Source organism: Nicotiana tomentosiformis, chromosome 10 (genome assembly GCF_000390325.3).
Source record: "Nicotiana tomentosiformis chromosome 10, ASM39032v3, whole genome shotgun sequence".
Classification (NCBI taxonomy): domain Eukaryota; kingdom Viridiplantae; phylum Streptophyta; class Magnoliopsida; order Solanales; family Solanaceae; genus Nicotiana; species Nicotiana tomentosiformis.
In genome coordinates this window covers 75646226-75718314 of record NC_090821.1, presented here as the reverse complement: position 1 = coordinate 75718314, position 72089 = coordinate 75646226, and the positions used below count along the sequence as shown (strand labels likewise).

Sequence of the window (72089 nt, the reverse complement as noted above, 5' to 3'; positions counted from 1 at the left end):
TTAGCAATGATAGAACCATTAGAATTAAATGAAAGACAAGCATTCATGGCTCTTAATTCAAGAAGCAAAGGCAAAGGATTTAGAGTTAAACTTGCAAGGGAATTGCGACTCAACGCATTTGCAACCACATTGGCTTTACCGGGATGATAATCAATCGTGCAATCATAATCTTTGATGAGTTCAAGCCATTTACATTGTCTCAAGATTAACTCTTTTTGTGTACCCAAGTACTTCAAACTCTTGTGATCAGTAAATATGTGACACTTCTCCTCGTACAAGTAATGCCTCCAAATTTTTAAGGCAAAAAGAATGATTGTAAGTTCAAGATCATGAGTGGGATAATTCAACTCATGTGATTTCAACTTTCGAGAGGCATAAGCAATTACTTTCCTTTCTTGCATCAAAACACAACTCGAGCCACGGTGAGATGCATCACTGTATATCACATTATCTTTCCCTTCAGCTGGCAAAGAAAGTATTTAAGCTTGTGTTAACAAGGATTTGAGCTTTTCAAAGCTCTCTTGACACTTGTCATCCCACACAAACTTGGCGTCTTTACCCAAAAGTTTGGTCAAAGGAGAAGCTATAATAGAGAAGCCCTTCACGAACCTCCTATAGTATCCTTCTAAACCCAAGAAACTTCTTATCTCAGTTGGAATTTTAGGGGGTTTCCAATCAACAATAGCTTGAATCTTACTAGGATCAATCTTCACACCTTTAGCTGATACAATATGCCCCAAAAAACCACTTCACTCAGCCAAAATTCACATTTGTAAAGCTTTGCATAGAGTTGCCTCCCTTTTAGAATTTGCATGACAATCTGGAGATGCTTCTCATAATCTTCTCTATTCTTGGAATAGATTAAAATGTCATCAATAAACACCACCACAAATTGATAAAGATAAGGCTTGAATACACGGTTCATTAGATCTATAAATGCAGCAGGAGCATTTGTCAAACCAAATAGCATTACCAAAAATTCATAATGGCCATACCTGGTCCTAAAAGCAGTTTTAGGAACATCTTGCTCCCTCACGTGCAACTGATAATATTCACACCTCAAGTCAATTTTTGAGAACAAGCTGACACCTTTCAGTTGGTCAAACAAGTCATCGATTCTAGGCAGTGGGTATTTGTTCTTGATTGTTACCTTGTTCAGTTGTCGGTAATCAATGCAAAGCCTAAGAGTGCCATCTTTCTTTTTTCACAAATAAAATAGGAACTCCCCAAGGCGAAATACTGGGACGAATAAAATCATTCTCAAGAAGTTCTTGCAATTGAGCCTTCAACTCTTTTAATTCAGCTGGAGCTATTTTATAAGGAGCGATAGAAATAGGAGTAGTTCCAGGGACAAGCTCTATAGGAAATTCAATCTCCCTTTCTGGAGGCAACCCAGGAAGATCATCAGGAAATACCTTAACCAATTATACCAACACATCCCAAAATATAATACGAACTTAGTCGAGCCTTCAAATAACATCAAACAACGTCGAATTCATGAATCGCACCCTATTCCAAGCTTAATGAACTTTAAAACTTCAACTTCTATATTTGATGCCAAAACCTATCAAATCACGTACGATTGACCTCAAATTATACACACAAAACATAATTGATATTACAGACCTACTCCAACTTCGAGAATCGAATTCCGACCCCGATATCAAAAAGTCCACTCAGTGTCAAACTTCTCAAATTTTTCCAAATTTCCAACTTTCACCAAATGACTCCAAAATGACCTACGGACCTCCAAATCCACTTCCGGTCGCACTCCCAATACTAGAATCACCATACATAGCTATTCTCAGACTCAGAATTCCAAACAAACATCGATAACACTGAAATGCACTTCAACCCAAATTTATGAAATTCTTCCAAAATGCCAACTTCCACAATAGGTGCCGAAATGCTCCCGGGGTATACAAATACCGATCCGAACATATGCCCAAGTCCAAAATCATCATACGAACCTGCTACAACCTTCGTCCTCGAACGTGCTAAGAACTGCGCTGGAGTTGTCCGAAATCACTGTTTAATCGCCTCGTGTACCTACCCGTGCTACCACAACTCAGTTGAGCACATTAGCTCGATCAATCTGAAGATATTCTCTTTTATTTAGGCAAAGAAGCCTCAGAGCCCAGTTCCAACATCCAGAACTCTCTACCAGGCCGACTTCCAACATACGAACACCGTATCAATCACCACACGATGTACCATAACATGACTACACACCTTTGCTGAATTCACGCCATGCACCGCAACATTCACATAACCATAATAACATTCTCTGATCATAATAGCCGACATTCCCCGAATTCGATGTTCACCATGCACCTATGACATATATAAGTCTGGTTCCAACTCTTGCAATACCGCCACAACGGAAGAGACGTGTAGAAGTTCATAACCGACTGCCGAGTCAACAAATCATTGAGTCTCTCCTCCTAACTAGAATCATCACCCTATTATAACCAAATAATGGTATTTTCTCTTTACTATACTTTACATAATTCGATCACACTGATCCCAGATCCAATGATCTCGTCTCACCCAGTATAAGCTGCTCAGGCAATAAGCCACCTCAAACACGATCAAAAGTCTCATGTGATGCCACAATGTGCCAACAAGCTACCAACTCGAACGTGATACATAAGGAAAATGAACTCTGGAAGGGACTATTCAACATACGTAACTAATTAAACAACTGAAAGGTGTCATGAACCTTCCTCAGAAAATGGGACATAAAACACACAAAATAGAATATAAGGGATTATACTTAACATCACACTGTTGCGGTGCGCAACCCGATCCAAACATAAAATCTATATAAGGAGATACTTACTGAGCTAGAATGCTCATTTTACAAAATACCCGAATATCGGCCACAAGCACGCTAAGTGCATAATACCATCCTTGGGGAGACAGATAGCGCCACACACTACAAAACTCGAGCACAACTAAGGTGCGATATATGATCTGAATCTCGAGAGCCATCCTGCTCACGTAACATCATTGCTATGCGGAACCTCAACACATGTGAAATTTATCAAGCCGCTTCACAACTCACACGACATAATATAGCATTACATGAAAAAGCCGACGACGAAACAACATCCAACGTCCGAATACTCCTCCATAAGGAGCACTATGCTGAAATGAACACATCATGCCTGACATAGAGCCCATATTCACATTTAAATTCATCCACAGACCTCAAGCCGATTCTGATCGCTCTGTACTAGGATAATAACCTTTCAAGGATCCATAATAACCACTTTTTCCAAAACACACGAGAACAATCATCATAACTAGAACAAACTTCCGCAATCCACAACCAAATGAACCAAGCGCCCTCCAGGCATAAATTCCCAATTAGCGATATTACAATAATCTTCATACTTGGTTTTCATTCTTCACTCAATCAAATGACTACACGTCACACTTATACAATCTTCCCGTGGGATATGCTCCCATGACCTTCCACACCAGGTAACAAGCCTGTACATTCACACTACCGGCCATACCAACGCTGTAAAATAATTCAAGAATCCGCATTCAGTATGCAAAGCCTCTTCATACTAGGCACCGATATCAGGTGACGCCAAAGACAGTACCAGATTACTCTAACCATCTGAATCCTTTCCCGCTCATCCGAGATCTTGACATTCTTGTCGACACCAAACTGCAACCTTGATCCTCAATTTTCGAATCTCATGCCGATCACTGCACTTAATCATGTCAATGCGCAAGGGTACAAGAATTTCATCTTAACTTCCAAACTACTAATAGGGTAAACATTTCACCACATAGAAACCTTTTACTTAACTCATTCCAAGAGAACCATCTCAACACGTGACTGAATCCTCACATATGCAGGAAATACCAACCTCAAGTAGTGGTCTAAACCACCATAACGCTTCCGGGATCCATCTGCATATAACATGCCATAATACTTGAAACCCTCCAAATAAGATCAGTTACGGTGACCGTCATACCTCGCACGTACCGTCACAAATCACCTGAATAACCCAACACACTAAAGGAGCTGATCATTGCCATTATTTTGCCGATTCAACCATTGCTAACCGAACCCAACTTCCCCTAATTTACTCTGGATATTCCTTAGAAATAACAACTTATTTATCAATATAACGAACTCAATTCGCACTTATCCCGAGTGACCCCATTTCACGAGACCACATTGTCCCCAAAACCCATGAACCATTTTATACCCTCATTGTGTGCATAATTGCGTCTTCAAATGATACACCCACTCTGATGATTCTTCTATAAATCCAAAGTTACATTCTCCCCTTCCTCTCATGACACCCCGTAGACCAAAGGTAACACGGAACACTCCAAGCTTCTTTATCAAAATTCGCTGCAAAAGCTTGATATTCAACCATACTATGGACTCGAAATCCTTAGACACCACACCTTAACTTTTGAATCTACTAGGACCGTTATTGAGAGTCACCCACTCTGACTTGGTCCCGAATATAATCAACTCCAAGGCTCTGCTAGCACATGAATGCCCTCTCAAAGAAGCACATGACCGAATCATCTTCCTTGTAACTCGACTCTACACGAAGCAGAAATCTTGAGTCTTACCAAAGACCGAGCATGAATCGATAAGACCAACTATATCACACATTCCTCAATTCACTTGCTCAAATTACCACTGATGTTCCCATTACTTAGTCGTAACAACCCATCAATATACCGATACCCATAAATCTTACAAATAAACGACCATGCAATCCAACTATAGGCGATGGGGCTCTCCCACTTAGCTTGAAGCTACTATTGCATAAACCTAAAACCCACCAAGATTCTCCCTTCATCGACATGATCTAGCACAGTCAACCCACCAAATTCCTCGGAATCCTCCCATTAACCTTTAATGAACACTCCGAACCATTAGCCCTATTTACATATTCAATCTCTTACCGGGTAGCCAGTAAAATTCTTCGCAGAAGCTTCATCAACATCACGCGACCGCTAATCCTGCTCACAGGAGATAACCCACCTGTGGAAATTCCATGCCGACATCCTCCAATAACGCTGCACCGAGTACAATAACCACGAAGCCAATAAACCATCCTTAGCCCGTGTTCGTTCACCAGCTGTACAAGTCCGTTCACTTCTCATGTACATCAATTAAAGGTGCAAAAATACATTCCAATCCAAAGTCATGTTGTATCCCTCTTTATATCGGCAAACTCATTTTTGTCGCATCCAATCTCCCCCCAGTATAACAACCAACATTCGAAATTAAGTCTGTAGACCTAGTCATTGTCCACCATGAATCCCAAATCACTCCAAACTTTCCTTAAGACGTGTAGCTATCCTACCCCGTAACCTATATGCTACCTTGCCACTCTCCCACTTTGGTCAAACCCTCTCCTTTAAGCAACTATTCAACTTCTGTTTCTCACACATGGCCTTCTAGTAACTTAACCACCACAAGACACCTCCCACATGTCCTTCCTCATCCTTCGCTACCCAGTTGTTTCCTTAATTCAAAATCTACCTCTGTAGCACTTGAACCGATAGATCGCTACCAACTTTAAACCCTTCCGAAAATCATCTTTCTTGAGCCATCAATATCGGGAATGCCGATCCGATCCTGAGCCACTGCATACTACGACCTCTGACAACCGCTTTCTCGGCACCATTTATAATACTCTACCCCCAAGACATAGGAAAGCATCCTACCATCACCTCAATACTGTGCGATAACAACTCATGGGCATCATAGCACCCTGTGCATAGCCTCAAAGCTCTCAGAAGTACACCTATTGAGCTGAAATGATAGAATATCTTTCCAGAAGGCAACGACAATAGCCCAATCAACTACGCAAGGAGAAACATCCCACACCACATCTGTAGTACCATTACAATTCCTCAATTCTCGATCGATAGCAAGCGCTTCACGTCGCATAAGATTGAATTTGAAGGAAATGAAGGTATAAGCCTCAAAGGAATCAAATCGCACAATGAGAATCAAGAAGGGAAGTGCTCCTAACAACCATGTAGCCTCTCGAAGATAAGTACATACGTCTTTGTATCGATCCACAAGACTCTACTAGATTTGCTCATGACTCGTGATACCTAAGTGAACCTAGTTCTCTGATACCATGTTGTCATGACCCAAAATCCGTTAAAGGTCGTGATGGCACCAGACACCACTGCCAGGCAAGCCAACACTAAATAGTTAATTAAATTCTCATTTTAATATTTTTGAAATCGTAATTTACTTCAATTTATCTAGTAAAAGATGAATTTACAGAATAATAACAATGTTTTCAAATTTCAATTCTGAGCATCCCATAATCATCCCAGAACCCGATGTCACAAGTGCATGAGCCTTTTCTAGGAATTTAAAATAAAATACCATAACTGTCCTAATACAAATTGGACAGGAAAGAAAATATAATACTCTGAAGGAGACTCTGTTGGCTGCGGAGCATCTCACAAAATGCGGCTCACCTAAGTCCCCGTATCAACCATGCCGCTGCGCCCACAAGGCCAATAATATACATGTGCCTGCATAACAAAATGTGTAGCAAGTGTAGTATGAGTACGTAATCAACGCGTACCCAGTAAGTATCCCGCCTAACCTCAAAGAAGTAGTGACGAGGGGTCGACTCGGACACTTACTATGGGCTATATTTAATATACCAATGATATAATTTAAGCATGGATCACGAAGAGCGTCTGTAGGCCCAATATCATGAAATGAGTAAACAATTCTTTTGTTAATAAGAGATTTCCAAATTCCTATTTCATCATCTATCAATTTATCTCAGACGAGGGAGGCAATATCATTATTTAAAAATTTCAAGGCAAGCAATACAAGAATGCGCAAATCATGCCGAGGTCGTACGGCCCGATCCAACAAATATTTAAACTGTGCACTGCCAGAGGATCGAATGACGCGAACCATAGATGTATCTATATAACCAGTCGAGGCGATCGGCCCGCTCCCATGAGAGTAGTAGGAAATACCCCGCTCGCGAATCATACGTGTGACATGGTCAAATATAAATTTAACATTAAAATCATATCTCTTTCTTGTTTCTTTTCAAAATAAGGGAAATTCAGCTTGTAGCTTTTTGAGGAAATTACCCCGCTCGCGTAACATACATGCGATGCGGTTACACATAGATTTCTTCAGCTATTATATTATTCCTCAATTATTTTCGAAATTACGAAGTTCAAATGTAACCTTTTAAATCTTAAGTTATTCAATTTCAATTCCCTTCAAAACATTTAATAAGCATACTCAATCTCGCTCCCTCTCAAGGCAAACAATAAAAATAAATCAATAACAATATCAACAAGGCATAATGTGAGCCTAAAACTACCGGGACGTAGGCATAGCTATTAGCTACGTACGGAATCTCGTCACCTCGTGCATACCTAGCCCCCACAAATAGAAGCACATAATAATTTAGTTCACCTATGGGGTGAATTCCCCCTTACAAGGTTAGAAAGTAGACTTACCTCGCTCCGTAGTTCCATAACCGGCTTCTGAGCCCTTCAAACAACTTGAATCGATGTACAACTCTCCAAAACTAGCCAATAATTATGCAAACCGATTAATATATTCTCAAATACTCAATATAATCCAATTTATAACAATTTCTAACCCCGATCGAAAAGTCGATAAAAATCACCCTCGGGCCCAAGTGCCCGGATTCCAAACATTTTCGAAGATAAGTTTACCCATAACCTCACGAACTCAAATATATATTTTATTCTCAATTCCATGCCCAATTTCGTGGTTAAAACCCAAAAAAACCAAATTCTAGGTCTTCTATCAGAACCCTACAATTTATACTAATTTTCATATTTAAATCCTTATACAAACCATATATTTAACTTATTATAGGTGGGAATAACTTACCTTGGTATTGATGACGAAGAATGAGCTCCAAACTCGCTCCAAGACCGGCTCTCATGGAGAAAATGAGGTGAAAATGAGCCAAGCCCTCGTTTTTAAAAAACACACTGCCCAACCCCGTCCATCACACCTGCGGTCCAATAGCTGCTCTTGCGGCTCTGCAGGTGCAGGTCCAAATTCCGCTCCTGCGGTCCTCACAATCTAGCCTAGACCTCGCACCTGCGTAAGTTCTTCGCTTCTGCGAGCATCGCAGGTGCGACCTGCTCTGCACATCTGCGCAATTTACGCACTAGCGGTCGCTGCCTCGCGCCTGCACACACGCAGGTGCTCTCCTCTAGTCCGCTTCTATGGATCCCCCAGCTCCAGTACTTTCTCTCTTCTGCAAGCAAATTCTCCGCACCCGCGATCTCGCACCTACGGCCAAAGTCACGCAGGTGCGATTACACCAAAAGCATTAAGCTTTAGAAATTCTTAAGTCCGAAAATCGACCCGTTAACCTTCCGAAATCCAACCGAGGCCCTCGAGACCTTAACCAATTATACCAACACGTCCCAAAATACATTATGAACTTAGTCGAGCCTTCAAATCACATCAAGCAACGTCGAATTCATGAATCACACCCCATTCCAAGCTTAATGAACTTTAAAACTTCAACTTCTACATTCGATGCTGAAACTTATCCAATTACGTTCGATTGAACTCAAATTTTACACACAGATCATAATTTACATTACGGACCAACTCCAACTTCCAAAATCGAATTCCGACCCCGATATCAAAAAGTCCACTCCTGGTCAAACTTCTCAAAATTTACCAAATTTCCAACTTTCGCCAAATGACCCCAAAATGACCTACAGACCTCCAAATCCACTTTCGATCGCGCTCCCAATACCGAAATCTCCATACAGAGCTATTCTCAGACTCATAATTCCAAACGGACATTGATAACATTGAAATGCACTTCAATCCTAATTTATGGAATTCTTCCAAAATGCTAACTTCCACAATAGATGCCGAAATATCCAATCTTAGTCAATTCTTCCAACTTAAAGCTTTCGAAATGAGAATTTTCTTTCCAAATCAATTCTGAACTTCTAAAATTTTAATTCCGACCACGCGTACAAGTCATAATACCTAAAGTGAAGTTTCTCATGGCCTCAAACCGCCGAACAACATGCTAGAGCTCAAAATAACCGGTCGGGTCGTTACACTGGATGGCCTATTGGTGGCTCAATTCATAAATTCGAAATAGAGACAAAAAGTACTACAAGTCGCGCCTCGACGTTAAATCTGACGCTTGTTGGGAGGCAACCCATCTTTACTGCTTTCTTTTATTTTTATTTCTTATCTTATTATTGTTGTAGTGTTTGTTTTTGTTTTGTAAGATTATAAGCATAGGAGGCAAAGCCATTGGAAGAGTGCAAAAGCGAGCTAGATGATGAGAACTAAGTATAGGGTGCCCACACAAAGGACCATGCCTGGGGGAAGTTTGAGTATCTCGTGAGCCGTGATTGCTTCGGTCTTTGGTATTTCAGGGAGTTTCTTATCCACCCTCGTTATTGTTTTGCTTTATTTGTTAATTGAGGACACTACACTCTTTTAAGTGTGGGATGAGAGAATTCTCTAGATAATTAGTAGTAGGATGTTAGAAAAATGTTAACTTCTTATTTTTATTTTCGTAGTTGTGTAGTATTTTAGTAGCTTAATTTATTTTTTTAAATGTGGAAAATAAGAAAAATCAGAAAAATCAAAAATAAAATCGAAAAAAGTAGAAAAATTGGACTTTTCTCGACGATAGATCTCCTAGACAGTTTTCTTGAGGGATTAAAGTCTAAACAAAAATCCAAAAATATGTCTTTTAGCTTTCTCTAGGTAGTAATAATCCCCTGTGATTTTTCTTTGTGCCTCGGTTCTTTTCCATGGGATGTAGTTTGAACAGTGTAGTAGTTTTTCCTTTTATTTCTTATTTTATTTTTAGTGTAGATTAGAAATTAGGGAATAAATGGAGGAAGAAAGATGAGATTTCTAGGCGCCCTTGACTTATTTGATAGTAGCATATTTAGGCTTTGGCATGTGTAGTATCTTCCCTATGTGCTAAAAGTATTTAGAATGCCTTGGTTATTTGGATAGCATGTTTTGTGATGGTTATGTTTCATTTCCTTGACTTATGTTCACTTTGTACTTAATGCTTAACATCTCGTGGATCCGTGAATACTTGCATTAATTTGAGAGTCGGAATGAAACCGTCCTTAGTGAGTCATGTGCCATGTGTGGTGAGATTTTTGTATAGTCCATGTTATTGTGCTTGTGTCTAGAACTTGCCCGGTATGTGAGTCGAAGCGAAATTTTAGGTGATACTCGGTTTGAAAAATGATTTTAGGCTATCTTTGTTCTTTTTGAGTTTAATGCTTATCTCAAATAAAATATAACCCTAGTTAACCATTTTGAGCTTATAGACTTTTATTTGGCACCCACATTACAAGCCTAAACCTCTTTTGTTCTAAATTGACATTGTTTTGATCCTTTTACCTCTTAAAGCACTTTAATTGTGAGATGAGCGCTAAAAGGAGTAAGAAGAGACTAAGTGTGGGGTGGCTTTTGAGTGAAACCAGTGAAAGGAAGAAATGTGCACTTGTTTTGTAAAAGACTACACCACTAGTGAAAATTACAAAAGAGAAAAAGAATTTTTTTTAGATGAATAAATTGATATTTTGTCTTGCTAGTGGGAATGAATTAAAGTAGTACTTAAAGAAAGAGGGAGCATTGTTAGGGATGATTTTAGTTGTGAAATTAAAATTGCAATTGAAGAATTTGCTCTTACAATTGATTATGTGATGTGTTAAGGTGCTTAGGAAGGTTAGCCACTATTCCTAAATATATACTTCCCGTCCCTTAGCCCACATTACAACCATAAAAAAGTCCTAATTGATTTTAGACTGAGTGAGCTTACATTAGTAGAGATTTACATTAAGGGCAAGCATATGGTACCAATTTCATGCATGTGACTTCTTTTGTGAGAGTGAGCAATTCCCTTTGATATATATGAGTCCTTAAAATATATTTGAGAATTTGATTTGAATGTGTGAATTCAACTTACTCTTTTGTTCTTGTTTTGAGGGAACATGGTTTCATGAGGGATAGGTAGCGTTATTAGACTTCTCTAAGATGTTGGGTGTTCAAGCCATGAGTTGCATTGTGACAATGAGTCGGTTTTTGAGGCTAGGATTGTTATGATCATGTTGTCTTCGTTGTGATTATTTCTTTTGAAGAATGGCATGAGTTAGGGGAAGTATGTATGTGATTGCATATGCTCTAGCTTAATTGTTGCTATCAACCATGGTCATTGGTGTAGTGTGCCTCGATTGTGTAAATATGAAGTGCTCAAGGATAGTGTGAATTCTTGGTTGACTCGAGGACAAGCAACATTTAAGTGTGGGGTAGTGATGTTTGGCTATAATTATATATTTCTAGTGCATTAGTTACCTCACATTTTGGTACTTTAATGCAAAATTGTATTATATTTGTGCTTAATTGAGTTTATTTTATATATAGATATTTGGGAGATAAAATTATAGCAAAGTATAGATTCTACGGTGTATTTTATACACTAATGATTAGGTCATGAGTATCTAATGACTGGACATTATGGGACAATGATGGGATGAAGTAAAATAAAAATAAAAAAAGGAATGTAAAGTCATTACCTTGGAAAAATGGATACAGGGAGGAAACAGAAGACAAGAAGCACAAATAGATATACTTGATTGCAAACACCTAAGGCAATAACGTAAAGAGGCGAAGAAGAAGAAGAGACGAGATTATTTCCTCGCGTTAAAGGCAGCGACGCGAGGTCCAGCGCGAGAAAGTTAAGGCATTTCACGCTGTGACCCGAGTCTAGTTTTGAAGTTATTTTGTCTCCATTTTGGTTTTGGACTTAGTTATTTTATCTAGGCCTTTTCCCTACACATATAAATAGTTTTTAAACATCATTGTTTAGGGAGATTGGACGAAGGGAGAGCACAGAGCCGCCGTGAAGGACAGAATTCATCTGATTCCATCTTTATTCCATCAAAATTAGTAATCTTTACTTTTCTTTGGATGAATTGTTGTTTTGCTATTATGTCTATGTGGAGCTAAACTTCACGTTCTAGGGTTGTGGTTGTCATGAATATTAAAGTTTATTAATTATATTACCGTTAATTCGAGTTATCATCTTTGGTTGTTTCTCTAATTCTGTGCATAATTGCTTAATTGTTTGGCCAGCAGTTGAGTTCTATTTACTATCTATGTTATGCTTGGGAAAGCCGTTCTTACATTAGAGTAGAATTTGAGAGAGCTTGTTTCTGAACCTGTAGCTCGGGAAAAGATTTCGCGGTTAGGATAGGAATATACCTAACAGTCTTACTTAGTTGAAAATACCGTATTATATTCATTCATGATAGATTCAAAACCATAGGAATATAGGGTTGATATATTATGGATAGATGGATAGTATCCGGTCAACTAGAAATCATAGATAATTTGTATTAACAGGTGTAATTACGAACTCAATATGATTGATAAACCGACCACAACCCTGGAATCTATATCTCCCTTGGTTACGTGTTTGAATTTCGCAATAGTAGTTGTAATAGAAAAGTTAAACTTTTGATCATCTTGGACAGTAAGTTGATTTTAGTTTTCTTAGTTAACGGTTAATCTAAGTCTCTGTGGGTTCGACATCCAACTTTCGAGTCACTTTATTACTTGACGGCCACGTATACTTGCGTGTACTTGGGGAACCAACAAGTTTTTGCTAAGTCTTCTTGAAATTAATTAGGCATTTACTTGACATAGCCCGCTTTCTTTGAGATAGCCGAGGTGCTTGTCACATGGTGTAGGATTTAAGTCACACATATTTTAGGCCGGGAGCACCACCAGCTAAGCCGGAAAGCAATGCTACCAGTACGCTGACCCTCCTCGGCTCGAGTTGTCCGCTCGAGTAAGCCAGTCTAGATACCTTCTCCATCAGGATTTAAACCTAGAAGAATAAACCTAATGCCAGATATTCCTAGTAGGTTCGCTTTATTTGCATCACATGCATTTGACTTAGCAAGGGTCGGCAGAGGAGCCGAGTTCTGTTTTAGGTCAAGTACTTTGTTGAGACCATTATGTCATGTTATGTGCTATTTGTTGCATTATTTGGGAGGCTTGCATGTTGATCGACTATAGCATAAATCAATTGAATAAACAGAGAAACAAATGAGAAAAAAATGATATGGTCTATTGCGAATAGTTTTTAAAGATTAATTTTCATAAAAATAAAAAACGAAAAGAACATAGTCGGTTTTGACCGAACTACACGGGTATGATTCTCACTGGATGTGAGAAACGTAGGCAAACCTAGTCGGTTTCGGCCTCAATTTTAAAAAATCCAAAAATATTTTCATTTAATTCCTACTTTAGAAGTCTTTCCTTAGAAAATCCCAAATAAAACAAAATTTATAACCAAAAATATTTCTTTCTTTTTAGAAGTCTTTCATTCGAAAAAGAAAATCAAATCAAAATCCAAAAATATATTTTTTTCCTTCTTTAGAAGTCTTTCATCGGAAAACATAAAATACAAATCGAAATTCAAAAAAAAAAAAATTCTTTCTTCTGTAGAAGTCTTTCTTTTCAAAACTTCTCAAAAAAAAAAAAAAAAATCAAAATCCAAAAATATTTTCTTTACTCTTAAAGAAGTTTTCCTTTCAAAAATTCCCCTAAAAAAAAAATTAAAACTCAAAAATATGTTCCTTGTTAGAAGTTTTAGTGGTCTTGTTTGTGTTTGAGTAAAAAAAATAAATAAAGGAAAAAATGTTTAGTTTGTTTACTTTATTCCTGATCTTCCCTGAACTACGTAATGAACAAATTGAGTGAAAAAATAAACTGAAAAAAAAAGAAAAAAAATTGAGTGAAAAAGAAAGAAAAGAGTGACAAAGAAATAACAAAGAAAAACAAAGAGCGAAAAACAACAAAAAGAGAAAGAAAAAAGAAATCAAGATATGAAAAAAATTCAAAAACAAAAGAAGAGAGAGCCTCCCCAGAAGGTATCAGTTCATCCATGTTGGTGAATCATATTCGAGCTTGTTACAAAAGCTAGTCATGCTAGGTCTACTGCAACCAGTAGCCCCGAACCGGTGCACTATGCTAATGCTAGATGTGAATACCACTCTGGAGCAGTGGGACATGATACGGAAGACTGTTGGATTCTTAAGAGAGCAGTGGAAGACCTCATCGAGGTCAAGGCAATAGTGCATAGGGATGAAGACGCCCCTAATATGATGAACAATCCTCTGCCTACTCACACTAATAGGCCATTAGTCGGAATGATCTGTGAAGATGAGGAATTTGATGCAGTACTGAAAGCCATAGTAGCCATTGCCGCGGCAGAAGAGAAACCTAAAAACGGGCACCAAACCTGAAAAGTTCTCTGTCAGATGGGAGTCTCGGTAGCCGATCTTGCTATCTTTTCTGTATCTGGATTATTTCAGGGTGTAATTCGGACATTTTACTTTTATTGTCTTACTTTCTAATGTAAACCCTTTTATCTTTAAAAATTTTAAAAAAATCAAATCAAATAAAATTAATATTTCATTGTACAAGAATGTCTCTTTTCTTATTCTTGTCACCTTCCTTATTCTCTTTTCAGTTCTGTTAATGTAGTTTTTAATAACATGATATGCTTGCGGACTTCATACCCAGATCCTAAAACGCTGTCAGACCTCGAAATAATGAATCGAGAAGAAGAATGTGTTGAAGATAAGGCTTGTGAGAAAATAAACAAAGAATTGGAATAGTAGGCCTAAGCCAAGTCCAAATGAAATTGGCAAAAGTTGAAATTCCCTCTATTCGGATCATTGTTGAAGCCGAGATTGAGGATAAAGATTGGGTCAAGAACCGATTGGAACAATTGACACTGATTGACAAAAAATGATTTGCCGCAGTTTGTCGCGGGCAGTTGTACCAAAAAAGAATGGCCCGTGTCTACAACAAGAAAGTGCGGCCCGGGAAATTTGAAATAGGAGAACTCATTCTAAGACGTATCCTCCCACTTCATGAAGAAGCTAAAGGGAAATTGGCTCAAATTTGGAAAAGTCCATACATTGTAACGAGAGTACTGCCAAAAGAGAGCGTTGTACCTGGGAAGCATCGAAAAAATATCCTTGAAACAACTGTCAACGCGGATATAGTCAAAATGTACTATATTTGACCCTCTATGTAGCATTAATGTTCTCTGATTGGGATGACGAAGGCTTTCATTCTCGTTATCCAAACATCATCAACCCTTTTCTAACCCTTTTGAGTCGTTTACTTTTATTTGATTACCCTATTTGGATCCTGAAGATGTTATTAAAAAACAAATGGTAGAAGAAAAAAAAAGACAAAAGAAAATCAAAAACTATGTTCCTTGAACTACGTTCGACTTGATTCCGAAAGGATACGTAGGAAGCTTCTCTCTGGGGTTCAGTCACACCAACATAAAAATCCACATTCCCAAAAAATAAAAATTGAAACTGGGGCAGTTGTTACAATGGTTCGGCGATAGTTTTTCCTGAAAGGTTCCAAAGTTGTAATTCAATCCAAATCCTTTTTACCCAAATCCTTTTCAAGTCCTTCCGATCAATCAACAAGAATGTTCAAGAATTGAAGGATACAGTTACTTGGATCTGATACAACCAAATGAGAGAAATAAAATAAGAGAGTTTTATTAGTGAAAACCTTCACAGGCACCGTAGGGCGATGGTGAGCAGAGAAAATAAAAATGAGAGAGTCTTGGTAGTAAAAACCTGCAAAGGGCACTATTAGGAGATGGTGAGAAGATAAATGAGGGAGGTCAGCTGGTAAAAATTCGCAAAGAGCACTACTAATCGAAAAGAGGATCTTCACAATCATTGGCATTGACACAGTCCTGGGCAAGGTTTCTCGCTTTTGAGGCAAAGGTTGTGATGAATTGGTGAGAGTCAGACGGTTTACACAGATGAGGCATCCAGTCAAAAAAGTATGTCATGTCCATTGAAGTCCGCATATACTCCCAGATAAGTCCTTCTTTAATTTTTGTTCCCCAAAAGGGACACCTCTTGTTTAAACTCATTCTCCATTCCGTTGTTGTTTTTCTTTGAATCCCTTTTGGTATAACTTCGTGTCAAAATAAAGGCAAAGAAAGGATGGTAAGACAGATTACAAGGCTCTCGTTTGAAGCGAACATATACTTTGAAAAAGGCACCCAACCTCGGTAAGGGCATCAAGGCCACAAACTGACCACCACTTTGAACACTAATGATTTTTGTTTGTTTGCAGCAGGAACAAAGCAGTGCAGAATGGCAATTCCTAATGGATGAATGTCACCAAAGGTAAGTTTCCTCAAAATATCCACTTTCCTTTAAGTTTTGCATGCATCACTACTGCTCATACTTCTCATTTTCGTAGCTTAACCCAGGTAGAACCTTTTCGCCTAGGGGGATCCAGCTCATAGTTCCAAGTAGAAATACTTTTCGCTCAGGATGTTTTACGTAGCTTAACCCAGGTAGAATCTTTTCGCCTAGGGGGATCCAGCTCATAGTTCCGAGTAGAAGTACTCTTCGCGCAGGATGTTTTACGTAGCTTAACCCAGGTAGAACCTTTTCACCTAGGGGGATCCAGCTCATAGTTTCGGGTAGAAGTACTCTTTGCTCAGGATGTTTTACGTAGCTTAACCCAGGTAGAACCTTTTTGCCTAGGGGGATCCGGCTCATAGTTCCGGGTAGAAGTACTCTTCGCTCAGGATGTTTTACGTAGCTTAACCTAGGTAGAACCTTTTCATCTAGGGGGATCTAGCTCATATTTTCGGGTAGAAGTACTCTTCTCCCAGGCTTATTCTTCGTAGCTTAACCCAGGTAGAACCTTTTTCGCCTAGGGGGATCCAACTCATAGTTCCGAGTAGAAGTACTCTTCGCTCAGGATGTTTTACGTAGCTTAACCTAGGTAGAACCTTTTCACCTAGGGGGATTCAACTTATATTTCCGGGTAGAAGTACTCTTCGCCCATGCTTATTTTTCGTAGCTTAACCCAAGTAGAACCTTTTCGCCTAGGGGGATCCAGCTCATAGTTACGGGTAGAAGTACTCTTCGCCCAATCTTATTTTTTGTAGCTTAACCCAGGTAGAACCTTTTTGCCTAGGGGGATCTAGCTCATAGTTCTGGGTAGAAGTACTCTTCGCCCAGGCTGTTTTTCGTAGCTTAACCCAGGTAAAACCTTTTCGCCTTGATGTATCCAGCTCATAGTTCCGGATAGAAGTACTCTTCGCCCAGGATGTTTTATGTAGCTTAACCCAGGTAGAACCTTTTCGCCTAGGGGGATCCAACTCATAGTTCCAGGTAGAAGTACTCTTCGCCCACAATGGTTTACGTTGCTTAACCCAGGTAGAACCTTTTCGCCTAGGGGGATTCAACTCATATTTCTGGGTAGAAGTACTCTTCACCTAGGCTTGTTTTTCGTAGCTTAACCCAGGTAGAACCTTTTCGCCTAGGGGGATCCAACTGATATTTTCGGGTAGAAGTACTCTTCGCCCAGGCTGTTTTTTGTAGCTTAACCCAGGTAGAACCTTTTGGCCTAGGGGGATCCAACTCATAGTTCCGAGTAGAAGTACTCTTCGCCCAGGATATTTTACGTAGCTTAACCTAGGTAGAACCTTTTCTCCCAGGGGATTCATTTTCATTTCAGTAATACAGGGCACCAACCCCTGGATAAATTTCTTTTCCGTAATACAGGGTGCCATCCCCTGGTTACATTTCCTTTCAGTAATACAAGATGCCATCCCATGATTACATTCTTTTCAGTAATACATGGTACCAACCCCTGATTACATTCTTTTTCCGTAATACAGGGTACCAACCCCTGGTTACATTTTCTTATCAGTATCAGGATACACCAATCCCTAGTCGCTTTTCCAATATAAGGTCTCCACTCCCTAGTTTCTTTTATTTTAGACATAGGGTCTCCATTCCCTAGTCTCTATTTTTTTCGGGGTACACCATTCCCGACCTTTTATTGCTTTCAATAAAGAAGTAGTTTAGAATTTTGTTACAATAACTCACGAAATTTTCTTAGTGCAAACTGGGGCAGAAAAATTTCGTTCGTTTGTTTGTTTTGGTGTTTGAGTAGGTTTTACCTCGAGGCACAAGGTTCGAGATGACCAAAAGAAGAAGTCTCAATTCAGAATAAAAGAAAAGAAAAAAAAGGTGAATCCAAAATGCAAAAGTAGTTGAAAAATATGGAATGCTCAATACATGACTAAAGCCCCGAGCATTGGTGTTCCGTTTTGATTAGAAGAAGCTATAGAACAATGAACTAGCACCTACAGCTAGCGAGCATCAAGGTTTAGATCAGAGTCTGCATGAAGAACCAGTTAAGACTCAAGATCAAGTTTCCAAAGACTCAAAGATAGGAATCTTGTAACTCATAGCTGATAGGCTTGTTTAGTTTTTATTTTTATTTTTTATTTTGATATAATAGCAGACCGCGGACCGGAGCCTCGACGGAGCCTCACTCGACTCCTCAACTCATCATTCCACCATTCTCCTTGAACTACACGTGACCTGATTTTCCTATAACCCGGGATATGTAGGCTGTCCAAAACCAGGACTCAGTTGCACTCTATCTGTTATTTCTTTTCCTTTTGAATAACGGTTTGGTAAAAAATTATTCACATGGCTCACCTAGTCTTTGCCTGAAAACTTTTCATATTTCCAAGTAAAGAGGGGTAACTGTGAGCACCTAATTTTTGACTATATTTAAATTTTTATCACCTTCTACTATGTAAATATTTTTAGAAATTTAATATATAATTTTTAGCTTTGTTACATTTTTTTATATAGGGTAAAAATTAAAAATAATCTAAAAGGTTAATTATTACTATTAGTATTATTTTTATTTTTTAAAAAATAAAATAAATTAAAAAAACTGAAAAACTTAAATTTGTTTTTTAAATTTTTAATGTGAATAAAATAATTGGAAAACTAAAAGTATGTAATTAAAAAGTAAAAGTAGGTAGACATTGTTTAATAAAAAAGCAAAAGAAAGTGGAAAATTAAAAAAAAATAAAAGTAAAAGAATGTGAAAATTTTAAAAATGAAAAGATAAAGAAAGTTGGAATTAAAAAAGAAAAGTAAAAGAAAGTGAAAATTAAAAAAAAAGTAAAATAAGTGGAAATAAAAAAAAGAAAAGTAAAATAAGTGGAAATAAAAAAAAGAAAAGTAAAATAAGTGGAAAATAAAAAAAAAAATTTAAAAAAGTAGGAAATTAGAAAATAAAAGTAAAGGAAAGTGGGGAATTTTTTTTTTTTTTTAAAAGAATAAAAATGGGAAAGTGGGAATTTGTTTAATTAAAAAGTAATAAAATAATAAAAACAATCTGAAAAAATTTCGAAATATTTTCTATAAATAGAAGAGAAATGTGAGGAGAAAAGGGGAGAAGGAGAAGAAAAAATTCTTCTTTTGCGCTAAGGGAATTTCTACTCGTTTCATTCTTTATTCCTCTTTATTTTGAAAAATCCAGCAATTCATCACCCCGACCAGTCGCTTTGAGCTCTAGTGCGTCGTTCGGCGGTTTGAGGCCTTGAGTAGTTTCACTTTAGGTATTATTGCTTGTGCGCATGGTCGGAATTGAATTTCGGGAAGTTCAGAGTTGATTTGGAAAGAAAACTCTCATTTTAGAAGCTTTAAGTTGGAAGAATTGACTAAGGTTTGATTTTTGAGTAAACGACCTCGGAATTGGGATTGGAAGGTTCCAACAGGTTCGTATGATAATTTTGGACTTGGGCGTATGTCTGGATCGGGTTTTTGGATGACCCGGGAGCGTTTCGGCGCCTATTGTGGAAGGTTGGCGTTTTGGAAGAATTTCTTAAATTTGGGTTGAAGTGCATTTCAATGTTATTGATGTCCTTTTGGGATTCCGAGTTTGGGAATAGCTCCGTATGGTGATTCTGGTATTGAGAGCGCGTTCGGATGTGGATTTGGAGGTCCGTAGGTCATTTCGGGGTCATTTGGCGAAAGTTAAAAATTTGAAGGTTTTTGGGAAGTTTGACTGGGAGTGGGCTTTTTGATATCGGGGTCGGATTCAGATTCCGGAAGTTGGAGTAGGTCCGTAATGTAAATCATGGCTTGTGTGCAAAATTTAAGGTCAATCGGACGTGATTTGATAGGTTTCGGCATCGATTGTAGAAGTTGAAGTTTCAAAGTTCGTTAAGTTCGAATTGGAGGGTGATTCGTGTTTTATGGATTGTTTGATATGATTTATAGGCTCGACTAAGTTCGTATGATGTCTTAGTACTTGTTGGTATATTTGGTTGGGGCCCCAGAGACCTCGGGTAGATTCCGGACGGTTAACAGATCGAGTTATGTTTGGGGGAAATGCTAAGCTTGCTATCTTCTGGTGTAACTGCACCCGCGAGGTTAGGGCCGCAGGTGCGGAGCCGCAGAAGCGGCCATGAGGGTCGCAGAAGCGGAGGCTGGCCAAAAGTCCTGGGCCGCAGAAGCGGGCATAAACACGCAGGTGTGCGAGCGCAAAAGTGCTTGGTGACCGCAAAAGCGAACGCGCAGATGCGCTACATGGGGCGCAGATGCGGGTATGTTGGACCGAGCTGGAGCCGCACCTGCGATGGAATTTCCACAGGTGCAGAGCTGCAGAAGTGGCTATTTGACCGCAAGTGCGAAGGTCGGGCTGGGCAGTGTTTCTCTTTAAAATGAGGATTTGGCTCAATTTCACTTATTTTCATCCATGGGAGCCGACCTTGGAACGATTTTGGAATACCATTTTCACTGTCCATAAGGAGGTAAGTGATTTCTACCACTTGTGAGTTAAATATACGAATTTAGGCTTGAAAATTTATGGAAATTTGTAGAAGTTTGGGATTTTGAAGAAGAACCTAGAAATTGGTATTCTTGGATTTTGATCACGAATTTGGGCATGAAATTGAGAATAAATTATATATTTGAGTTCGTAGTGCTATGGGTAGTGTTTGTCTTCGAAAATTTTCGGAATCCGGGCACGTGGGCTCGAGAGTTGCGTTATCGATTTTTCGAGGAGAGTTGAAAATTGTTATAAATTGACTAATTATGAGTATTAGAGTACATTTTGATTGGGTTGCATCTTAATTGACTAGTTTGGAGCAACGGGCATCGGTTTGAGGTATTAGAGAGGCTTTGGAGTCGATTATGGAATTTTGGAGCGAGGTAAGTCTCCTTTCTTACCTTGTACGAGAAAATTAGCCCCAAAGGTGAATCAAATCATTATGTGCTTCTATTTGTGGGGGGCTACATACGCACGAGGTGACGAGAGTCTGTGCATAGCTACTATTATGCTTATGTCCGGGTAGTCTAGGACTCATATCATGTTGTACTTGTGATGTTTTCGCTCTACTGGTAAATTTAATTGTTTAAAACATTTAGAAACTCGATAAAGGAATTGTAAATAGGTTAAACTTCATTTACTTGACCGTTAAATGAGAATTTGTAAATTCTTGGAATATTTGCCCCTTAATAAATCTTAAATTGGTTGTTTAATGTGTTTTCTCTTTTGTGGAGCGGGCCGAACGCCTCTGTAGCAGATAGATGCATCTATGGTTCGTGACGTTCGACCCTCGATAGCGCGCAATTAAAATATTTTGTTGGATCGGTCGTACGACCTAGACATAATTTGCACATGATAAATATTTGGAACCAATTATAATTGATATTGCTTCTTTGTCTTGAGATATAAATTTTTGAATGACGAGAATAAGTTTGAAAAAAACAATTCCTATTAATAAAAGAATTTCCCACTCACTTCTTGTTATTGAGTTTACATTTATTTCATACAACCCATGCTTAAGTATAATATCGGTATTTATTGTTAGCCCATAGTAAGTATCGGAGTCGACCCCTCGTCACTATTTTTTCGAGGTTAGACGGGATACTTACTGGGTACGCGTTGATTTACGTACTCATATTGCTGCACATTTTTGTGCAGATACATATATGTCTAATGGCCTTGTGGGAGCAGAGGCGCGGTTAATGCGGGGACTTAGGTGAGATGCACTATATACTACGATCCGCAACCAGTAGAGTCTCCTTCAGAGTATTTATATTTTTCCTATCTAATTTGTTTTCCGGACAGATGTTGTATTTTATTTTACTTCCTAGTTGATGCTCATGAACTTGTGACACCGGAGTTTGGGGTGATTATGGGTTGTTTGGTATTGAAATTGCAAAAATATTTTTATTTACTCTGTAAAGTCCATCTTTTATTATTAAATTGAAGGAAATCATGATTTCAAATACTAAAATGAATAATTAAGTTAATTAATTATTGTTGGCTTACCCGACAGAGGTGTTAGGCGCCATCACGACCTATAATGGATTTTGGGTCGTGACATAAAAACACCTTGTGAAGCTTCATTGATAGTCACCTCTCTCACACCAAAAATCAGTAGCCTCACGAGGTACAGTCGAGTTTCGATCCGGGCTCGAATTTTAGAAGGTTCGTCGCTAGATTTTCTGCTCATTTACCGATTTGCCCTTGGTTTAGTGTACTTGCTCGACTCAGAATTATTTTTGCATTAATCAAGTTCTGAGGGAAAGTTTTGCTTAAAGGTTCATTACTTATCCTCCCTTTGTTAATTATTTTATTATTTTATGTGATGTTCTTATAGAGGTTCATGTGATAATTTTTTGTGTTATTATTATTTATACACATTGTCATGTTGTAGTTTCTTTTTACATGTTTCAAGCTATTTGTCAATAGGTTATTTGAATAGGATTTAATCTTAATGAGATTTGCTATTTAGAATTAAGAATGAGGATCTTGCAATATTAATATGCCATGCGTTGGAGTTCAAGTAAGTGAACGAGAAATGAGTTACGACATTTAATAGGAAAGAAAGAATTAGACATGGGTTGGATTGAGTATAAATCTGCGAGGCCCAATAAATTTGTCATTAGACTAATAATTATCTCATTCTTCTATAATGGATAAATGTCTCCTAATTTCAAAGATAGAGTAGTAAGTTGTAAATATTTCTAAGTGTGGATAACTTGTCAATACTTTAAATAACTAATATATTTTTCGACTTTCAAATAATTTTGTATCCATAAACTCTTCGTCTTACAATAATTTCAAATTAGTTTAGGACAATAATATAAGTGCGCGTTCATGTGACTTGACCAATCAACTTCGAATAATAATAAATGTGTTATTGATTGTGTACATGTACGTGTGACATGATTCTTGATGCCAAACAAAAATGAGTACAAAAAATGAGTACACGTACGCGTGATTTATTTCAAGATAATTTTCATAAATCTAATCAAGCAATAAAAGCGGACATAGGTAAAAACATGAGAACCAATAAAACACAGGTTATCAAAAAATAATTGTAACGATCTGGCTGGTCGTTTCGAGAGTTATAGACCCGTTTTCCTCATTTCTACTTTTTTTGTGTTATTCAGCTATATTATGTTATATCGGGTTAGTTGGTTCGAGACCGGAGTGGTTTCAGAGTGAATTGAGACACTTAGTCTCTTAAGTAGAAACTTAAGTTGGAAAAGTCAACCGCATGTCGACCTATGTAATATCGATATCGGATTTGAATTATGATGGTTTCGTTAGCTCCGTTAGGTGATTTTGGACTTAGGAGTGCGTCCGGAATGTGATTTGGAGGTATGTGGCAGAATTAGGCTTGAATTGGCGAAATTGGAAATTTGGTGATTTCGGTCGGTAGTGGAAAATTTGATATCGGGGACGGAATGGAATTACAGAAGCTGGAGTAGGTTCATAGTGTCATTTTCGACGTGTGTGCAAAACTTGAGGTCATTCGGACGTGGTTTGGTTGGTTTCGGCATCAGTTGCCGAATTTGGAAATTTAGAAGTTCTTAGGCTTGAATCCGAGGGTAATTTGGTGTTTGGATGTTGTTTTGAGTGATTCGAAGGTTCGACTAAGTTTGTATGTTGATATATGACTTTTTGGTATTTTTGGTTGAGGTCCCGAGGTTCTCGGCGTGATTCCGGGTGGTTAACGGATTTGTCGAAGTTGGACTTTGTAGTTGGAGCTGCTGCTTCTGTAATTTTCGCACCTGCGGAATAAAGGGTCGCAGGTGCGAGGCCGTTGGTGCGCGTGGAGAGTGTGCAGGTGTGGGCGACACTGGGCCAAGGCTAGGAACGCAAGTGAGACGAATTGGCTGCATCTGCGAGCCCGCAGGTGTGAGGCCTTGAGCGCAGATGCAGAGATGAGGAGTTTGGGCTGGTTTCGCAGATGCGCACCTGGGACCGCAGATGTGAGTCCACAGGTGCGAGAAAGGTGTCCGCAGGTGCGGAAGCTGGGGGATTAAGTGAGTCGTGTAGGTGCAGATCCTTGGACCGCAGGTGCGGTCGCGCGGGTGCGAGAAAATGGCCGCAGGTGCGAAAAACCTGGGCAGAAACCATAAATAGAACCCTTCGCGAATTTGGTTCATTTTCACCATTTCTATTTGGTTTTTGGAGCTTTTGGGAGAAATTTGAAGAGGGAATCAAAGGGATTTCATTGAGATAAGTTACTTGAGCCCTAATACTTGTATATATGGTGATTTTTCATTGTTTAATCATGGTAATTAGTAAAAATGAGGGGTTAGGGCTTGGAGTTTTTGGAGAGTAATTTAAGAATTTGAAGGACCAAACGATGTCGGATTTTGATGAATTTGGTATGGTTAGACTCATGAGTGAATGATCTTTCTATTTTTGTAAATTTTGTCAGATTTTGAGATGTGGGCCCGGGGGCCGGGTTTGAGCCATTTTTGGGTTTTGGTCTAATTTTGTGGTTTTTCTTTTGGAATTCATTCCATTAGCGCGTATTGATGGTATTGCGGGGTAGAGATTTGACTGGTTTAAGGTAAGTAACGATTGTAAATCTAGTTCTGAGGGTATGAAACCCCAGATTTTGTATCATTCTACTATATTTAGTGACACCCACGCTAGGTGACGGGCGTGTGGGCGTGCACTGTTGGGAATTTGTGACTTGGTCCGTCTCGTAGCAACTGTAAAGTTGCATACTTTGTTGAAACCATATGATACTTGTATGTTTTAGAAAGAATTTCTGTAAATTGGGCTGAATGCCATGTTTGGGCCTTGCACCAATGCTGTTTGAACCCTTACAGGTTATTTCTTACCATCCTCTCATTGATTTTGATTGAAAATCTATACTCAGTCATGTTTATACTTGTTTACTGCATAACTCAGTTTTATGACTCTATTTTGATGCATATAAATGTTTTGGGCCGAATGCCCTATTTTACTGAAATGCCCGAGTGACTTGAGAGGTTTATGACTGAGTGAGGCCGAGGTCCTGATTTGTGAGGATGAGTGTGGATCGGGGCTGCCCGCCTGCAGTATACTTTATTATTATGGCACGTGAGTTGTTCGTGCAGATTATAGCGCTTGGGCTGAAGAAGCCCCTCCGGAGTCTGTACACACCCCCAGTGAGCGCAGGTACCTACTGAGTGCGAATGCCGAGTGCTGAGTGACTGGGAGACAAGAGTGATTGTGAGGTATGCCCGAGTGACAAGAGTAATTGTGAGGTATACCCAAGTGGCAAGAGTGACTGTGAGGTTTGCCCGAGTGGCTGTATATGAGTGATGTTATGCCCGAGAGGCTATTTATGATTTCATCATTTTTGCTCACCTTTGCATTGAGCCTTTGTTTGAAAAACTGTTGGAAAAATATCTTTAAATGATTTTTTTATCGGAACCGGGTTTAAACGAGATGATTTGATTCAAACACTGATTTTTAAATCATGTTGTACTTTACTGATGTTTCATGATATGAAAGTTATATGCTTTATTGCTCGTCACTACTGCTCAGTGTTTATTTATTATTGTTACTTACTGAGTTGGCGTACTCACGTTACTCCCTGCACCTTGTGTGCAGATTCAGGTGTAGCTGGACTCAGTAGCGGTTATTGAGTGTTCTGGTTGCAGATGTTTTTCTTGGAGATAGCAAGGTAGCTGTTTGGTGATCACAACCCCTGCTCTTCTCCCTCTTATCTTCCTCTATTTGTATTTAGCTATTTTCCAGGCTAAGTTAGCCTTGATATTGCTAGACAGATTGTAGTAGATGCTCATGACTAGTGACACCCCAATGTCGGGCTTTTCTTTTCCCCACTTCTGTTTTTCTTTGATTTGAACTCTTTATATGGAGGTTTTATGTTAAATAACCTTGAAATTATCTTTGAAATGAAAATATTGGTTTGTTTTGGAAATGAGTCGGCTTGCCTAGTTCCACGATAGGCGCCATCACGACAGAGGTTAGTTTGGATCGTGACAATAATATAAGCCAAATATAGTCAATAAAGCGACTGTGCTAGAACCACGGGACTCGGGGAATGCCTTACACCTTCTCCCTGGTCAACTGAATTCCTTACCTGGACTTTATTTTCGTAGACCAATAATAATAGAGTCAAACCTTCCTTTGACTAGGGATTCAAATAAAAGGTGACTTGGAACACCAAAAAAATCAATTCCAAGTGGCGACTCTGTAAATAAAATAATCCCTTCTCAAATTTGTCACTTTAATTGGAAAAATTCTTTAACCCATAATAACCCATAATACATATCTTTTGGGGCAAAAAGAGGTGTGACAACTCTGGCAACTCTGCTGGGGACCTCAGTTATGCTATCCATAATACATATAGTTTACAAAATATTATGCTAAAATTACTAACAGTAGTACAAGGAGTATTAGAAGACATAAGACTGTAATTGAGCTTTGATCCTAGGGGTTGCCCGAACACAACAAAAGTAAGCTATCTCCTTTGCAATGTTTCCATGTTACCTACTCCTTTGCTCAAATATTCGTAAGTTCCTCTCAATCCAAATGTGGTGAATAGCCTCTGCATAGACAAGTTTGAAAATCAGTGCTTGTTGGGATTTCCCTTTTCAGCACTTGATGACCCATTGACGGTAATCGCTCCAATCTCTTGTGGTAGGCTCGTGTAACTGTATCCAATGCCATAGTTTTGTCCATATATCTTTTGCATATCTGCAGTGTACAAACAAGTGCTCTTTTGTTTCTTCCTCCTCTTGACATAAGGCACACTGTGTATTCACATGTACACCCCATTTTCTTAACCTATCAGTTGTCAATAGTCTTCCATGCAGTAATAGCCATAGTGTGAATTTTGCTTTTGGTCATGCAACATTGTTGAACATGATGCTTTTCCATTCAACCCTGGCATAGTCCCCCAATAGATGAAAGTATATGTGCCCGATTATGCTCTTCTTAGTTGTTTGTGCAATTATAATAGTCTCTAGAGAACCTCTAGCTTCAAATATCTTCCTGACCATCCAGCAAGCACATTGAGGGGTCGGGGTAATGTTGAATTGCTGATTTTTGATGTAGTAGGTATGGATCCACCTGATCCATAGCTTATCTTCCTTGTGAGCCAAATCTCAGCATACTTTAGCTATAACAGCTTTGTTCCAGATTTGTAGATTTATAAGGTTTAGCCCATCTCCTTCTTTGGGTAGACACACCTTATTCCAGGCTAGCAAAGCTTTCTTTGTGATCACATTAGTACCTGACCACACATACGATCTGCATATACCTTCAATGACCTTGATAACCAAGGAAGGAATAATGAAAAATTGAGCCCAGAAAGTTTGTATTCCAAACAAAACACTTTGGACTAGCTGAACTTTGCCAGCATATGAGAGCTTCCTTGTAGTCCAAGAGGTTAGTTTTGATGTCATCTTGTCTATCAAAGGTTGCCATTGCATGATACTCAATTTCTTGGTAAATAGAGGAACTCTCAGATACTTGAAAGGTAGGTCTCCTATGGTGAAACCCAAGTGCTGTAAGATCTGTTGTTGCACTGTTGTTAATACTCCCCCAAAATATACTGCACTCTTACTTTGGTTTGCCTGTAGCCCATATACTTTTGTAAACTATAGGAATTTATGAGCTATTGCAGCAACTGACTTCACATCCCCTCTAGCAAATAGCAAGAGGTCATCAGCAAAACATAAGTGAGTAATCTTGAGCCTTGAAGAACTGGGATGATAGCTGTAATCTTTGTTTGTCTTAAGATCATGTAAGCTTCGACTCAAGTACTCCATAACAATTGCAAAAAAGGAAGGGTGATATTGGATCACCTTATCTGAGGCCCTTGGCAGTATTGAATGGCACTGGATATTCTCCATTAACTATGACAGAATAATTGACAGTCTATATGCCTTCCATAACCCATGAGATGAATAATTTAGGAAATCCTAGCTCTTCCATAACCTGCTTCAAGTAGGTCCATTCTACAGAATCATAGGCCTTCTGAAGATCTATCTTAATCATGCATCTGGGGGTGGTGTGTTTCCTAGAATAGGCTTTGACCAATTCATGTGCTAAAATGACATTATCAGATATCCTCCTACCAGGTATAAAGCCAGCCTGTGTTTCACTAATTACAGTAGAGATAACAACTTGAATTCTAGCAACCAGGATTTTGGAAATAAGTTTATAAAGCACTGTGCAACATGCAATTGGCCTAAATTCTTTAACTGTTTTAGGTTTGCCAGTCTTAGGAACTAAGGTGATAGCTGTATAATTAATTGCTCTGTATAGCTTTCTAGTGGCAAATAAATCCATAACAGCTGTTGTAACTTCATGGTGGATGACCTTCCATGCCTTCTTGAAAACATATGCATTAAATCCATCAACACCAGGGGCTTTGTCATCACCAATTGACATTAGTCCATTATAAAATTCTTGTTCAGTGACATCTTGAAATAGTATAATCCTCTGTTGCTGTGACAGTATTGGTCCTTTCTGCATTATGCCCTTTTCTATTGCTGGTAGGTTGTGCGTGCAGATCCCATCAATGATTTATAAAATCTCACTATTTCATTAGTGATATCTTCAGGTTCAGATAACTTGTCTCTAGTAAGAGAAGTAAGCTCAATTAATTATTTCCTCTGCTGCCTTTCCTTTATAACTGCTGCAAAATATTTTGAATTTGAGTCTCCTAGCTTGATCCACTTTGCTCTAGCTTTTTTGTTTCAAGGCACCTTCCTCCATCAAATCCCATTTCTCTAGGTTTTGTATTAATTGTCTCTCTTCCACTAATAGCTCATCTGCACATTGTGTAGAGATTAGGCCCTATATAATAGTAAGCTCTGCTCGTACTCTTTCTATCTTCTATTTAATGAACTTGAATTCCTCATTATTCAGCTTCCTTAGCACAAGTCTGAGTGCCATCAATTTCAACAAGATATTTTGCATTTTCCTGTTGTTGAGTCTTTGCCCCCATCCCTTTTTTTTACAATGGATAAGAAATCTTCATGATCTGCCCATACATTGAAGAACTTAAAAGGTACTTTCCCAGTCCACTGTTTGATTATTAACTTCAGGCATATAGGGGAGTGATCTGAGATATAAGGCAGTCCATACTCAGTACAAATGTGTCCCAATTTCATCATCCAATCATAGTTCCCAAACATTCTATCAATTCTACTCCATATCCTGTCAGTTCTCGATTGATTATGAGACCATGTATAATATTCTCCTTCCCAAGTCAATTCATTGAGACCTAGTGTTTGTACACAATTTGCATAGTCTCTAGTCTCTGCTGCAGTAACTGGATTTCCATAAATTCTATCCTGTGAGTATAAAACTGAATTGAAATCTCCTCCAATAAGCCATGGTTTGGCAATCCCATGTGCAATCTCCTCTTTTTCCCACAAATATTTCCTTTTTTCTACAGTATTGTATCCATACACAACTGTCACTAAGCAATCAATATCATCAGCAATCCCTTAGCAGTGAATTGGTTATGCTTCTGCTCTCAGTAGGGAAATTTTATAATAACTCGAATCCCATAGTAACCATATTCTTCCATTAACCGCATAATTATAATTATAAATAGTTTCCCAGCCAGGGGTAATATGGCAACATACCTTTCTTGCATTATGTTCTTTCACCCTTGTTTCTACTATACCTGCTAATCTAACATTATTAATTTTCAGGTAGTTCTTCAATTTTTTCTGCTTATACCACTTGTTCACACCCCTGATATTCCAGAAAAGCCAAGTCATTAATTGGATTGTTTAACCCCTCCTCTATCATGAGGCAGGGAAAGGCTTGCACTATGACCCTTTTTAGTCGCCAAAACCTCAGTTCTGCTTGTGGAAGTTGGTAGCATAGCAAAATTTGTGAAGTTTATTTCTGGGCTGGCCACTTCCTTGTCTTTACCTTTTTGCACTGACTCTTGCCTCATTGTTGTATTTGCTTATGGGATTGGACAATTCTTTTGGGCTATCCTTTGGTCACTGCTTTGACTATGATGTTGCATATTAAGTGCATGAGGTTGTGCTTCCTTAGTAGCCTCTGCATTCACCACATGGCCCTTCGTTCTCCATTCATAGGTAACTTTTCTGGCCTCTCTTCTTCTTCTAGGTTGCTCTACATGTTGTGGCTTGGGGACTTGTTGGTTAGCACATGTGTGTCTGATAGATTGACACTTATCACAGTACACTGGTTTCCATTCATACACCAACTGCTGTTGAAATTTCTTGCCTTTTGGATCCATGATGTTGACTTTTGTTGGTAGAGTTTTAGTCACATTAGCCTCTATCAACATTTTTCCATATGATATTCTTATTTTCTTTGTAGTGAACTCATCTGCAAATAGTGGCTTCCCAATTGCACTAGCTATTTTGCTTAACGACTCACTTCCCCAGCAGCTCATTGGCAACTTAGGTAAGACTATCTATAAAGAAATTTCTGTGAGAAACCCCTTGCTCAGATCAAAATAAGTCGTCCAAGGCTTCAAGATGATTGGTCTATTACTAATAGTGTGAGGTACAACATAGAAGATTCTGTGCATATCCTCTATTGACTGAAACTTGATGACATAGTACCCCTCATCATGCAAAAATAACTCCATTTCTGCAACATCCAACCAGTGTTGATCAATGCATCTCTTCATTGCATTGTATCCTGGATTACTTCCAATGATGTAGGCAATCAAAGCATAACTCCATTTTCCTCTTCTTTTTCCACATCTTGCAATTCCAATTGAACAACTGTCTGCCCATCAACAATTTGAGAGGGAATTTATCTCAATGCCATTCCACGAGTTGCGACCATGTTCTGTTGAAAAAGACTTGCCCATGGTTTGGGTTCCGCAACAACAGTAGGTTGTTCTATTTCATTAGCCTTCACCTAGGGGTTCTCACTACGACTCGATCCTAAATTGGTATTCAACTTTTCAATTTTGCTCAAATTGTCCTCCTCAGGAGTGCTTTCTCGAGTTGGGTCCTCACTGTTCCTCCTCTCTAAATTAGGGTTGTCAATGGGTATTGCTCCATTGCTTTCCCCATTAGGGTTGTCAATGGGTATTGTTCCAGTGCTTTCCCCCTTAGATTGTCCTTTACTTATTTGAGCCAATTGATGATTTGAAGGTGAACCACTGAGATTGAGCTTCTTACTTACCCCAGTATCTCTCGAAGATGAACCAATTTCCCTTGCTATCGATTGCATCTCTGGTGTATCCATTGCATGTTCCTGTGTTGAATTCATCTTTCTCGCTTGCGTCTTAGTGCTTATTGTACTTCTAAAAGCTATAACAGATGTTCGTTTTGGTGTTGCTCGCCCACGACCTCTCCCTTTCCCCATGGCGGCCACACCGGCGTACATTTATCTAATGTGCGCTGAGAGCATGAGAGAGAAGGGTTTTTCTTTGAAATAAATTTTGGTTCCTGAATAAGAGTTATAGATCTATGAAATAGCTTTCCAGAAAGTCTTGGATAACTTAAAATAGATCTCTATACAAAAGGATATGAAGAAAATACTAATAGTTGTCTAGTGTAAAAACAAGTTTAGTAATTTACCACAAAAGAGAGGTGCAAGTTGAGCTTCACTAAGAACGAGTTTTGCTGGTTGGTTTAGTGGATATTTATGATGGTTTTCATGATGTTTTTTAGGTGATAAGAAGGAGAGAGGGTAGGGATTTTCTTTGTCTTGAAAGAATGAAATATGAGAGGAGTTTATGGAAAAGCAAGTCAACCAAAGTAATATCTAAACTTTGGATAAATATGAAAAATATGGCTGCCCAACCTACTAAATATCTTTAGATAAATAAAAAAAAAGGGTGGTAGCCCAAAATCTTAATTATATAATGTATTTAATAACAATTCATCAAAATAATATTGAGTGTTACACATAGCAACACCATAGAACTTCTTTGTCATTATTAACACAACCTAAAGTAAGGAATTTTCATATATTGTCAATTTCACGTTTAGGTAGTGCGAAGTTAAATATCTCCTCATTATAAATATGCTCAATCGAGAATGCAAATGTTTGTAAAAATTTGGGGTGTTACAATATCAAGTGCTCAAGAGAGGTAAACAGTTCAAACAGATAGTCAATTCAAACAAATGGGCCAGGCTTGTAGTGTGGTTGCCAAAGAAAATAAGATTACAGGCTCAAAAGGGCTAACCAGGATGCACAACTATTAGGCGGGTCACAGACATATAATTGGCTCAACAAAGAAATGCCTATATCACTTTCTAGACTGAACAAGACTACTATTTAGTTTTGTAAACACACGGGGCAAGTTCTAGACATCACTGAAATGCACAGAATATCAACAAAAACCTCACTCACACTTTGATACATAAGGCACTTAGGATCGATTCTTTACCGACGCTCTAGTCAAAGCAGTTAAGCAAAGTTACGATCAACCAATTTAAGGCACTTATGTAAATGTTAAGAACTGAGCCTAGGTGTCACAACTAAGGCACTCACCACTCTCAAGGCATATGTAGTCAAGAAAAATTGCTTCAAATTAGCACTATGACTCAAGATTCTTTATTCCTATAAAACAAAAAACTAACTACACCCGGTTCAAGTAAAACCCTTGAAAAATAATCGCGGCACAAAGAAAACCCAAGGGGGAACTACTACACTACCTAAGAAAGTAAAAATAAAATAAAATAAAGACATATTTTTTTATTTTCATTTTTTTTTAAAATTTGTTTTTGTATTTTTCTCGTTCAACTTCAAATCCCTCAAGAAGCCAGTCGACGAAATCCATCATCTGAAAGAGTCGAAACAAAATAATTAATTACTAAACAATTTTTTTAATGTTTTTTATTTTTCTCGTTCGACTTCAAATCTCTCATTGGAATCCTTCATCGGGAAGGGTCAAAACTAAATAATTAATTACTAACTATTACAGGCTAATAGAATTCAGAGTTATGATAATAGACCATATTGTCTAAAAAACAAGAAACAAATCAAACAACACCATCTGGCAAATAGAAAACAAGTACAAATATAATCAAATAGGAGCACCCCACCTCACACTTAAGAAATTGCGTTGTCCCCAATGCAAAATAGTAAAACAAGAGTGAAAAGGTAACTCCCTGAGGCCCGTGGCCTACTCCTTATCAACACCCTCAAAGGTGCGCATGTACTCTTCATCATCAAAGAGAGTAGAGTTTGTGTCCTCATCCGGTGGCATTTTTGCTCAATCGGCCAAGCCCAACCACTGTTGAGTGACCGTGGAAAGGGGATGGTCCTCCTGCTGCTCTGTCAAGTCAACCTCCCAAGAGCAGCGCGAAGGCGCATATCACCAAACAACAGCTGCAGTGTCTCCTCAACACAAATAAATCTCTGATCTACAGGAACAACAACAGTCTGGGGGGGGGGGGGCATCACAGTTGTGACATCAAAAGGCTTAAGAGGCCGCAGAACCAGAATCGTCCTGTCATAATGGTACTCCTCCACATGGCGTGTCCTCAGAAGCCACGTGATCATACTAAGGAAATACATACGGCGCCCCCCAAGTGTTCATACTCGAGACTTGTGCTCAAGCATAATCTTATCCAGATCAAACTTCATCCGAGTCAAGATAGCATAAATGAGACACACCTTCAACCGGGAGATGTCAGTGTCGTTATGGGTAGGCATGATATTTGCATTAATCAACCAGAGAATGACTCTGGCAGGACGCTGGAAATGGCACTTCTTCATGTGTTTATGGAACTCATTAGCATCTCGCGTCCATTTGGCAAGAGACCCGCGCCACACAGCTGGCGTCTAATATTAGGATAGGGGGTTGATACATCAACCTCAAGAACAACTTATGTGAATATTCCGTGAATCCCATGGTTTGATTTATTACCCGGGAAGAAAATGGAATCATTTTGCCTCGCACCTCAACTTCATACACTGCATCTAAACTGGCCTCGGATTGCCAGTTAGCATAGAATTCCTTGACCATGTTCGTATTCACCAACTCACCGGGACCGAACAAGCTTTCAAAACCCATGTATCTGATGTTGTTGTAAATCCCCGAGTACTTCCTGGCTAGCTTACCATCATCAAAATACTGTCTTTCGGGCCGGGATTCACTGTCGAAACAAAGGTCCGGTACCACATCCTAGCATGAGCCGGCACAGTCCGTATGCCATACTTGCAGCCTGGTACCACATCCGCATCTGGATCAATGCGCTCCTCTTCCTCCTCCACTGGGGCGGGGGGAAGTGCCCGCCTACCTCCTCGACAGCTACTGGAGGCAACCTAGGAAGAACTTGTGTTAGAGCATTTGCTAGGGCGGCGAGACATTGTACCTGCATAAGACAAACAATATTAGCCACACCACATAAAACAAAAATAAGACCAAACGGGGTAACCACCCCACACTTATGTTATTGGCTTGTTTACAAGTACAATGTATATCGGGGACTCAGACTACCCCATTGGAAGCACGCCATAAATAATCAACAACCCACCCAACCACCAACATAATATTACAATAACATAACATGGACTGAGCTAGTGTAAAACATAAAATTAAGAAACTAAACTAGCCACTAGGAAAAGAAGAATAAGAAGTTAATCTAATTTACCACTAACAAAATAAAAAAGTTATAATACAACATTACACATGTACTTAGCATGAATCGGATACCCCAATTATCACCTAGCAACACATTAGCATGGGGCAGTCAATCAATTATCACTCGGGTCTAATACGTTAAAGTTTCACAACATAAGAACATGACCTCCCACCCCACACTTATCATCAAGCAGCACATCCCCAAAGCACTTCCCTTTTAAATTAGCGACACTACACAATCTTATGTCACTAAGGCATTTCAACAAACACATTGTGGGCATATCTTGCACCATCTTATATCAGGTCAAAGTGGGTTAGAATCACCATACAACCATATCAAATACACAACTCACCATAACCACAACATCACCACATCTTCACAATAGCACAAAATGCACAAATTCTATACAAATATTCACCAATTTTCGGCCACATGGGCACCCCCACCAAGCTTCAACACAAATTAATCTCAACACCATAAAAACATACCAACAATCACCCAAAATCATATGAATAATAAAAATCCCACATTTGAAGCACAATTTTCTGCCATAATAAGCAAGGAAACTGGAGAAACAAATCACAACCACAACTACCTAGGGTTTGGTTGAACTAAACTAAAACTACTTAAACACTACAATTAAATACTAAAAGAAAAAAGAAGAGATGAGAGGAAGAACTTACCTTGAAATTGGAGGGGAAGAACTTTGAAGAAGAAGAAGAATGGAGGATTTGAGGTTGATTTAGAGAGGAAATATTTGAGAGAAAAAATGAGAGGTAAGAGAGAAGGGGAAAAAAGGGTGGGGGATATATATTAAAAGAGGCCAGTTAGTTTTCTGTTCCAGTTTTTACAATTTATTTTTAAAAAAATCAACTGCCAAAATTTTACATTGTCGCGTCGCTAGGCGCGGTTCCCCATGCGGCGCGGTAGTGGAGATATTCAGAGAGCGGGTTTCTGACAGAATTGCCTGTTTGGCCTAGCGCGGCGCCCGACGCGGTGCACTAGGCCGCTTTTCTCTGAGTTCTGATATTTTCCACTTCTTAGCATGCATGTCACACCCCAACTCTATTATTTATATATTTTGTGTCCAATTCATGCTCATACCTATTCAAACAACCATCAAAACTCCTAAACTCTAATAATCCTATACTACAATTATCCAACTATTCTACAAAAGCAAGAAAAGGGGTTAGAAGTAGTTCTGAGTTATAGTCGTCAGCTTGACTCCATCACTTAGGCTCATTTGATCATGATACTAGAGGATTGCTTGTCAAATCCTCCAACAAGGTACTGTTTCAACCTGTTCCCATTCACCTTAAAGCTTTCATTCCTTTCTTCATCCTGTATTTCAATGGCACCATACGGTGAGACGTGTTTCACCACATATGAACCTGTCTATCTTGACTTGAATTTTTCAGGGAACAACCTAAGTCTACTATTGTATAGTAAGACCTTGTTCCCTTTATGAAACTACTTTGGTTTAATAAGATGATCATGCCCCCTCTTTGTCTTCTCTTTAAAAATTTGTGCATTTTCATACGCGTTCAGTCTAAATTCCTCCAATTCGTTCATCTGCACCAACCTGTGTTCGCCTGCAAGACTAAGATCAAGACTAAGCATCTTAATTGCCCAATAAACTTTATGTTCTATCTCAACAGGTAGGTGTCACGATTTTCCATACACTTGTTTAAATGGTGAAGTCTCTATGGTTGTTTTGAATGTAGTTTTGTACCCCCATAGAGTTACATCCAACTTTACAGACCAATTCTTACGAGAAGCACTAACCATCTTTTCAAGAATTCTTTTAAGTTCACGGTTAGACACTTTAACTTGCCCACTAGTTTGGGCATGGTACGGGGTTCATATTTTGTGTGTGACCCCATACTTAGACAATAATGCAGCGAACTGCTTGTTCACAAAGTGCGACCCACTGTCATTGATAATCACTCGAGGTGTCCTAAAGCGGGTAAAGATGTTCTTCTGTAAGAAATCACACACCACCCGAGCATCATTGGTCCTAGTAGGGATTGTTTTGACCCATTTAGAGACGTAGTCAACGGCTACTAGGATTTACTCATATGAATGAGACGATGGGAATAGGCCCATGCAGTCAATGCCCCAAACGTCAAAAATTTCACATACCAGAATGAAGTTTAGTGGCATCTCATCCCTCTTGATAATGTTACTTTCCCTTTGACACTTGTCACATACAGCTATATACGCCCTTGCATCTTTGTACAAAGTAGGCCAATAGAAATCGACTTCCATGACCTTTGCTGCAGTGCAATTTCCACCATTGTGTCCTCCAGCTGCTAAAGAATGCTTGCCATCTCTCCTTCAGGCACACACCTTCGAATCACACCATCTGCACATAGTTTAAACAAGAAAGGGTCATTCCAAAAATAGCTTTTTACCTCATCTTGAAACTTCTTTCTTTGATCATGAGAGAGGTCACGAGGCAACCATCCACTATCCAAAAAGTTGGCTACATCAGCATACCAAGGCGGCCTTTCGGAGACCGCAACAATGGAGCAAATCTGCTCATCAGGGAAATCTTCCCTTACTTTAATTATTTCAACTAGAGGTCTCTCAAGTCGAGATAGATGATCTGCGACTTGATTTTCTGTGCGCTTCCTATCTTTGATCTCCAAGTCAAAGTCTTGGAGAAACAACACCCACCGCATCAGACGCGACTTGGACTCCTTCTTACTCAAAAGGTATTTCAAGGCTGAGTGATCAGTGTGTAAAATCACTTTACTCCCCACCAGGTATGATCTAAACTTGTCAAAAGCGAAGACCACAACAAAGAACTCTTTCTCAGTAGTGGCATACTTGACTTGAGCATCATTCAACGTCCTGCTTGAATAGTAAATGGGCCTAAACATCTTATCTTTTCTTTGCCCCAGAACAGCTCCCACAACTACATCACTAGCATCACACATTATCTCAAATGGCTGGCTCCAATCAGGTGTCACCATAATATGAGCACTCACAAGCTTTTCCTTTATCAATTCGAATGCTCTTAAGCACTCCACATTAAAAACAAACTTGACATCTTTAGTTAGCAATGCAGTCAACGGCTTGGTAATGCTAGAAAAGGTTTTTATGAACCTTCTATAGAACCCAGCATGTCCCAAGAAACTCCTTATGGTCTTCATAGAAGTCAGTGGATGGAGCCTAGAAATTACATCAACCTTAGCTCTATCAACTTCAATTCCATGTGCAGTTACTTTGTGGCCCAGGATAATTCCATCTTTCATCATGAAGTGGCACTTCTCCCAGTTAAGAACTAAGCGAGTGACTTCACAACGTTCAAGCACAAGCTCCAAATTCTTCAAGCAGTCCTCAAAGTCATCACCAAAGAGGGTGAAATCATCCATGAATACTTCTAGACACTTCCCATTTAAATCAGAGAATATAGATATCATGCACCTCTAAAAAGTGGCAGATACATTACATAACCCAAACGACATCCTTCTATAAGCAAAAATACCTGACGGGCAAGTGAATATGGTCTTCTCAACATCTTCTAGGGCAATGGGTATCTGATTGTAGCCTGACTACCTATCCAAGAAGCAGTAGCATCCATGTCCAGCTACTTTTTCGAGCATTTGGTCAATAAAGGGGAGTTGCAAGTGGTCTTTCTTTGTTGCATCATTCAACCTTCTATAATCAATGCACATTCTCCACCCAGTGACTGTTCTTGTGGGGATCAATTCATTGTCTTTATTTTTTACCACTGTCATGCCTCCCTTCTTAGGTACAACTTGCACTGGACTAATTCACTAGCTATCAGAGATGAGGAAAATCACTCCCGCGTCTAGCAATTTGATGATATCCTTGTGCACTACCTCCTCCAAAATTTTGTTCAACTTGCATTGGGGCTGCACCACTGGCTTGCTATTTTCTTCCAATAGAATTTTATGCATGCAAATGGTTGGACTGATTCCTTGAATATTAGCTATACTCCAGCCAATGGCCTTCTTGTGCTTTTTCAGCAGATCCACCAGCTTTTGCTCCTATGTACCTGTCAAGTCAGCATATATAATCACAGAAAAATTGTTAGTTTCAAAAAAACCATATTTCAAGTGAGTGGGAAGGACTTTCAATTCCACATTAGGCTTAGAAGCCTCCATTCTTAGTTCCTCCGCATCAACCACTTGATCCTCAACTTCAAGAGCTTCAACCTCTTTCTTTATTTCAGGATCTCCATTCTCCACTGTTCTAGACTGAGAAATATACCTCTCTAGAGTATCCCTCACAATCTTGTCAGACTTGTATTTTTCACCCAATTCCCCCAACAACATCTGGCTTGAAGCACGAGTAGGCAGACGCCTCATCACTAGGGTATTTCATTATCCTCTTCATCTGGAACACCACTTTTTTATTGCCCGCTCTCAGCATAAGTTTCCCCTCATAGATATCAAGGATAGCTCTACCTGTACATAAAAATGGCCTCCCTAAAATTAGAGGCACCTCCTTATTCACCTCCATATCCACCACAATAAAGTCTATGGGGAACACAAATTTGTCAACCCGCACTAGAATATCCTCAATGATTCCCTCAGGTAAAATGGTGGTCTGGTTAGCCTGTTGTAGGGACACTGGTATTGATTTGATCACTCGAAGCTTACCTTCCAGTTTCCTGAATATATACAAAGGCATTAGATTTATAGACGCACCATAATTGCTGATGGCTTTGTCAAATTTATCACCCCCCAATGAGCATGGTACCGTGAAGCTTCCTGGGTCCCCACACTTTTGGGGAATTTTGTTTTGCAATATGGCACTATAGTGGGAATTAAGCTTGACCACTGTTGTCGCCTCTAATTTTCTCTTGCTGGACAAGATTTCCTTCAAGAACTTTGTATAAGCAGGCATATGAGTGAGTACCTTTGTGAAGGGAATGTTCACATAAAGTTACTTGAGAATCTCCAAGAATCACCCAAAACATTTCTCAAGTTTTTCCCGCTTCATCTTTTGAGGGAATGGTAGAGCTGGCACATGTCTACTTTCTTCAATCTCCTTTTGTATCCCACTACTCTGGCTTTTCTGTTCTTCACTCTATTTCTCTTCCAGTGTCTCGGTCTGCTTGTTCACCACCTCTGGTCTTTATTTCACCACTAGGTCAGCCAATGTTTTGCCACTTCTCAAAGATACAACTTTGATTATTTCCTTTGGTCTCTTTTCAGTGTCAAAGGGTAAAGTCCTAGAACTCTCTTAGATAACAAATTTGCAATTTTGTCCCAATTGTCTTTCTAAATTCTGGATGGCTGCACCCTGCTCTTATATGGCTGTGCTCTGATTCTCAAATTCTTTATCTGATTTGTTGATGAATGCCTTCATGAGATCTTTCATACTAGACTGATTTGACTGTTGTGGCTGGTATTGCTACCTCTGCTGGTTCTAAAACCCTCGTGGTCCTTGACCTTGGGGTCTGAGATTACTTTGCTGCCATGAGTTCAAGCTCCCACTAGGTGAACTCCACGAAAAACATGGATGTTTTTTACCCATAGCATTATAGTTGTTCCCATCTTGGTAGTTTCCTCTATTAAAGTTCCCCACATGATTGACTTCCTCAGCTAGTGCTTAACACTCATGTGTAGGGTGTCCCATTCCACAAAAGTCACATGTTGCTTGTGGCTCACTCTGCACCTTAGTCAATGTCAGCTTTCTTATCTCCTTGGCCATGGTGTCTATTTGGGCTTGCATGGATGTGTTAGAGCCCACCTGGTGAACCCCAACTGATTTTCTTCTATCATTGCTCTCAGTCGGCCATTGATTAGCATCCTCAGATAATTCATCAAGGATTAAGACGACCTCCTGCGAAGTTTTCTTCATTAGTGGACCTCCCCATGCAGTATTTAGAGTTCGTCGCGAGAAAGGTATCAGTCCATCCCAGAAATCATGGAGTTGCATCCACAAATCAAGTCCATTGTGCTGACACTTTCCGACTATATCTTTGAATCTTCCAAGCTTCGAAAATCGTTTTTGTCTCCTTTTGGCAGAAATTATGGATTTCCTTTCTGAATTTTCCCGTTCTTGCAGCTGAGAAGTACTTGTCAAGAAACGTTTTGGTCATCTCTTCCCATGTCCTGATCTACCCCGTGGGTAAGCTACAAAGCCAGTTCTTTGCATCATCCTTCAATAAAAAGGGGAATGCCCTCAAGTAGACCGCATCTTTTGATACTCCATTGTATTATAAGGTGTTCATGATTTCTTCAAAGTCCATCAAGTGAGTGTTATGATCTTCATTAACATTCCCTCTGAAAATACAGTTGTTTGGATGGTTTGAAGCAAGCTTTGCTTCAATTCGAAGTTGTTTACTGTTATGGGTGGAGGTATGATACTTGATAGTTCTTGATTGTAGACTGGTCTGGCATAGTCACCGAATGATCTTCCAAGCTTGGATATTGCATTCTCAAACTGGTCTTCAACCAAGTATTGAATCTTCGATCCCCATCATTGTCGACGGTCTCATCAGCAATTCTTCGAGTTGCTTCAGCTGCTAACCGTGCAGCTTCTTGTTGTGCTACCTCTATTGTAGCTAAGTCTACTCCATCGTTCTCTTTGTTTGCCATGTTATTTTGAGTCGAAGTATGACCCAAGAAATTCTCTATTAATTCTCTTTCTTTTCTCAGTTGTCGCAGGTGTTTCTCCAACTCTAGTTCGTAGGGTATCATTTCCTTTGAATAAGATCAAGTCATACACAAGAGAAATCAAACATGTATCTCACACACAAGTAAGAAACGTGAATAACTAAAGTAAAAATTGGTTCCTGGATTAGTACTAAAAACTATTGATTGCAAATCCCCGGCAACGACGTCAAAATTTGACGAGCGCAAAACACAACACCAAATTAATGATCGCCAATCAAAGATAGTATAGTTTAATTATCGTCTCCACAGGGATTAAATTTAAACTGTGTTCGAATAATCTTCAGTTGATTACTATTTAAAAAAATTAACACTTGATTTGATGACTATTTCTATGATTAACTACTAAAAATTAAACAATTAACAATTGAGCACAAAGGACAGCAGATGAGAAACAAAGAAATATCAATGAGAGGGATAAGGGTATTTGACTAGATAGGTGCAAGATAACTGACTGGGGATCCAATTCTTAAGTTAATTCACTCTATAATATGCCTGATTCTCACGAATTCAACCGATAATCAGATTACACTTGAGATTAATGTTCCTCTTTCGATTAAACGTTAATTTAAGTAATTAATCTAATGGAAGCATGGTAAATAATTACAACAATAAAATGATGGTTATGATCTAAAGGGCAACTTATCACGAATATTTCCCTATTTTCTAGTTCGATTAACAATTAAAGAGGCTCTTTCGATTACCTATTTGAATCACAAATTTAAACTAGAGCATAAGATGTGGAGAAATTCAATATCAAACTCCTCTTTCGATTAAGCAAAATAATAAATAACTCCACAATACAAATTAAAGCTCCATCAATTAATTCTAACAATAATCAAGAATCGAATTCCCTAATCAAATTATCGAAACACCGTATATGTCCATACATACCCTAATGGAAATTACACCATAGCAATGGAATAACACATCTCAATAAGGTTCAAAAATAAAGAAAACATCAAATCTAATGATTTGATACAAACTCTCGCATTGCACCGACTGTAGGTTGAAATATTGATGAATTCTTGAGTTTTCTTGCCTTGGTTGGTTCTCCAATATTTCGTAGGTCAAAACTCCTCCCAAAATCGTATTTTTGGTGTATTTATACCATGTATAAACTAACTCAAACGAAGCTACCCTTTCCTAGCCGAAGTAAGAAACTACTCTGTAATATTTGTGCACCTGTGCCGCGCCATGCGGTGCGCTTGTGAGGAAATATAGAGAGCTTGCCAAAAACCTGTCAATCCACATTTGCACTATCGCGCCGCGCCTCGCGCCTCCCCATGCGGCGCGGTTGTGCCTTTTTCTCAGAGTAAATTCTCTCGTCTAATTTTTAACATCGAAGTTTGGTGCTCGACCCCCGAACGTGATCCCGACTTAATTTCTTGGGCTTCTACTCAGACTTCAAAGCTTCAACTTATTGATTTAGCTCCAAATTACTTAATTAGCACGAAATCATTTCCTACAAGGCATAAAATACGTAATAAGTATAATTCACTATCATTTAAGCTCAAGTACACGTAAAATGCAGTAATTAGAGTGTAATACTATGGTTAAAACACAGGTTTCTAGCCTACCATCATTAAACAAGCAAAAAATATATGCAGCTAGAAGTTATACGCATAGTCGAATTACATGCCCATCCAAACACATCCAAAAGAAAATGTTTTAACATCCACCACACAAAACAAAATAAAAAGATTGTCTAAACAGCCTAGACACTTAATTCCTTCCAAGGAAATACTTCAAGGTGTTGATCACTTTGGTGCAGAAACTATCATAGGAGGCATCAATATCCTTGGTGACTTTGGTCAGCTTCTCAGTTACATCCTGCATAGCCCTGATTCCTCGCCTCTTTGTGGCTTGGAGAGTGATCCTTAGCCTAGCCACATCTGCTCCAGTTTCCTTGGTTACTGCCTTGATCTTGTCCACATATTCCTGCATAGAGGTTAGCAATTCCTTGATACCTGCAATGTTTTGCTGCATTAGCAGCAACTGATCTGAGGAAGAGGATTTGTTAGCTTCAGATTTAATCCCTTCAGTACCCTGTTGAGGGATGAATTCAGGTGCCTTGTCTTTCTTAAGCCAAGTTCCCTCAATCAAGGTATATCCATCATGGCAAAGGCAGTCATGTCATATGTGCTGGAGATGGTTTTAGGGGCATAGAGAGACATATCCACTTTCATAACTTGCAAGATGTGAGAGATTAGTAAAGCATAGGGCAAACTGTTCACAGAGGATGAAACATCCCTGATGATTTCAATCATGTACTGACGTACCCAAGAAAACAAATTAATAGCCGTCCTGTTTACCAGACAGTACAAGACAAACACATCTCTAAAAGACATGGTGCTAAGAAAACCAATACGGGGGTAGCAAAGTGGTAGCAATAATGTGGGCTAGTATATGGTGTTCAAATTTCAAACTTTTTGGACCAATATCGGGGGGTGGGGGTGGGGGTTCAAACAACACACATTTTTCTTCCTTAAATGACACTTCAAAATTATCAGGCCAAGAATATTGCACAAATAAACTATACCCAACAAACTTTGTTGCAAAGATTTTCTCAAACTGATAAGCGTCAAGAATAATACTAGTTCCTACAACCATGGATTCTAGATCATCTTTATCATTCACAAACAGATTTGCATAAAACATACACACATGCTCTTCATAGACAGTGTCACCAATAGTAGCAAATAGAGAGACAAGTTTTTGAGTTTCAAACACAGAGATAACATCACAGTGAGAGTTTTCATAGATTTCAAACTTACAGTGCGACCATAAGCAATCGACTTTCCTTTGAAAGCAACAAACCTAGCCTTCTCTTCGGGGCCATAGAAATTCATCTTGTCTTCAAGGCCAAACTCTATGCTTTCAGTTTCCCTCTTTTTGAGATGATTGTTTGGGGATGGACTCCATTGGACGCTTTCCATCCCTCTTTTGGGAGATGAGAATATCTTCTTGAGAATCACTGGAATCATCCTCCAACAATTGATGATCTGTGCTTTCTGAGGATTCTACATCTATAGGATTATTAGTTTGATAGTTTTTCTTGAAGCGATGGCTTCTTCGGGGCATGGAGGAGGAAGGAGAGGGTTTAGTTTTGTCCATGAGTAAAGAGAACAGAGAGAGACTAATTTTCTTTGAGAGAATGTGAGATATGATCGAGGGGAAAGGGCTTAAAAGGAGTTTAAATGGATGCCTCGATTCTTGGAGAGACGTGTGAAGGCAAACTGAAAAGTTTCCTTCTGCAAGCCCGCCGCCAGTTCAATAATTAATGCTTGTACAGAATAATCAAGTACTAAAAGATTTTTAGGGCAAAAATTACAAAGAATAATTATGGAAAAATTTATACACTTAGACAATTATGGAAAAATTTAGCACAGTTAGACGAGAAATAAACAAATACCAATTTTGTCACTAAGGAAACAAAATCTTTCTTCAAGCAATGGTTTTGTAAAAATATCTGCTAACTGATTTTCAGTATTAAAAAATTCTAACACAATAACGCCTTTAGCAACATGATCACGTATAAAATGATGCTTAATCTCAATATGCTTATCCCTAGAATGATGCATAGAATTTTTTTAAAAAACAAATAGCACTAGCGTTATCACACATAATAGAAATGCAGTTAAGACATAAATCATAGTCTAACAGTTGATGTATAATCCATAGAACTTGTGTGCAGCAGTTGCCTACAACCAATATTTTGCTTCAGTAGTGGATAGGGCAACATAGCTTTGTTTCTTGCTGTGCTAGGATATAAGAGATTTTTCAAGTAATTGGCACGTTCCACTAGTGCTTTTCCTATCAATTTTATCTCCTGCAGAGTCTGCATCTGAAAAACGTTTGAGATCAAAGACAACTAAACTTTCGTATTATAATCCAAAGTCGACTGTCTCTATCAAATATCTGATAATACATTTAATAATAGTCAAGTGGGACTCTTTGGAAGTTGACTGATATCTTGCACATTTGCAAAGATTGAACATAATATCAGGCCGACTAGCCGTAAGATAGAGTAGAGAACTAATCATACCTCGATACATTATTTTATCAACACTCTTACCATCTTTTATCTTCATCCAGGGTAGTTGAAGGACTCATAGGAGTCCTATGGCCTTTGCATTAGACATGCCAACTTTTTGATGAGCTTTTTTGTGTACTTTGTTTGACTAATGAAAATTACTTTCTATACCTTCTTGATTTGAAGCCCAAGGAACAAGGTTAATTCTCATATCATACTCATTTCAAATTCTCCTTTCATGATATTTGAAAAGTCCTTGCATAAAACAGGTTAGTACTGCCAAAAATAATATCATCTACATAGAGTTTTACTATTAAATTACCTTCAGTCGATCGTTTGATAAAAATAGTAGTATCAATATTACTTCTGTCAAACCCATGTTCAATTAGGAATGAACTCAACCTATCATACCAAGATCTAGGGGTTTGCTTTAGACCGTACATGGATTTGGACAGTTTGTAGACATGGTTTGGAAAGGATTCATTTACAAATCCTAGAGGTTGCTTAACAAATACTTTCACAGAGATGAGCCCATTTAAGAAAGCGCTTTTCACATCCATCTGAAATAGTCTGAAATATTTGTGAGTGGCATAGGCTAATAAGATATGAATAGATTCTAACCTGGAAACAGGAGCGAAAGTCTCCTCGTAATCAATTCCTTCTTGCTATGAATAGCCTTGAGCAACCAGTCTAGCTTTATTTCGTACTACTTGTCCAGACTCATTCAACTTATTTCTGTACACTCATTTTGTTCCAACAATGGATGCATTTTGCGGTTTAGGAATGCGTTCCCATATCTTATTCTTCTCAAATTGATCAAGCTCTTCCTTCATTGCAGTTATCCAGCTTTTATCCCCAAGGGCCTCATCTACCTTTTTTGGTTCGAACTGGGATATGAGAGAAATATTTGATGTCTGCTTTAGTGATCTTCTAGTTTTTATTCCTTCCTGAGGATCTCTAATGATATACTTATGTGGATATCCATGATCACTTTTCCATTCATTTGGAACAACTGATATTGGCTCCTTTTCAACAGGAATTGACTGTTCAACTGGAGGAAGTTCCTGATTATCTACAGGACTATTAGTCGACTGATCTTGCTAACCAATCACCTCATCACAAGTGTTTTCACCTGTATTGATAGACTTTGGAACTAGGAAATTTCCTCATCTTCACGAAGTTTTTCATTCCTTAAGCGAGGGTTAGTGTCTACAAAATCAACATATATAGATTCTTCAATAGAAAGAGTACGCTTATTAAAAACTCTATATGCTCTACTAGAGGGAAAGTATCCGAGAAACATACCTTCATCGCTTTTGGGATAAAACTTACCAAGATTGCCTTTTTCATTGTTGTGAATGAAATATTTGCAACCAAAAAGATGAAAATAACTGAAGTCGGGTCTTTTACCTCTCCATAGTTCATATGGAGTCTTCTTGAGAATATGTCGAATTAAGCATCTGGTGATGATGTGACATGCTGTGCTTACAACGTCTGCCCAAAAATGGTGTGAAAGAGAATTTTCCACAATCATAGTTCTTGACATATCTTGCAAGGTTCTATTTTTGCGTTCTACCACTCCATTTTGTTGAGGTAATCTTGGAGATGAAAAATTATGGGAGATCCCTTGATCATTGCAGAAGTTCTCAAATGTTTTGCTTTACATGGTCACTTCTTATGGAATATATGTAGTAACTTTTTTTCCGTTATACCTTCTTGCATAAGACTTCAAAATTCCTTAATGCATTATCTTTATGACTTAGAAAAATAACCCAAATAAATCGAGAAAAATCATCTACTATAACAAAGGCATATTTTCTACCACCTATACAAGCCGATCTAGTTGGACCAAAAAGGTCCATATGAATAAGTTGAAGAGGCTTTGTAGTAGAAAGTATGTTTTTAACTTTAAAAGAGGACCTGGTTTGTTTTCCTAGTTAACATGCATCACATATTTAATCTTGTGAAAAATCCAGTTTTGGAAGACCAATGACAAGATCATTTTTGGAAAGTTTATGAATAGTATGCATGCTTGCATGACCAAGTTTTCTATGTCATACACAAGGATCATCAATCATAGAGGCTAGACAAATTTGATTACCAAGACTATCTATATTATTGATGGTGTAGACATTCTTGTCTCTATTTCCAGAAAGAATAACTTTACTTGATTCACCTTCGATAAACCAACCATGCTTTTAAAAATGAACCTCATAGTCATTGTCACATAGTTAACTGATACTGAGTAGGTTGTAGCCAAGTTCATCAACCAGGTACACTTCATCTACATCACATGTTGAGCTGAAATGAACTCTTCCAACTCCAATTACATTTCCTTTTGATTTGTCTCCAAAAGTGACTGTTTCTCCATCTAGTTTGGTGACAGTTTTGAACAGTTGTTTGTCACATGTCATATGTCCGGAACACACGCTATCAAGGTACCATTTCCCTTTTCGATTCTTCTTTTGTTGTTCCTGCAAAAATAGATTACTTGTTTTTAGGTACCCAAGCCTGCTTGGGTCCTGAATGGTTAGTGTTCTGAATATTAGCTTGACTAGAGGGCTTGGGTCGCCAGACCATCTCTTGTTGTTCTTAAACCTACAATGATTAGAAGCATGACCAAGTTTTCCACAATAAAAACAGGAGGGGTTATTGGAATTTTCAAAGACTCTTTCTCCTCTGATTCTAAGCCTGTAGTGGTTAGAGATGTGACCATTTTTGCCACAATGACTGCATGCAGAGCGATTTCTAGTTCTAGTTAGTAAATTATGAGGAGCAAACTGATTTGATCTAACTGAGCTATGACTGGTGGATTTTTGCAATCCATTTAGTTGAAGTTCATTAACTTCATCTTGAAGCATATCTCTCTCAATTTCACAAACTTCTAATTTCAGAGCCCAGTCTTTCTTTTCTCTTTGGATTTTTCGAAGTTCATTCAGAACTTTCTCAATATCTACAAGAGCAATATCAATAAATACTTGGACTTCATGATAGTTAGGACATGTAGGAAGACATACCTCACTTGTTCCTTCGTCTGCCATGAGACCAAGCTCACCCGAGTCTTCATCGCTATCTTCTTGATGGACATGAAATACATGTTGGCAATTTCCTCATTGTTAGATTCTTCTTCATCATTTCAAGCTCCAAAGGATTTCTTCTTTTGGAAATTCCTGTTTATTTTCTTTTTTAGTTCAGGGCATTCGGCTTGAATGTGTCCATGTTTTCCACATTCGTAGCATCTTCCGTCATTTTTGTCATTTTCATTATTCATCTTTCCTTTTCTAAAATTTGATTTACCTCTTCTGCTATTTTTGTTTTTCCTCATCATGCTTGTTACAACTTTAGAGAGCATAGCTATATTCTCATATTGTTCTCCTCCTCCTCCTTCTTCTTCTTCTTCATTTTCTGATTCAGCCATAGTTGCTTTGAACGCAACTGTCTTTTTTTTTTTTTTATTGTACTTTCTTGATAAATGTGTTTTCTCAAACGTAATTAGATCACCTCTCAGTTCATCATAGGACAGTTTTTCAAGATCCTTACATTCCAAAGCAATAACTTTGGGTTGCCAAATTGTGGGGTGACTTCTCAGAATTTTTCTGACTTGTTCTTCACTTCTGATTGGTGTACCAAAAGAATTCAAGTCTCCAAGGATTTTGCTGAACCAAGAGAACATTTCCTCCACTGATTCTCCATCCTTTATTTGAAATAATTCATAATCTCGAACTAGGAGATTGATCTTTGTCTCTTTCACTTTGTTAGTTCCTTCATATATGACTTCTAACTTATCCCACATTTCTTTTGTAGTTTCATAGCTAGATATCTTTTCATATTCTTCTCTGCTTATAGCATTGTACAACATATGTTTTGTCTTGGCATTCACTTGGATAACAACTGCTTGTTCTTCAGTGTAATAATCTAAATCAAAAGGATTAGATGATACTATGATTTCATCATCTTTTTCCTTCTTTGGTGGAATTGAAAGATTTCCCTTTTTGATCACACGCCAAACCTTAATGTCATATGACATAGTATAGGTCTCCATGAGCACTTTCCAATAAGAAAAGTGCTGGCCATTGAGGTAAGGAGGTCGTACCTGAGAAGTTCCTTCTTGAAATAGTGCTCCAACGGCTGTATTTGATGCCATGATCATTTTCTCACTTGCTGTTAAGCAAAGTTCATGAATCCCGCTCTGATACCAATTGAAATTACAAGGGGAGGGGGGTGAATTGTAGTCGATTTGTAAAACTTAATTAACTATATAGGAAATTAGTCGACTAGACTTTACACAGAAATAAATCGCAACAGAAATAAGCTGAGCAAACAGAAAAGTAAAGGAGGCGTAACAGTTTTTATACTAGTTCAGTACCGGTGTGGTACCTATGTCCAGTTCCTTTGGGTCACAAGAATTCTCTTAGATCTTCAGTAAGTGTTTATAACAGTGATGGTTTTGTTATGTTCACCACCAATGATATAAAACAATAATATTTCTTTCTAATGTTGACGCAACTCTTATTTTCCTTTCTAACTCTTCCTATCTTTTGCGACACTTGTAGACTCAAGAATATAATATTTGTACTAAGAACTAGAAAAGTGTAGAAAGAGATGTGCTTCGATGCCCTTCTACTTCTTCCTTTATAGCTTGATGAGTCTTCTGATTCCTTGTCTTCTGGGATCGCATGACATCAATTATTGGAGGCCTTTCCTTGTAAGGCATATACATCTAAGAGTGAGACCCAAGGATAGCCTCATGAATCTAACTTGAAAGGGTAACTAGATTCATCTCTAATCTTGACGAATTGGTTCCTCCATTTATCCTTGATTAGAGTTTTCGCAGATTGTTCTTGATTTGTTCTCTAGCCGTGATTAGCTCTCTTTCCTTTCTTGCGTGCTTTAGGATCTTTAGAAAGTCTGATTGATTGACTTTCCTTCTTTATTCTTTGATTGATTCATTCTATTTCCATTTAATGCAAAGTTCAAAATACATAGCCGTTGAGTTCCTTTGATTTCCCATATGATCTTCTTTCCTTTCATCAATGCCATTGCTCTTTGAATTTGCACACAATAAGATGTCATTAGTCAAGGCTTCTTTAGATTATTAAAAATTATTAAAATTCTAAACTTAACATTTGGTATCATACTTTAGACAAAGTTCTATGCAAGAGACCTAAACATATTTACATTTTAACAAGTTAAGTTTATCTTAATTTTTAATTTTATTTGTTTTAAGAAAAAGTAATTAATATAGTTTAATGTTAATTTACTAAGAAATAAGATTATTTAATGTAGAGGATATGAGTTTTAAGAAGAAGTAATTGAAAGTGAAAGCTTGAAGATATGGGAAAAATCTAATGGAAATCCGGACAAGAGCAATTATTTTTACCTATACAATGCAAGTTTTATTGTCCGGAGGGGTAATTCGTAATTTTGGTAGGCCGCATGTACAATTGACGACTGCGAACAATGCAAGTTTAATTGTCCATAGGGGTAAATTGGTAATTTTGATGAATCAAATAAGTTGCGTATATAAGCGGCGTCACGCTTACGGTGCTAGTTTAACTGTCCAGAGGGGTAAATTGGTAATTTTAGAGAACCATGGACGCTTATACAAGTGGCGACAATGCTTTAAATTGGTAAGTTTGGGGAACCTAGTCGATCGCCTATACAACTAGCGACATGCTTTTATAGATTTTCATTTATTTATTTTTTTAAATTGCGGATTTTTTTAACATAAGTAGCCTAAAATACCGACCTGATTTAAAATATTTTCTGGCGCAGTCTCTAGGGGTGAGTGTTCGGGCAGTTCGGATTGTATATGATAATTTCTGTTTGGATTTTTAACTTTTGGATTGAAGAAATGACAATCCAAATCCAATCCAAATAAGTTCAGATCAGATCAGATTTTTTAAGTTCGGTTTTAGATTAATCGGTTTGGTTATTTTGAATTTTCGATTTTGAGCTTATAAGTTGAGAAGTGATGTTTTATACTTCAATCCACACAATAGGGGGTGATTTGTGTGGTATCCAATTTTTACGTGCACTAATTATAGAAGGACCTGGTTCTTCTAAGTATTCCTTATACTACTGTTGCGAAAATAGTAAGTGCGGATAGTAAAGAAGAAAAGTATTTTTACGTGGAAAACACCCGAATCAAAAGGTGAAAAAACCACGACCTACTACTCAGTAAGATTACCTCCAACACTTCACTAAATCACTAAGCCAAAACAATATTTACAAAACTCTTTGTGTTACCTCTAATCTCATTGTGGCAACCAGCCTCTAATTGTTGCGATAACTTCAAGTTAACTCTAACTTGAAAACTCAGAGTACCTAATACAATTGCCTCTAGATAAAGCTGAAAGATACAATTTGAAAAGCCCTACTACAATTAAACTAGAATAAAAGACATACACTTGGAACTGGTTCTTCTATCTGGTTCATTTAGCTTCAAGTTCGCACACTTAAATCACACAAGAATTATTTGCAAAATGCCTTGCTATTTTGCCCTCAACTCACGTTTAACTTCAGTGTTTGTGCATCCCTATAAAATGAGAACATCCTGCAATATATAGAGTTAGTAGAATGGAAAATAACTAGAGTTCTAATGCTACTCTTCCTTGATGGAAGAGTTCTAGTTATCTTCAACTTCTAACTCCTCCCTTATCCAGAATAGAGTTCTCTCGAGTAAGGAGTCCTTCTCCTTATCACTTATGTAACCTTTTCGATCAAGAGATATCAGATATAACAACTTGATCTTATCTTCTTCATGTGCATCCCTTATGCTCGAATTCTTCATGTGACTGTGTACACTGTGTATGGACCTGGTTCATACTTGAGTGCTTTTGTCAATCATTAAAACAAACTTCACTTGGGCCAATAAATTCCCCCTTTTTGATGATGACAAACTCTATGCTTTTCATAAGCATAATCCTTGTTTCAACTCAGCTCAACTTCAGCACAAGGTTAGAATACTTTTCATTTTAAAGTCACTAATCATCAAAGACCAAGTTCATTAGGTTATAAACATCACAGTCCAAAGTAAAAAGCACAGCCTCTTCCCCCTTTTGGCATCATCAAAAAGTTGCATAATTATATTAGATAACCAGATTTTAATAAAAAGTACTCATGGCCACTGGGGCTACTGCAAATGCAATCAAGGAGTCAAGCATCATTTATCAATCTAATGATATTATCCATCTAAGAATCATCAACAAATAGTTAGAGCACAAAAACAATTGATTATCATTGATACTAGTCATCCATAAAGCATAAAGAGAAATAAAAACATTGAATCATGAGCAAAAAGAACAAAAAGAATCTCATCTGGGTCACTAGTTTGTCTAACTAGGCTAGGAAGGTCTTAAGGCTGGGAAGGACCAGGTTCTTGGTTCTTAGCTTGAAGTAGTTTTAGCATATCATGAAGAATGCCATCATTCTTCTCCTACTCCTTTGCAAGCTCAGTTCTGAGAGCATCTATCTCAGTTTCTACTTCTGCCAACCTCTTTTTTAGCCTTTCAATTTCAGCATCCTTAGCCCCACTCCCTTGCACCAAGGCTCGCCCTTTGTTGTTCACAGGTGCCTTCTTGGATGAACCAAATTCTTTGGGAATGGTGTGTACTTCATAGTAACAAGCAGTCAAAGTATTTGCCCTAAAATGTTCCTTGCTTGTACCAACTTACCATTTCTGGATACCTTGAAGTGTGCAAGTACATCTGTGAGAATGAACCCATAGGGTATGGCATGAGTTTTGGTGCCAGTCAGAACCCTATCAAGAAGCTGGATGATAAATTCAGGCCAATTGATTTCCCTTCTGTTATCCAGACATTCCATAAGGACCATGTCCATGAATGTGGCAATGTGCCTCCTTTCCTGCCTAGGCAGCACAACTTTGTTAACAAATTCGAACAACACTTTGTGGGGAGACTCTCTAGACTTGGCCATATGAGTTTCTTGTAATCATTGTATCCTGCAGCATGTACACATAAGATCTCTCCCAATTTCTTGTCATCAGAACTTACTGTTACCCCTTTCACCACACTGGTGCCTCTGCCATGTTTGATCTCACAGTTTGCCATGAATTCCACAATCTCAGTTCTGGCAAGCTTTCCATCCATCTGAAAGACCATGTACTTCCAACCCTGCAGTTGTAACTTTTCCAGTAGCATCACCATGCCTTCCTCCTCCAGGTTCCTGAGGAGTCTACCTTTCAAGATGGTTCTTTTCCCAAACTTAACCATCTTGTCCTTCTTTGCATCAGATTCCTCTTCTTCTTCTCCACTCCATTCTTCTTCCACTACTTTCACTTTTCTGGACTTCAAGGCAAACCCGGTTTTTTTAGCCAAGGTAGAGGGCCCTGCAGCTTTGTCTTTGAAACAGACTTCTTTGTGGAAGTCTTGATCTTCTTAGCCTTTAGAGTCACAACCTCTATTTCTTCTGCCTCCTCTTCATCACAAAGAACCAGGTCCATCTCCTTAATTTCTACTACCTCAACAGGCTCAACCACCTTCTTCTTTCCCTTAACAATAACTTTTATCTTACTTTCTTCGAGGGCCTTTTCCAATTCAGCCTCACTCAGCTTCTTCTGACTCCTTTTAGCTCTTCCTTTTGTAGAAGGGGTCTCTATAGGGATAGAAGAGGCAGTCTTTCTCTTCTTGTTTGACCTAGCAGTACCAGGGACTTTAACTACTAACCCCCTTTTCTTTTTAGGATTGTAACTGTCATACACTTTTCTCAGTAGGTTTTCTGAGGGGTCCCTGCATAGATGTAACAGGTTCTTGGAACCTCTTCCTCAACCTAACCAGCCCTTCAGCTGCTTCTCCAGACCCACTTCCCTCTTTTTCTTTCACACTTTCTTCTTCTCCTCCAGCAGATTCCTCATTCCATACTACCATAGTTCATGTTTCTTCAGTCAAACCAACAGGAGTGGATGAAGATTCTGCCACTTCTTTTTCCATTCCCCTCAGTTCGCCTTGAGCACCCTCACTCTCCTTTTCTTTTTTCCTTTTCTTTTCTCCTTTTTATTTTTACCACCAATTTTCCCAGACTTAGTAGTCTCTACCCCAGCCACATTTCCTACTAGAACAAATCTATTTTCCAGATTTATAGCAACCCCAAAGATTACTTCAGATGTAATTTTAGGGCCAGATATTACCTGTTGTGTTTTAGAAGAAACAGTTTCTTCCCTCTCAGTTGCAAACTTGAAAGAATCTTCAGATTTTTGGGGTTCAGCTACCTGTCCTGCCTTCAGTTCCTCATTGATTTTCTTGATTTGTTCTCCTCCAGCGACTACTTTGTGAGCAAGCATCTTAAATCTTCCTTTCTTGGAGATAGGCGTGGTTGAGGGTGTGGTTAAAAGAGTGGGTATGGATTCTTTGGTTGGTGATGAGGGATTCTCAGTTGTGTTTGCCATTGCTGTGTTTGGGTATGAGACAAGATGAGTATGTGTTTGTTTGGAAGATGAGAGAAGATAGAGAAAATTGTTTGACGGCTTAGAAATTTGAAGTGAAGAAATGACTAAGGCCTAATCAATATAAAGATGATGAGTTTAATTGGGTAACAACTGCTTTTTCAGAAGTTAATAGGTCTAATCAAACTGGGAGTCAGTTTGAAGAGATGTTTATGAATCTCCCTAGAATCTAGGCACTTATTGCATTTTTGGGACTCTTTTGAATGAAACTGGTTCATTTCGTAATGGATAAGCTCAAGGAAGTTAGGATTAAATGGGACTCTCCATTTGCTCATAATCCAAATATAATTATTTCAGACTATGCTGAGTGAAGAGTACGTATCATGTAATCTTGATGAGCCAGGTTCTTCACTGAGAAATCTCTTGTGTAAGTCTGAATGTTCCAAGAAAATAAAGATAATACCATTAGAGATTAATGAGATATTTTAGCACATGGCACAAGAGTATACTAAAGAAAGTATGAGACTGAGCAAAATCTAATCTAATTATATACGAAAATTCACAGATTTTCTAACCAATTTTTTGAGTTAGAACTGGTTCTTTTTAGGTGATCTTAATCATCCCTAATTCTAACATGTTCCTTTCAAAGTAATATATACTTAGATCTTTTGTGAAGATGTCAGCTATTTGCCTGTCAGTAGCACAGAATTCCACAGTGATCAAATCATTTTCATAGTTGTCCCTCAAAAAGTGATGCCTAACATCTATGTGTTTAGTTCTTTTGTGATGAACCGGGTTCTTGGTCATATTAATTGCACTGGTGTTATCACAAAAGATGAGGATACAACCTAAATCAATTCCAAATTCCATTAATTGTTGTTTGATCCACAATAATTGAGCACAACATGAGGCAGCAACATCAACATACTCAGTTTCAATAGTAGATAAGGCCACAAAATTTTGCTTTTTGGTGGCCCAAGTCACAAGACATGAGCCAAGCAAATGTTCCATACTTGAGGTGCTCTTTCTATCTACAAGAAAACCTATATAATCAAAATCAACATATCCTACTAAGTTGAAATTACTACCTTTTGGATACCATAGACAAAGGTCAGTGGTGCCTTTTAGGTATCTCAAGATCCTCTTGACAACAGTCAAGTGAGACTCCTTTGGATTTGCCTGAAATCTAGCACAAATGCCTACACTGAAAACAATGTCAGGTCTGCTAGCAGTGAGATATAACAAAGAGCCAATCATTCTCCTATACAACTTCTGATCAATAGATAAACCAGGTTCATCTACATCCAATTTTGTGGTTGTTGCTATAGGAGTGCCAATTTCTTTGGAGTCTTTCATTTTAAACCTTTTAGGCAACTATTTTACATACTTCTGTTGATGGATCATAGTTCCATTTGAATTTTGTTTAATTTGTAAGCCTAAAAAGAAATTAAGCTCACTCATCATACTCATTTCAAATTCACTCCCTATTAGTTTAGCAAATTCTTTACTTAACTTATCAGTAGTTTCTTCAAAAATTATATCATCGACTTATATCTGAACTACCAAGAGATCTTTACCTTTTCTTTCAAGAATAAAGTATTGTCAATTTTACCTCTCTTGTAGCCATACTCAAGCAAGAATTTTGCCTTCTCTAAAGCTCCATATTTCCAGGTTTTCAAATTTCTTTGCTTATTCTTCTTAAAACAACAAATACTTCAATCTCCATTCTTCTTTGTTCACAAAAACTAAATGGCAAAAAAATCTTAAACCGTTCCGCAGAAAGAAGTTTCTTCCTCATCTCAGCCAGCCGGCGAGAAACCAGTAGTGGAGCCACACCTTGAAGAACTTATTCTCGGGGTGCGTGTTATTGATTCCGACTTTAATGTCGAAAAACCCTCATCGGTTGCTGGTCGATGCGAGCCGGTATCGAGATATATATGCTCGATACCCAAAAGTCTTCTTGCTCTGGTGAAGAAAGATTGCAATTGGGAAAATAAAGAGGTTGTGATACCGGCACCGGAGGAAGTGATCACTACCCACGTGGAAGGGTACCTGAGTGTTTACACTTATCCTTTCATGCTGGGTCCTCTCGATCCGGTCATCGTCGATTTTTGCAAGAAATACCAGGTGACCCTCGGCCAAATTCACCCTTCTTTCTGGAGGATCGTGATATTGCTCCGTTTCTTTGTGAGCAAAATCGACGGGCTTCCCTTCACCCTCGATCACCTCGTAAGATTATATAGACCTCGACTCTACTGAGGTTGGCTGATAAAGCTTCAACGCCGGTCCAACAAGGCGTTCACCTCGACTATAGATGAAGACAAAGATCGGGGCTGGATAGGCCGGTTTGTTCGGGTGAAGACCTCAGACCTAATCCCAGCTGAGAGTATGCCATTTCCTAAAAAATAAAATATGAAATGTAAGTATGATCCCGTTTTTAGTTTTTGTTATTTTTACTTCTTCATCTTTTTTTATCAGTATTTTTCTCGACGCAGTCGTTGCTTGGATGTCGGGTGCGGTTCCCCACCTCGAGAACTAGATCAGGAGCCTGGTTTCGACGTCAACATATGCCGAGCGCGCGTGGCACGATTTGTCATTGGGCCGGTAGGAGGCTCGTACTCATGGTAAGCCTTCTTCTTGGCTTACCGATTTGCCTATCGTTCAAGCATTTTTTTCTCAAGTAAGATTATATAGACCTCGACTCTACCGAGTTTGGCTGATAAAGCTTCAACGCCGGGCCAACAAGTCGCTTACCTCGAGTATAGATGAAGACAAAGATCGGGGCTGGATGGGCCGGTTTGTTCGGGTGAAGACCTCGGACCTAATCCCGGCTGAGAGTATACCATTTCCTGAGAAATAAAATATGAAATGTAAGTATGATCCCGTTTTTAGTTTTTGTTGTTTTTACTTCTTCATCTTTTCTTATCAGTATTTTTCTCAACGCAGTCGTTGCTTGGATGCTGGGTGCGGTTTCCCACATCGAGAACTGGGTCAAAAGCCTGGTTTCGACGTCAACATATGTCGAGCGTGCCTGGCGCTATTTGTCATTGGGCCGGTGGGAGGCTCGTACTCATGGTAAGACTTCTTCTTGGCTTACTGATTTGCCTATCGTTCAAGCATTTTTTTCTCAAGTAAGAGTTTATTTACTTTCTCCTTTTGTAGGTCTTGGAAAGTATACAGCTATGAGACCCTTGTCCGGTGATGAAGAAGCTTTACCGCCTATCCAAATACTAAGGGAAGAAGAAGAAAAAGAAGAAGAAGAAGAAGAGGAAGAAGAAGAGGAAGAAGAAGAAGAGGAGGAGGAGGAAGAAGAAGAAGAAGAAGGTTCTGGGTTGGTGGCCCGTGCACGAGCTGGCACCGATATTCAGAAAACTTCGGGATCGATGGAGGCTGATACTGCTCCGTCTAGGCTCGATGAGGTAGAGAAGGAGACTCCGGCCCAAGTTCCCAGGCCGAAGAGAATCGAAGATGCTTTACCTCGGGGCGAAGGGACCGTTGAAGAGGCGGTGGATGCCGATACCAAAAACGGGCTTGAGGCTCATCAAGATGAAGGAAGCGACCCAAAAAACCTACTTGGGGCAATAGAGATCGGGGATCTTCCCTCCTTTCCTTCAGTTTCCCAGTCGATGATATGTGATGCTCAAGCCGTGGACACGTGTCATGGGGAGGGATCCCATGGAGAGGAAGTTCTTTTCCGTGGTTATTTAGTTGGGGTAGAAGATGTCACCGTTTTGAATGACTTGGAGGCTCCGAAGAAGAGCTCGGGCGAGGTGGGAGTTTCTTGTCTTTTCAACGAAGCTCAACAGGCCCGTGCACGAGCTATAAAAGGAGCCTGGTTTCAACGTCAACATATGTCGAGCGCGCGTGGTGCAATTTGTCAAAGGGCCGGTGGGAGGCTCGTACTCATGGTAAGCCTTCTTCTTGGCTTACCGATTTGCCTATCGTTCAAGAATTGTTTCTCAAGTAAGAGTTTATTTACTTTCTCCTTTTGTAGGTCTTGGAATGGATGCGGCTATGAGACCCTTGTCTGGTGATGAAGAAGCTTTACCGCCTATCTCAAAACCAGAAATGGTGATTAAGAGAAAAAGTGCCTCAAACTCCGAGGGTCAAAAACCCAAGAAGAGAGCGGCTCGTAAACCCAAGAAGAAAGCGGCCCGTAAACCCAAGGGGAACATATTCCCAATGACTATGGAGTTAGTCCAAACACTAAGGGAGGAAGAAGAAGAAGAGGAGGAGGAAGAAGATGAAGAATAAGAAGACGAAGAAGAAGACGAAGAATAAGAAAGAAGAAATAAGAAGAAGAAGAAGAAGAAGGTTCTGGGTTGGTGGCCCGTGCACGAGCTGGCACCGATATTCAGAAAACATCGGGATCGATGGAGGATGATACTGCTCCGTCTACGCTGGATGAGGTCGAGGAGGAAACTCTGGCCCAAGTTCCTAGGCCAAGGAGAATCGAAGATGCTTTACCTCGGCGCTAAGGGATCGTTGAAGAGGCGGTGGATGCCGAAACCGGCTTGAGGCTCGTCAAGACGGAGGCAGCACCCCAAAAACCTACTTGGGGCAATAGAGATCGGGGATTCCCCCTCGTTCCCTTAATTTTCCCAGTCGATGATACATGGTGCTCAGGCCGTGGATGCGTGTCACGGGGAGGGAGCCCATGGAGAGGAAGATCCTTTTCGTAGTTATTTTGTTGGGGTAGAAGATGTCACCGATTTGAATGACTTGGAGGCTCCGAAGAAGAGCTCGGGCGAGGTGGGAGTTTCTTGTCTTTTCAACGAAGCTCAACAGGCTCGTGCACGAGCTACAAAAGGAGCCTAGTTTCGATGTCAGTAGCCTGGTTTTGACATCAACTTATGTCGAGCGTGCATGGCACGATTTGTCAAAAGGATGGTGGGAGGCTTGTAATTATGGTAAGCCTTCTTCTTGGCTTACCGATTTTCCTATCGTTCAAGCATTGTTTCTCAAGTAAGAGTTTATTTACTTTCTCCTTTTGTAGGTCTTGGAAAGTATGCGGCTATGAGACCCTTGTCCGTTGATGAAGAAGCTTTACCGCCTATCTTAAAACCAGTAATGGTGATTAAGAGAAAAAGGACCTCAAACTCCGAGGGTCAAAAACCCAAGAAGAGAGCGGCTCGTAAACCCAAGAAGAGAGCGGCCCGTAAACCCCAAGGGAACATATTCCCACTGACTATGGAGTCAGTCCAAAGACTAAGGGAGGAGACTCCGGCCCAAGTTCCCAGGTTGAGGAGAATCGAAGATGCTTTATCTCAGGGCGAAGGGACCGTTGAAGAGGCGGTGGATGCCGATTCAGAAACCGGGCTTGAGGCTCATCAAGACGAAGGCAGCGACCTAAAAAACCTACTTGAGGCAATAGAGATCGGGGATCCCCCCTCGTTCCCATCATTCCCAGTCGATGATATGTGATACTCAAGTCGTGGACACGTGTCACGGGGAGGGAGCCCATGGAGAGGAAGATCCTTTCTGTGGTTATTTTGTTGGGGTAGAAGATGTCACCGATCTGAATGACTTGGAGGCTCTGAAGAAGAGCTCGGGCGAGGTAGGAGTTTCTTGTCTTTTCAACGAAGCTCAACAGGCCAGTGCACGAGCTACAAAAGTAGCCTGGTTTCAACGTTAACATATGTTGGCGCGCGTGGTGCGATTTGTCAAAGGGCCGGTGGGAGGCTCGTACTCATGGTAAGCCTTCTTCTTGGCTTACCGATTTGCCTATCGTTCAAGCATTGTTTCTCAAGTAAGAGTTTATTTTCTTTCTCCTTTTGTAGGTATTGGAAAGGATGCGGCTATGAGACCCTTGTCCGGTGATGAAGAAACTTTACCGCCTATCTCAAAACCAGCAATGGTGATTAAGAGAAAAAGGGCCTCAAACTCCGAGGGTCTAAAATCCAAGAAGAGAGCGGCTTGTAAACCCAAGAAGAGAGCGGCTTGTAAACCCAAGAAGAGAGCGGCCCGTAAACCCAAGTGGAACATATTCCCACTGACTATGGAGTCAGTCCAAAGACTAAGGGAGGAAGAAGAAGAAGAAGAAGAAGAAGAAGAGGAGGAAGAAGATGAAGAATAAGAAGACGAAGAAGAAGAAGAAGAAGAAGAAGAATAAGAAGAAGAAGAAAGAAGAAATAAGAAGAAGAAGAAGGTTCTGGGTTGGTGGCCCGTGCACTAGCTAGCACCGATATTCAGAAAATATCGGGATCGGTGGAGGATGATACTGCTCTGTCTAGGCTCGATGAGGTCGAGGAGGAAACTTCGGCCCAAGTTCCCAGGCCGAGGAGAATCGAAGATGTTTTACCTCGGGGCGAAGGGACCATTGAAGAGGCGGTGGATGCCGATGCAGAAACCGGCTTGAGGCTCGTCAAGACGGAGGCAGCGCCCCAAAAACCTACTTGGGTAAATAGAGATCGGGGATTCCCCCTCGTTCCCTTAATTTTCCCAGTCGATGATACGTGATGCTCAGTCCGTGGAGACGTGTCACGGGGAGGGAGCCCATGGTGAGGAAGATCCTTTCCGTGGTTATTTTGTTGGGGTAGAAGATGTCATCGATTTGAATGACTTGGAGGCTCTGAAGAAGAGCTAGGGCGAGGTGGGAGTTTCTTGTCTTTTCAACGAAGCTCAACAGGCTCGTGCACGAGCTACAAAAGGAGCCTAGTTTCGATGTCAGGAGCTTGGTTTCGACATCAACTTATGTCGAGTGCGCGTGGCACGATTTGTCAAAAGGACGGTGGGAGGCTTGTAATTATGGTAAGCCTTCTTCTTGGCTTACCGATTTGCCTAGCGTTCAAGCATTGTTTCTCAAGTAAGAGTTTATTTACCTTCTCCTTTTGTAGGTCTTGGAAAGTATGCGGTTATGAGACCCTTGTCCGGTGATGAAGAAGCTTTACCTCCTATCTCAAAACCAGCGATGGTGATTAAGAGAAAAATGGCCTCAAACTCCGAGGGTCAAAAACCCAATAAGAGAGCGGCTTGTAAACCCAAGAAGAGAGCGGCCCGTAAACCCAAGGGGAACATATTCCCACTGACTATGGAGTCAGTCCAAAGACTAAGGGAGGAAGAAGAAGAAGAAAAAGAGGAGGAAGAAGATGAAGAATAAGAAGACGAAGAAGAAGACAAAGAAGAAGAAGAATAAGAAATAAGAAATAAGAAGAAGAAGAAGAAGAAGAAGAAGGTTCTGGGTTGGTGGCCCGTACACGAGCTGGCACCGATATTCAGAAAATATCGGGATCGGTGGAGGATGATACTGCTCTGTCTATACTAGATGGGGTCGAGGAGGAAACTCCGGCCCAAGTTCCCAGGCCAAGGAGAATCGAAGATGCTTTACCTCGGCGCTAAGGGACCGTTGAAGAGGCAGTGGATGTCGATGCAGAAACCTGCTTGAGGCTCGTCAAGACGGAGGCAACGCCCCAAAAACCTACTTGGGGCAATAGAGATCGGGGATTCCCCCTCGTTCCCTTAATTTTCCCAGTCGATGATACGTGGTGCTCAGGCCGTGGAGACGTGTCACGGGGAAGGAGCCCATGGAGAGAAAGATCCTTTCCGTGGTTATTTTGTTGGGGTAGAAGATGTCACCGATTTGAATGACTTAGAGGCTCCGAAGAAGAGCTCGGGCGAGGTTAGAGTTTCTTGTCTTTTCAACGAAGCTCAATAGGCTCGTGCACGAGCTACAAAAGGAGCCTGGTTTCGATGTCAGGAGCCTGGTTTTGACATCAATATATACCGAGCGCGTGTGGCGCGATTTGTCAAAGGGACGATGGGAGGCTTGCACTTATGGTAAGCCTTCTTCTTGGCTTACCGATTTGCCTATCGTTCAAGCATTGTTTCTCAAGTAAGAGTTTATTTACTTTCTCCTTTTGTAGGTCTTGGAAAGTATGCGGCTATGAGATCCTTGTCCGGTGATGAAGAAGCTTTACTGCCTATCTCAAAACCAGCGATGGTGATTAAGAGAAAAAGGGCCTCGAACTCTGAGGGTAAAAAACCCAAGAAGAGAGTGGCCCATAAACCCAAGGGGAACCCATTCCCACTGGCTATGGAGTCAGTCCAAAGACTAAGGGAAGAAGAAGAAGAAGAAGAAGAAGAGAAAGAAGAGGAAGAAAAATACTAAGAAGAGGAAGAAGAAGAGGAAGAAGAAGAAGAAGAAGAAGAAGAAGAAGAAGAAGAAGAAGAAGAAGAGAAGGAAGAGAAGGAAGAAGAAGAATAAGAAGAATAATAATAAAAAGGTTCTGGGCTGGTGGCCCGTGCACGAGCTGGCACCGATATTCAAAAAAATTTGGGATCGGTGGAGGCTAATACTGCTTCGTCTAGACTCGATGAGGTCGAGGAGGAGACTCCGGCCCAAGTTCCCAGGCCGAGAAGAATCGAATATGCTTTACCTCGGGGCGAAGGGACCGTTGAAGAGGCGGTGGATGCTGATACAGAAACCGGGCTTGAGGCTCGTCAAGACAGAGGAAGCACCCCAAAAAACCTACTTGGGGAAATAGATATTGGGGATTCCCCTTCGTTTCCTTCATTTTCCCAATCGATGATACGTGATGCTCAAGCCGTGGAGACTTGTCACGGGGAGGGAGCCCATGGAGAGGAAGATCCTTTCCATGGTTATTTTGTTGTGGTAGAAGATGTCTCCGATCTGAGTGACTTGGAGGCTCCAAAGAAGAGCTTGGGCGAGGTGGGAGTTTCTTGTCTTTTCAACGAAGCTCAACAGGCCCTGAATCGGGTAAACTCACTTTCTCTTTGTCAATTTTCATACTTATATTTTTCTTTCCTTGTATAATTCCCTCTTTCTATTTTTGTAGGCTTATGTGCTTCATCACGAGGTGTTTCTCCGATCCCGAGGGGAGCTGAGCAGGTACGAAGCTGAAATCCAAGGGCTTACTGAGGAGAGAGATACCTTCAAGCTTCTTAGTGAGCAGAGAGAAGGAGAAGCAAAAAGACTTCGGGCTGAGCTAGAAGAAGCTCGAAAAGAACAAGTTGATTTGTCAGAGCAGGTAAAAATAATCTTTGAAGTTAATGGCACTAACTCGGTCATGATGGCTAACAGTTCTATCCCACAGGTCCAGCAAAAGCTCGATGTAATCAGGCAGCTTCGTGTTGAAGTGGACGCAGTGAAAGCGGAGGCCGAGGAGTGGAAAAAGAACATGGACCGCCTTGCCTCAGAAAAGGAGGCTGCTCGAGATCAACTGGCCTCGGCTAAGACCCAACTACGAAGCTTGAAAGAGAAGGCCTTGGTGCAAGCCAAGGAAATAGAGGAGTTCTAGTGTCGGTTGGGCTCAACAACTTCTGATCGAGTGAGACTGTCCACAGAACATGCAGCGGACAAATCGGAGGTCGAAATAGCCATGGTTAATGCTGATGTAATGGTGGCCGTCTACCGGTCCGATGCTGAAGCTGCTCAGGTTCGAGAAAAGGAGGTTGCCGAGGCTACTCAAGCTCGAGGAAACTGGGTTGCCGAGCATGCTAAATGCTAGTCTCGGAGGGAGACTCTCGAGGAGATCCATGCTCGTGGCTTCGATCTTATAGGCGAGATCGAGAATGCTAAGGAGCTTGAAGCCGAAGCCAGAGTGTTGTCCTTTCCTGATGATGATGATACCGGGAGTATGAGCGGATTTGAAAGCAAATGAGGCCTTGAGGGCAAAGATGCTTCTCCCGGAGAGGACTAAGTCCTTTAGTATTTTTTGTGTTTCTTTTAAGACCGTTTCGGTCTTTTGTAAAGAAACTTGATCGGGCCATGCTAACCTTGTAAATGATTTTTGACACATATATATAAAACTTTCTTCCTTTCCGCCTTATAAAATTATGAAGTTGTATTCTAAGATCCGAGGTTTAAACAATTTGATTGGAACTGAATTAGTATAGCCCTTAGACTTTATGGTCGAGTGAGTGCTTGCTCGAACTCGAAGTTAGGTAACCCTTAGGTTTTTTATTTGAGCGAGGACGGTCTCTCGAACTCAAGACAAAAAATAGCCCTTAGGCTTTTGTAAAAAGATTTTTTATGGCTTTGTCCCCTTTTCAGCTTGAAAGAGTTTCTTATTATTTGTATTTGCGAAACTTGTAATGCCTTGGCATGAAATAAGGAATTGTTAGAGAGTTCGAACAATTTTGTACTCATTAGAGTTTTTTGAGGCTTTGATATTATCGAAGACTTTTATGATTTTGCCGGGGTTAGCCTTTTAACCGGTTTATGAAAGATTTTAAAGTCTTGTTTTGTTATGAAATTCGGATGTCTCTGATCCGTGTTAATTCGGCCATAGCCTCTTTAGTTCGGGATTTGCCTCTTAGGCTTTTTTTACCGTTTTACTTCGAGCTTGCCCGAAGTGTCAGTCCCCGAGTGGGGTGGCCGTGGCCTATGAAAATCCCTCTTTAGTTCGGGATTTGCCTCTTGGGCTTATTTTCCCATTTTAATTCGAGCTTGCCCGAAGTGTCAGTCCCTGAGTGGGGTAGCCGTGGCCTATAAAAATCGAGGGTTGCCTAAGAGGTCTTATGATCTTCGAAGTTTATATAATTCGATCTCGTTGATTTTTCGGACGGCAGTCCCCGATTTGTGGGGGTAATCATCTGAACTCCGGTCATGATTGGCTTTTAGGCCTGTTTACATAATAGATCGAGAATATGAAGTAGAAAAGCTTTTCTAAGGTACGAGATATTGTTAAGAAGGTTACTTCTCTTCATAAATCATTATACATGCGTACATGTTTTATGCCAGGGCTCGAGCAAACTACACAGGCATAGTTCATTTGACCGTTTGGCCCTTATAAAATTTTCCTATCCCTGTTGCCATGAAGTAACTTCCTCGCATCAAACTTGATATTCGAGGGTAATGCCCCCAGTATTCGAGGTTGATTGTAAAGAGGCCTCGGAAACTGTTGAATTGTTCTAAGTTAGCATGTTCAATGGTTGCCTCATTAAAAACCTCACCGAAAAACCTATTAGGGACAAAACCGGTCTAAGGGAAAAAGAGCCCAACACGTTCTTTCAGACCTAAAGGCTTTGTGTTGAAGAATCCATTGTTTCTTCTGGTCAAACACCTGCAAGGGTTAGTTTTGAAATATAAATGAAAATGGGAGGGGTCATACCTTAGCAGTAGTATCGTTTTAGGTGCGATACGTTCCAATTGCTCGGTAGTTATTTGTCGTTTATCATGCCGAGCTTGTAGGATCCTTTTTTGATGATTTCGAGAACCTGATACGGTCCTTCCCAGTTCGGACCCAGTTTTCTTTCATTCGGATTTCGGGTGTTGAGGGTGACTTTTCTTAGCACAAAATCCCCGATGTTAAAATGTCGAAGATTGATTCTTCGATTGCAGTATCTTTCGATCCGCAGTTTTTGGGCGGCCAATCGGACGAGAGCGGCTTCTCATCTTTCGTCCAACAATTCTAGGTTCGTATTCACGGTATATTTATTCGACTCCTCTCTTGCATATCGAAACCTGATGCTAGGTTCTCCAACCTCAACCGGGATCAGAGCTTCGGTGCCTTAAACCAACTAGAACGGTGTTGCTCCGGTACTGAATTTCGATATTGTGCGGTATGCCCATAGGACCTTGGGTAGTATTTATCTCCATTTTTCTTTGGCGTCGGTCAATCTCTTCTTAATATTTTGGATGATGGTTTTGTTGGTTGATTCAGCTTGTCCGTTCCCACTGGGATGATAAGGCGTTGATAGGATCCTTTTGATCTTCTGATCCTTGAGAAATTTAGTTACCTTGCTGCCGATGAATTATTTTCTATTATCATATACAATCTCGGATGGAGGGAGAGTATGAGGCCATGATTGCAGGTCTCGAACTATATAGAAGCTTGGGAGCGGAAGTCGTAGAGGCTAAGTGTGATTCCCTCCTCGTGGTAAACCAAGTTAATGGGACTTTTGAAGTCCGAGAAGATTGAATGCAGATGTACTTGGATAAACTACATATGACTCTACATCGATTTAAGGGAAAAACCTTGCAACATGTACCTCGAGAACAGAACAGCGAGGTCGATGCTCTTGCAAACTTAGGTTCAACGGTCGAAGATGACGAACTCAACTCGGGGATTGTCGTACAACTCATGAGATCGGTAATCAAAGAAGGTCACGCCGAGATAAACTCCACAAGTTTAACCTGTGATTGGAGAAACAAATACATAGGGTACTTAAAGAACAGGAAGCTTCCATCAGATTCAAAGGAATCGAGAGCTCTGCGCACAAAGGCAGCACAAATGGGATATGATGTGGTCCCAAATGAAGTTTATGACTTCCTTTTCTCTGACTTTCTCGAAATCCTGTCGCCTGAAAAGTTGCTCATTCTCACCGAAATTATCCAAATGAAGCATTCAAGTAATGAAATTATTATCAAAACAATACAATAGAGATATTAGTACGGGCGATAAGAAGTAGAAATAGTAAAACTATGTCCAAATAGAAAGTATTCTCATAGTAACTTAGTAATTAATATTGAATATATGACATAATATCCAATTGGTAGAGTATTGAACTTATTACTATTGACATATGGATAATTGAGTAAATATAAAGTATAAGAATTTCGGATTATCGGATATCCAAATCTTCGAAGTACCAAATCCAATATCCAATCTAAAATCCAAAAATTTTAAAAATTAAATCCAAAATCCAATCCGTAATCCGAAAATCCAAACCAAAACTCCAAAAAAATCGGATTTCGATTTGGATTTCGGGTTTGCCCAAACTATGACCACCCTAGTGTCTCATTAAGATTTGAAGTTACATAATATTTTTAGCAATATGTTGCTTATAATTCCAGAGGTTTTGTTTATAATTTTCAGGGCCTTTTTCCTCTTCGTGTTTTTTTCTTGAGAATCTCTAAAATATAATCTTCTTTATAAATTCTTAATGTGAAATCCAACAACATATAGTGATTGTTTCATGGTTGTGACCTCGTGCAGAAGAAAATCTTAATTGTTTTAATTTTTTTTTGTTACAATTTAGTTGATAAGTGTTTTATTTAAGTTTGCAACCAATCATGGTTATCCTAAAAAATATAAGGGAAAATTCCATAGATGTCCACAAAGAAGACATTAGGTACCAATAATTAGTCATTTTACTCATGATACCAAAAATAGTCAAAAACATTACTAATGATATATAACATTCAAAAGATCTAGGCAATTTATTTTTCCAATGGGTATTGTTAGAATTCGTTGAAAACACATAGATGAGGCAATATACGAAATCTGAGGAAGACCGAAGATGAATTGGACTAGTTTAGAGTCAAAATTCGTTACCAATGATATACAATATTAAAAAACTAGGTAGAAAATGATATTTGTTTCAATGGATATGGTTGGAATTCATTGAGAACAAATGGATGAGGCAATATATAAAATTTGAGGAAGAATGGAGGTGATTTGGACTGATTTGGTATCAAAGTTCGTAGTTAGATTCGAGTTTAAAAAGTTCATTTGCGACATATGTATCAAACATGTATCACGCATGTATCTCAGACATATGTATACATGGATATATAAGAGATACATAGGGGATACACATATGATACATAAGAGATACATAAGTGATACATGGAGATATACAATATGATACACCACCTCAAATATCTACCAATTCGTCCCAAAATAGAGTTTCAAACTCCTTGAGATTTACCTAATCTATTCCAAACTTTAATTTCGGAAAGCCAAATTTTCAAACTCAAGTTTAAGCGAGCTTCAATGGCTTTCAATAGAGTTTTAGCTCATCTTCTTCACTTTTCAAATTATTTTACTAAGTTCTAACTTTTTTGTACTTGAATTTCTGTCATTGGCTTGCCGATTGAAATGCTATTAGCCAATATTTGAATTAAGGCTCTTTTCATGCACGAGCAGATTGAAATGACCTACAAATTGTAATTTACCAGTAAAAAGCATCATACAATAAAAAAAAAAAGGAGAGTGAAGAGAAACTGACATTAATTGAAAACTTTTCGGATTAAAATAATTTTTTGGCCTTTTTGGGTAGATATTTTATTTTGAGCTAGTTTTGGTTGAAATTATTTTTGGACGGACAATTTTTGTGGTATTCTCTAAATATAATATTGTACCAAGTTTTATTAAAAAATTGAACAAATGGCATGTTATAACAAACTATGAAGAGAGTTGGTATAAAAAAGCCTTAGTTTTAGATATTGGCACCGCACCCTATAGCCCAACTTTAAGTTTTTCTTTCTTTTAATTAGTATATCATAACAAAAATTAATTTTATTCAAAATCAAAAGCAACGTACAGCATATTCCCATTTCTCCTTCTTTAACGATATTCTTCTCTATCTTCACCAAATTTTACTCCAGATTTTTCAAATCCCCCAAATCTCTCTCTCTTCTTTTCCGATAAATACTCTGTTATGGTTTCTTCTTAATATTTTTCTCAAGTATTTTTCTATATCAAGAGACGACTCCGCGTATGTATCCCCCATTGTATCCCGTATATTTCTCCATGTAATCAGTGATATCTCATGTATGTGTGTATATCCATGAAAATCTGTTATATACATGATATACAATATAATATACACATACTGAATCTGTGTATATCCATACAAATTCATGTATAATGAAAATCTGTGTTATATGCATGATATACAATGTGATATAAATAGGCGTCCATAAAGGTTTTGTGTAATATACATGATATACAAAGCGATATACACATGTCACAATTGGATTTTTAGGTCTGATTTTTTTCCTGAAACCAGTCTAAATCAATTCTAATCTTGCTCACATTTTGTATATAACATCTTCTAGGTATTTTAAACCAATTCAATCACACCCATTCATTCAATTAAATTTATAAAAATAAAAAAATAAAAATAAAAAAGAAGAGAGAAGAAAAATAAAGTTGAACTCTATTTTTTTCTATTTTTCTCTTATTTTTTGCTTCTGATTTTCTCTGATATGAGATCAACCTTACCTTTTCATCCCACTGACTTTTTTCGTATAATTTGCAATAATTTTCGAAGAAATAAAAGTGATAGAAGAAGAAATATAAGGGGAGAAAGAGAGAGGGAAAAGAAAAAGATACCTAGAGAGGCGGGGTTATAAATAGAAAATAAATAGGAAGTAGTAGATTTTTGTAAATTTGGCAATACAATGCCAAAGTTTTTTGGCCTCTACTGCCAAACTAAATTTAAGACAAAAAAAATGCCAATTATATTAATGCATTGTTATACGGTGTCAATTCCCCTAAGAAATTTTACTTCCAAATTTTTTCATGTTGGGCTCATGCTCATCGGGCTTTATCGCCCACAGCCCAGTCATCACCTCATTAGTCATTGGCCCACTGTTCTTCTAGCGAAAGAAGAGTACTAAATACTAACAAGCAAGTAAGCAACGAAAATCAGAATCATCGTTTCTTTCCCTCAGGCAAGGACTCAATCATTTCGCATAAAAAATGTGAAATTTGTAGTGTATATTAGTTGAATTAGAAAAAGGCCACCCAAATATGGAGAGACCTGTGGTATAACACTTGACTTTTCATGGCAATACAACTAAAATTTTCTCCTGTTTTCTCTTTCTGCTTCGCATTAACAGTAACATGGAACGAATCCCTAAAAAGAAGAAATATGGTTTTAGGGTTCAACTTGGAGATGACATAGTATTCGAGATATTAACGTGGCTGCCCTCTAAGTCTCTGATGCGATTCATCAAGTGTGTTTGTAAAGCGTGGAACACTTTGATACGACATAATCCCAACTTTATGAAGGTCCACATTGCTCGTTCCCATGCTCGTGATCTCTCAACCATGCACTTCTTGTTTCAATTGGATATACTTTCTCCTCTAGATTTAGAATTTTTTCAAAGACACTATATCCCGAAGACACAATCTCTAGAAGGATTTTCTTTACAACTAGCGCCTCATCATTATTCAGACACAAGAGATAAGATCGTTATATGATCAAATCATTGCAATGGACTTGTTTGTCTTTTTTATAAAGACAAATCTCAAGTTTACTTGTACAATGTCACCACAGGGGAGATGAAACATTTGCCATCCTCTCTAGTTAGTTGTTTCCATCGCGTTCCTAAGTTGTTACTGGGATTTGATATGGTCACGAAAAAATACAAATTGCTTCATGTTTTTTACTGTTTAGCTCAACTAAAGGCCGAGATTCTAACTCTAGGAACCAACTTCTGGAGAGAAATAGAATTAATTCCTGAAATATATTTTTTCTATAATTTCTCTAGGGATTGCATTTTCCTCAATGGGCAACTTTATTGGAGGAAAATTAGTTGGTTCTATAGTTATTACTTTGACTACTTAGTGGGAAAAGCTGGACTTGTATTGGCCTTTGGATAACATATATAAAAAGTGCTATTTGTTATTCAATGATGATGAGGTTTTTATGAAATTAAAATCCGAGGATCCAAATTCAAAGAAGGGTCCCTTGCTTAAAGCAAAAATGAGTGACAGGTTCTTGCAACAGCAAGCTTTATTAGTGCCCCAGCTACTTTTGGTATTCCCAAAATATTTTAACTTAAGACATGCTAGTAGTTTTGTTGAGAACATTATCCCGTTATCATTTATTGATAATTAGTGAGAAATCGAGATTTTGTTTAGCTAATTACTAGTTTTGAAGTAAACACTGCTAAGTATGTCTTACCAATTTATGGATTCTGCTTTGTTATTAAATTTTAGTTTCGATCAGTTTTCATTCTACCTATTTGAGTTTAGTCCCGTAGACATGATGTATTCTTTTGCAATCCTAGAGGATCCTTAATTGGCTTATCCCTATCGGAACAAATATATATTTTGGATTGTTTGCAAACATTAGTAGTACTCTCTGTCTATTTTTTTTTTAATTCTGCATAATGTTAGCCTAATAGTAGTACATGAAGTTTCATATAGTTGATCCCAATTTATTTGGGGCTGATGTATAATATGATTAACCAAACTCAAGTCAAGAGAGTACACTGCATAAATGCACCAATTTAAGTCAACCAACCAAAGAAAAAGGTGTGTTTACTCCAAAAATCGGATAACAATTGAATCTATACGCGATTTTAAGGATATGTGATCTAATTTGATACAAAGTGAGAAATCAGATTTAATATGGAAGAATAAGTAGAAATATAGATACAACCCATGCAGATTGAACAACTTAAGCCTCGCAAGGTTAATTTTCTTCGAATTTAGATGTGATATTATTGAAGCCGGAATAATATGGACAAAGCTGGAAAAAATAG

The 72089-nt window shown here is 39.0% G+C and overlaps 3 protein-coding genes across 3 annotated transcripts; all 3 read right to left on the bottom strand.

The window, feature by feature from the left end:
• Positions 1-29163: 29163 nt before the first annotated feature.
• Positions 29164-29994, bottom strand: LOC138900412 (uncharacterized). The gene is made up of 2 exons (XM_070187153.1): positions 29898-29994; positions 29164-29687 (listed from the first exon to the last, which is right to left on the bottom strand). Exons 1-2 carry the CDS (start codon positions 29992-29994, stop codon positions 29164-29166), a joined length of 621 nt encoding a protein of 206 aa, XP_070043254.1.
• Positions 29995-47732: 17738 nt separating this feature from the next.
• Positions 47733-48542, bottom strand: LOC104090145 (uncharacterized). The gene has a single exon (XM_009595197.1). It carries the CDS (start codon positions 48540-48542, stop codon positions 47733-47735), a length of 810 nt encoding a protein of 269 aa, XP_009593492.1.
• Positions 48543-48637: 95 nt separating this feature from the next.
• LOC138900411 (uncharacterized) lies at positions 48638-49645 on the bottom strand. Its single transcript, XM_070187152.1, has one exon. The coding sequence runs from the start codon at positions 49643-49645 to the stop codon at positions 48638-48640; it is 1008 nt and encodes a 335-aa protein (XP_070043253.1).
• Positions 49646-72089: the final 22444 nt, after the last annotated feature.

Excerpts from the sequence above, each read along its gene's own strand:
- LOC104090145 (XM_009595197.1), bottom strand. The coding sequence starts at position 48,542 with ATGGCAGACGAAGGAACAAGTGAGGTATGTCTTCCTACATGTCCTAAC.
- LOC138900411 (XM_070187152.1), bottom strand. The coding sequence starts at position 49,645 with ATGGCATCAAATACAGCCGTTGGAGCACTATTTCAAGAAGGAACTTCT.
- LOC138900412 (XM_070187153.1), bottom strand. The coding sequence starts at position 29,994 with ATGACTTGGCTTTTCTGGAATATCAGGGGTGTGAACAAGTGGTATAAG. Across the intron at positions 29,688-29,897 it reads TAATAATGTTAGATTAGCAG|TGACAGTTGTGTATGGATAC; the intron begins GTATAGTAGAAA and ends TTGATTGCTTAG.